Below are 72,089 nucleotides of genomic sequence, written 5' to 3'. Positions count from 1 at the left end.
TGGCCTTCCAGTCGCCACCCAGTTATCTCCTGGGTCGGAATATGTGTACCCCAACTGTGTACGTGTGTGAGAAAAGGTTTTTTTAAATATTTGCGAATCGTGTAACCGAGGCGGGACTTGGGCAATAGCTGTGTGCCTATTGGGATGTGGGAAACCGCCTAAAAAGCACATCCAGGCTGGTCGGCACATGGATCCTCCTCGTTAATTCGCCGGACCTATTCGATCCGGGTCGGCGCACCTTCCCGCCCCAGATGCGTTCCTATAAGACGCACTGTTATCCGAGCGGGTGACGAACCAAACTCGACCAAATATAATCTTAAATTAGCTTTCCAGTAATAAATGAAAGACGTACATGTAGTTCAAAAACAGCCTGTTAGAGTAGAAGATTTCTTGAAGGTAATCTCAGTTCTAATATAATAAATTTTTTCAGACCGAGAAGCGTAAGTCCACAATGCAACATATATATATACATTGCTTGTTCTCTATCAAAATCTTTCATTTGCTAACTATGCCTATCAGTAGTTAGTCCCTTCAGTAGTTAGAATCTTTTATTTAGCTGGCAGTAGTGGCGCTCGCTGTATTGCAGTAGTTGGAGTAACGAAGATTTTTGTGAGGTAAGTGTTTCATGAAAGGTATAGGTTATTGTTAGTCAGGGCCTTTCTTTTGTAGGGAATATTGAAAGTCAGATTGCGTTGCGCTAAAGATATTGTGTGTCAGTTGAGTGATGATCAGAATAAGTGAAGAGAGAACTGTCTGAGTACGTTCAGTTTTACTCAGCTCTCTTTGTATCAAATAACGTAGAAGTTTACCAGCATAGTAATTCATAATATTTCTATGGGGACGTTTGACTAGGAGGCCGGCAGATCAGCTGCATCATCTTTGCTGATGACATGCTTGGACACAAAACAATATCTTTCTAAAGTACATTATTCAGAACTGAAGAAGCAGTGCAAACGTTTGGAATGAAAGTCAACACAAATAAAACTAAGGTGATGAGAGTACATAAAAAACAGCATATGAAAGTGAAAACAGAAGGTCAAACTGAGCAGGTTGCACAGTACAGACATCTGGGGAGCATGGTAACACGTAACCACACGAGTGGAAAAGTAATAAGATCAAGAATTTCAGTGGCAAAGCAAACTTTCCTGAAAAAGATACGCTTATTATGCAGCAAAATAGGGCTGAAATTAAGGAAAGAGTTGATCCAATGCTTCGTGTGTAGCGTTTTTTCTGTGAATCTGTGAAAGCTGCTAGACATTGAAGAAACAGAAAGAAACAAAATTGAAGCATTCGAAATGTGTGTCTGGAGAAGAATGGAGAAAATAAAATGGTTGGATAAACTGAAAAAGAATGAAGTAATGAAAAGGGTAAAACAATAAAGAACTCTCCTATATCTGGTTAAGAAAAACGTTAAGCTGAGTGGGTATAACACACACTACGAGCAAAAACAATTATGATAGCAACTATCGAAGATACAGTGGAAGGACAGAAGAAAGTAGGAAAGAGAAGGATGAAAGCTCTGGATGAAGTGAACAAAGGAAAGATACCTGACTACAGAACAGTTTACCCGGAACATACTCAGATGAAGACAGAAATCGTGTCAAGAATCTGCAGACAGACAGAAGATCTTATGATGATGATGATGATGGTGATGATGATGCAGTCCGTGCAATGCCTGCTCGCCATACTCAGACACGTTATATAAAGTCAATACGGCTGTGTTATACTCCAGCTCTACGTGGTTTTCAAATAGCGAGCTTAATTAATTGGTGAAACACACAGTTAGTCTCAACATCATTCTTGAGGAATCACTGCATCATGTGTAGAATCGTTTCAGATGAGATAACAGATACTGCAGCAGAAGTCGTTCGCAAGTAAAGGTCGGGCACCGATGAAAGTTTTGTTTTGAAACTTCCATGTTCGTTTTGTCGCTTATTAATATAACTTTCGTGTAACTGTTGTCAGGCGCCCCGAAATCTTTTGTTCTCTTCGTTTCTTCTCAAAGAGCTAGTCAAATGACTGGAAAATTTGTTAGTTTACGTCATTGGGAGACGTCTTAATACCATGAGCATGGATCAGCACACTAAAGTTTGCGATAATTGCAACATCCAGCAAGGTTCCTGTGACTAAAGCGAATTTAATAGCGCAGGTAAGGTGCACTGTAAGTTCACAAGCCTGGCTGGCTCCTGGCTTGCCCCGGGAAGCTGACGCAGCGGCGAGCTGGAGTTTCGTAAGCTTGATAGAGTAGGGTGCAAACTAAACAGACGGGCTACCAGAGGCGACCGTGGGAAATCGCTGAAAGTTGTCTGGTGCTCGATACGGCTACGGATACATGGCCGTCTGCTAAGGTGTCACCTTCCAGCTGTAAATATATTGCTTGCTAATATTACATACGAAAATATTAAAATTGTGGCGATGGCTGGAAAAAGGGCACATAGACAGAAACTGTGTTTTGAAATAAAGAGCTTTAAAGTTTTGTTTTCTGTTTATAAAATAATTTTATTTAGTTCGCATTATAACTCGCACGTTATGAATTAAATATAAGCTTCCTCATTACAATAAGATTAGTATCTTGACATTTATGTGCTTAGTTCATTAGAACATGAGTTTTTTAAAAGAAAATATGTTGTATGCCCTTTTTCTGTCCAACCAAGTACTGTAATAATTTGTTAATAAAAAGCCTGTAACGAGAAAAATATTTATTTAGATAATACAATCTGTTATCGAAGTTGAAAATGAACACTCTTCTTAGAAATAATAACATTGCAAACAGTGCTCCTATTCTAATGTAATCAGTTAATATAGGCATCTTCATTATAGGCTATTACTTCCTCTGACTCTGGAGCAGTTGGGTACCTTGATCAGTGAAGTGGTGTAACTGTAAAAAATCCTTTATCTTCTTTGCATTTAGAATCACAGGACGATAATCATAAGAATGAAATAATTAGAATGTTTGTATGTCAAATACACGTAGAAATTTGAAAGGAACATAGCTTGGTCTGTAAGTTCCTTCAGAAAGTAACGTTCCATATGATTTCTACTGTAGTTGCACGTAAGTCTGAACTTCGAATGGATTTTATTCAGACAAAGGGGTCTGAAGGAAGAACTTGCTCATTTTTCCATCAGAAATTTTGATTATATCAGCATCAAGGCATACCTTGAATGGTGGACGTCAGCATAAAACGACTGCTTCGGGCTATGGCTTAGCTATAGGGATAGTGGTTTTCTTTTTTAGAGCCGACGTCCCTATGCCAAAATTTCTGTCACATTGAGAGAACGAATGTCCAGATACTCGGAAAAAATTATGTCTACTGACACTCCATATGCGTTGGAGGTACGAGCAAAAAGCAACCATAGTTTAATTCTAATTTTTCCCACCTGCAGCGTCATGAGGAAGAAATATATTTCTCAGATCTTTATACTGCGTCATTTCCTTTGTCATTAAGAAAAGATAAAACGGAGTTGTCATCTTTCGTTGCTCGTGTTATTAGAAACACTACACATAGGATGTCCTTTCTTATGAAAATGAACACAGAACACGTACATCCACAGCAATCTTTTGTAAAATTGACTAGTAATATTCAGCTTTGGTACTGCAAACTTTTGGGCATGATCGAATTGTATGAGAACACTTCTCTTACTGTCTCTCACTGCCTTTAAATTTACTCTTTTATTTCGAAGTATTTTTCAGCCTTTTTCTTGTAAAGTGAGTATTCATCTCTACAGCTGTCATTAAGAATATTTATAAATCCTGTTTTACATTGTCTACAATAGTCACATATATCACTTTTAGATTTTCGGAATGAGAATCTACATTTACGTCTAAAGAATCTATCTAAAGTATGCGCTATATTTCATAGTTTGAGCTTTCCCATTTGATCCTTAAAATATTTCCTGCCCCTTTCATAAAATGTCTTAACATTTAAATCTGGATCATCGAAATAATAATAATTAGATTTACTTCGGCAGTTGGCGACAGGAAGGGCATCCGGCCATCCCTTAAAATTAAGACGCCACATCTGGTTAACCATAACAGCAGACCCCGCAAGTCGGGATTAATGCTTGGAAAGAGAGAGAGGTTTACTTTGGCAGTAATTACTTCTTTGAAAGGTATAGACTGCAAGTGACTTGCATCAGTTCCCATATACGTTGATCGAACTAAGATCGCCTGTTAGCGTAATTGCCTCTTGTTTCGTCAAAACATTTATTTAAAACAACTCTCTCCCGCACTTCCTTAACACTGACTTTAAGTAAGGTTAAAAGAAACTTCTGAATAAACGTTGACTTCTGTACGTTGCAGACATAACCTGTAAGTCCAGATGCATGATCGAGTCTTTGTAGCATTTAGAGCTGTAGTTTTTAGTTCATTACGTATCATACAATTGGCTAGAATCGTATCTTGAATTTCTTTAGCCCCACTTAACCAAAACTTGTTAAGAAATTCTCATTGGTATTCTTCACTGAAATGTTCCTGCTTGTAACAGCCCTTCTGCCAATAGCCCTTTACACATTCAAACTTTTTATGTGGATGACCTTATTCGAAGCAGTAACATATTGTTTACTTTTATTTCTTAATGTTTTTGTATGTTGCTCAGTCTAAGACTATCCTCTTACCGGTTTTCGTCCGCCACACTGGACAGACCTGTTGTGTTGTAGTCAATTTGTATCTTCATCATGAACATCCCAGAAAGTTATATGAGTAACATGGCATACTCGAATACTGGTTACATCACTTCTTTTACGATAACAAAGCATTAAATTTTAAATTAAAAGTTACTGTACGTTACGTACCAAAGTTATGCAGCAGTAATCAGCTATGCAATGATTTTATAAAAATGCTATCCTTATCCTTAGAGCCACCTGATTCAAACAGAAATTGCAGAGATTATAGCTGAAAGTATGGAGGATTATGTAAACCAATGGGTGGAAAAAGGCTCATGTGCCTTTTCAGGCAACTCTTGAATTGAATACAATGGCCGTACGCAATAAAAAAGGATATCAAATTGTAAACCACAGGGTTAATGCAGCTCTGCATGACCATGCGAGCTCTAGTTTCTAACTGACTTATTTTTTTAAACAATGATTGCAACAACATTTTAAATTACACCACGGCAAACCGAAACACCCGCAATCACAAACAATGTGTCAATTGGGAGCTGAACTGTACAGTGAACACATACTGACAGAGATTGATTGGTATTTAGCTGGACAGAGCGTATCGACAATTTGATTAAAACAAGTCAATTAAATTGACCAGGAACAACAATAACGCGTATCACGACGTCAGCATGTGTTACCTGTTATCTGTACCGTTTTCCTAAATGTATTTATGTTTAGATACGTATGATACTCTTCAGCGAAATTAAATCTTGTACTATTTGACTGTGACACAGGCCTCCAATTGAATTAGCCATACGGAAATTCGAAAATGGTTTATGTTCTACAAAATCCAATAACACTGCATAAACGAGCGGGAAATTATGCACTGTTTTCAGGTATACACCAATTATATATATATATATATATATATATATATATATATATATATATATATATACTTTTATTATATTATTTTAATAGCTGTGTGTAATGATTCCATATCATGTTTTCATTAGTATTTTAAATAATATGTAGGTTACAATGTTATATAAGTTCAGAAAGCGGCTAACATAGAGGGACGCTTGTTTCTATATGTTCAGTTGTAATTGAAACAATGTACTTGCAATTGCTGCCGTTTTTTGCGTCAATTTGTAGCACGTTACGGACATGACTAGTCTGGAATGATTACCCGAGGTTTTAAATAGATGGCACTGCAGCGCCTTTCAGTTGTTTGCGGTTAGTTGTTTTCACATGGTTGGTGGAAACTTAGTGGTGAGTCTGAGTAGATTTCGGCTGGATTTGATGCTAGTCCCTGGGCGGCAACGTATCTGAACCGTTTCAACACTTCAAAATTCTATAGATGACAGAAAATTGGACAGCGTGTTTGGACTTAGACATTTTAAAAAGCAGCTTTCGAGCTTGTATGTTTTCGCGGCTGGAAGACGTTAACTTTGGGCGAATGATAGTTCCGTTTCAAGTTGAACTTTAATAGGCAGTGAAGTAGCATCACTTATAAAATTCAATATTAAGGTATTGGTGGAACTTGGAATTTGGTTCTGCATTCACTGTAAGTATTGTAACTGGGAAATCTGCGAAATCTTATTCGAAATTCACGCAATCTCAGTTGCATTGCGTCTTAATTATTTAATCTAGCTGTGAAAACCTATGTGCACTTAACAATTTAATGTAAGGCCATCATGGTTTTTTTGTTTAGAGAGAACAATACACAGAATTCGACTTAAATTCTCCACGGTATCGACTACAGTCTTTATTATTTTTATCCCAATGAATTTTCATTGAATTTTCATTTAACATATTCAATTAGGAATATGTGCCAAACTTCACGCATGTAATGGGTTATTGCCTGAAATCTCTAATATATACGCTGGTGCATTTATTGTGGCATAAGTACAACAGTTGCAGACCAGTGCCTATGACTGTAGACTTATAACGTATTGTCAGGATCGTTCACTAGCCAGAACCTCAATAAATCTTAGAACAAATTCGAGAATACTGAGGCAACATATCGTGAAAAGTTTCTCAGCTGTCATCTTGGAGGAAGGGTCAGTTTGCAACATGACAACGCGCAAATGGTTAGTATTACAAGATTGTGCTTGATATCTACTGATCGACAAAAACACTAATAATTTTGTTTTGTAATTTTTGTTATTTTGTATTGGGTCTACAACTCTGCTTCCACCATTTTGCTATAGGTGGCAGTAGCGGGAAGTTGTGGGGCAGGTGGTATGTCGTAAATGTCATGCAATAAGCTAACGCATTTGTTAGCGTAACGTCATCGAAATATTAGTTGATTTGTGATTGCATCATAAAGTTATTCTCTACTGAACTGTCAACTTACGAGACCAATTCTCATCATTTTCAGGATGTTTTAATTTCCTGCTTTAACACGAAGAAATCTGCGATTGAGGCTCATGAAATGCTGGGGAAGACCTATGGTGAGGCACCTATTGGAGAATGAATATGCAGAGGATGGTTTCAACGCTTCAATTTCGGTGATTTTGAGGTCGAAGATGGCCACGGCGGTGGAAGAGAGGTTTTAGAAGCTGCTGAAACCAACGAAAACAGTCACAGGAGATCGTTACCGAAAGCAATTCATATATTTGAGGCGCGCACTGCAACACAAATGGTCACAATATAGCGAAAGACATGAAAAGGTGATTTTGCAGCATGACAGTACTCGACCCGATGATGCAAAACCCGTCAGAACATACTTGGAAACGTTGAATCGTGAAGTCCTTCTTCACCCGCTGTATTCTCCGGACACTGCTAACAGCACCGTTTTCGACCAATGGCTAACGACCTGGCTTGCCAGCCCTGCCGGTCATATGAATAACTCGTGCAAAATTGGATCGATTCATGTCTCTCCTCAAAAGTCGCTCAGTTCTTCCGCCGCGGGATTCACATGCTGCCTCAAAGATGGAGGAAAGTTATGGTCAGCGATGGCCAACATTTTGAATCATAAATTTTTTGTAAGTTTTTCACAATAAAGCCTCGAAGTTGTAGTTGTTCTAGACCCAACAAACAGTTCACAATACACCCTGAAACGCAAAGCCATATTACGCTTCCTCAGGGATTACTTAGATTCGTGTGAGAACTATGGCTTAAAAGGGGAAAAATGGTGGAGAAAATAAGAATAAACATGGCAGATGGGACAGAGAGAAGGTAAGGGACTACGTACAAGATACAAAAATGTATTAAATAACAAAGAGAAGCTACAAGTAATGACGAAAAAAGGAATGTTAGCTGTAATTATTCTTGACTGTGTTGCTGTTTTACGCTGACGGGCCAAAACATTGTGGCCCCCACTTAACAGCGTGTTGGTCAGCGTGGTTTCCAGTTCCGTAAATTATAGGGCAGTACTGGTGCCCGATAGCATCCCAGATGCGTTCCATCGGCTTCGGATCAGCGAAATTTAATGGCCAGGACATCAAAGTGAGATTATTATCATGCTTCTCAAACCACTGTAGGACGATTCTACCCTCATGACATGGACAGTTACCTGCTGGAAAATGACATCGCCTTCGGACAGGTGCGTTGCAGGTGGTCTACAGTAGTGCCCACGCAATAAATTTCTTTTATTTCCATTTATATTCACAAAACTGTTATGCTCTTAGGTTACCGGTTTCGTCCAGCGATGACCATCTTGAAATCTGCAGCAAAACATGGGGAAAACAAATACAACTGGTGTATTGTCAACATCTTAAAACAATAAAATACTCCATAATGAAAAGTATCACTGACGTACATGTGGAGGTCATGCGTTTAAAATATGACGTCGAGTACCTGTTTTAAAATATGGGCTAATTTAGTAAAGCCATAGTGGCTTCGTCAAAAGATACACACAAAACAGCAGAGCATCGTCAGGCATATTTAAAATGAGGTAGACAGGGTGTAAATTTTAAGTTCACAAACCAGAATAACTCGAAAAATAAGCTTCACACGAAAAAATGTGTAGAATCCAAAGTTGATTACTTTCGAGGGGGACATATGCTGGTGCTAAAATTACTCCGTCACCCAGCCCCCTGGGGGTGGGGCGGGAGACAACTTTACACTTTCAAATGAGAACCCCCATTTTTCATTGCAGAATCAGATTCTACATAAAAATTCGATTCATTAATATTAATTTGGGTCAACATTTGTAACACTCTAATTCCTCTCTCTCACACCCCACACTACGGGGAGAGAGGGGGAGTTTTAGTTTTAGCGAATCAAAATTTACGAAGTAAATAAGTATTTTTTATTTATCCGTAACCATTTACCACGCAAAAATGAGAACATGGATTTTCTTGAATTACTGCGCCAACTACCAAGAATCAAAACAAATGTTTAAGACAAAATGTACGTAGTTTTTTAATGTAGAATCTGATTCTGCAATGAAAAATGGGGGTTCCCATTTGAAATTGTAAAGTTGCCTCCCGCCCCACCTCCAGGGGGCAGAGGTGGCGGGCTAATTTTAGCACCAACAGATGTCCCCCTCGAAAATAATCAGCTTTGGATTCTACACATTTTTTCGTGTGAAGCTTATTTTTCGAGTTATTCTGGTTTGTCAAATTAAAATTTACACCCTGTATACTTTCTTGTTGACAGCGCTATTTTTCATGGCGAAATGCTTTACAGAACCCACAAAATGTTTGTGTCATAAGCTCGTTGGACGTCGTTACTGTAATCAAATGGTTCAAATGGCTCTGAGCACTATGAGACTCAACTGATGTGGTCATCAGTCCCCTAGAACTTAGAACTACTTAAACCTAACCAACCTAAGGACATCACACACACCCATGCCCGAGGCAGGATTTGAACCTGCGACCGTAGCAGCAGCAGCGGCTCCGGACTGGAGCGCCTAGAACCGCACGGCCACCAAGGCCAGCATTACTGTAATGCTACACATATTCGTCAGTTATATAATTGTACAAAATGCAATAAAAAGAAGAACCCAATGGGTAAAGTCTATGGTGGGTTTACCAGGTGTAGAAGTTATTACTACGATAAAATGCAATAAATAAAAAACACGGCTAAAGTTAAATTTAGATTGCAAAACGGAAATGGTTAAGTGACGATATGTAATTCTGAGCAGCCTTTGTGGCGATTTTAGATAAAAATGTAATGATATACGTAAGAACAAGCTTATGGAGCTTTCGAAATAATATAAAAACTATAAAATATTTGGGGAAAGAAGCCAAATGGACGAAACGACAGAATGTAGTAATACGAGAAGAGATCAGAGGTACTTAATCGCTAGTGGGCCTCTGGCTTACGACACATAAATTTTATGCCTACTGTAATGCATTTTGTCAAGAACAGTAGCACTCTTGACAGGATGATTCCGCCGACATTGTTGCCTAGTATGTACCATATTTCAAATATGTGCGACGATGCTATGCTGATTTTGTATGTACCTTTTGCCGATGCCACTTTGGATTCGTTATCTTAGGACACGTTTTAAAACAGGTACGATTCGTCATATTTTAAGCGCCTTTTTTCACGTGTATGCCAGTAATAATTTTCATTATGGTTTATTTTATTTTTTATCGTTTTAGGATGTAGACGGTCCACTAGCTGTATTTGTTTTTTTCTCCCATATTTTGCTGCAGATCTGAAGACGATCATCGCAGACCGAACCCGGTAGTCTAAGCACCTGACAATTTTGTGGTCTTAGAGGAAAACAAAAGAAATTTATTCTACACCTTCTGTGTCCAAGCAGTTGTTGCCTGGATGTCGGCGTATCCGTATACGACTATCGGCCTGCAGTAACAAAGATCGTGATTCATCCCATCAGGCGACGCGTTTCGGTTGATTCACAGTCCAGTGTCAGTGATCCAGAGCCCTCTGCAATCGTAATCTGCGATGTCGTTGTGTAAACATGGGAACACGTAGGCCTCGGCTGCTGAGCGGCCCCTTCTTCAGCAGTGTGCGCTGAACGGTGTGCAGTGACACACTTGTGTTTGCACCTGCATTGTACTCTGCCAGCAGATCCGCCACAAATTGCCGCTTACCTTATCTACTGAGCACGCAAGCCTATGACATCCGCGTTACGTGACGAGGTGTGGACGTCACACATCTCATCAACTGCAAGTTATTTTACCGCATTTCAACTACTTTCTATAGATGCTCACGACGTTAGCATGCGAATGCCGATCAGTCTCCCCGCGATGCATGGCGCCGGACCGTGAGAATGTGACCTTTAAAGGCTTCTTCGAATTACTGCAACCAGTTAAAGGCGACTGTTTGCAGTAATTTCAAGACACCTTTATTCATCAAAGTCGCTGTGTTCCTCATCCATAACGGACAAAAGTTTTAATCTGACCTTCGTCAGAGTCGCTTATGGCTGTGAACTTCCCATTTGAGGTCGTCGCTAGTATGATTTCCCATTCGTCTTATAGCCCTCCTACGTCTCCGGCTAATTAGGGTGCTGGGGAATGGGAACTGGCAGTTGGCAAGAAGGTAGCTAGGAAGATGAGGTATTCAGACAGTTTTACTTTGCATACATGCAATAGATACGACCAACTGTCACGGTTGAGTGGAGAGGAGCCTCGTGTAGCTGCAGATGTAGGTAACTTGCAGCAGTCCTCAGCAATTAGGAGGCCTAGGTTAGTTGCAAAGTCTAGCAGAAAGAAGGTTCTGCTGCTAGGTAGTTCCCACGGTAGAGGTGTGGGCCAGCAGTTACAGGAAGTGTTGGGGAGTGAGTATCAGGTCACCAACATTGTGAAGCCTAGTCCAGGTTTGGCTCAGGTGACTGACAGCATACGGGAGTTATGTAAGAATTTTACGAAGGAGGAGCAGGTAGTGATAGTGGGTGGAGCAGGGAACAGTGTCGATAGGGACGGGGAATATGATGTCAGTGGTGACTCGGTTAAGATAGCTACTCAAACTGATGGCACTAATGTGCATTTCGTGCAACTGTTTCAGCGTCATGATCGGCCTCACCTTAATGCGGCTGTTAGGCTCGTTAATGTGGGGCTGGGGAGGGCACTGATGGCGGAGGGCATGGATCACATCTCAGTGGTGCCAGCTGGGTCTATCAGTAGATGGGGTTTCACTAGGCATGGCCTGCACCTCAATAGGTATGGGAAGGAGAGGCTGGCTAAGCTTATAAGTAACAGTGTAGTGGGTGGTGGTGGTGGTAGTGGTATCACTCATGGAAAAATTCCTATAGTAGTTGGTGTTAGAGCTGCACCTTTTTTAGACTGAAGTCAGCTGATAGGTATACCTGCTTAACTCTTTGGAGCACGGTGGTATACATAGTATACCACCTTTTGAAAATTTTCTTGGCTCTTTGCACAGTGGTTTAACTGCACGACCACCACTCTAATATGCTCACCTAGTTCTCTACTTATCAGACAGATGGCACTCACTGCCTATAAGGAATCAGTTCCCGCCAAGAATTGCATAGATTACAACTGTGAAAGCTGCGTGCTGAGTTGTGCATGGTTTTTGCGTGTGAATAGTGGTTTATAACGAATTTCTTGTTGCGCCTGTGTTTTTTCCATATCTTGGACGTCACAGCTACGGTATGAACCCATGTATACATTCATATGCACAATCTTCCGTTATTTATATACAATTTATTTTGGTGGTATATTATTTGTACCACCGTGCATGTAGCAGTATTCTATTGCATTTCGTTTCCTAGTATAAAATTCGAAATCCTCCGCTACAAAGTTTAGTTTTTAATTGTGTTGTGACTTATTTTAGCTCTTTCTCCATTTTGTTTTGCTTACGTATTCTTTACTTGGATTCAGGCTGTTGTTTGAAAATGAAAATGTCAAGAAGAGGCTTACGAGATGAAGAAATCGAACGATTATTGTGTGAAATTCCATCAGACGAGGATTCCACTGTTGACACCACAGATGACGAATCTGATTATGAAGCAAGCATTGTTGCGGAGGCTATTGTGTCGTCTGAAGGCGAAGTTTCAGAGAGCGAGGAAGAAAGTGAGTCCACTCCGCCAAAACGCGCTGCTGACACAGCGCCAACTTGGGGACAACAATTCAATGCTACCTCAGGAATGCAGTTCGACAGTGAATCAGGACCAAGTGCTTTTATTAGGGACATTGATGATCCAGAACCTATCGATATATTCGAAAAAATATTTCCAAAAGAGCTAGTTGAGCTAATCGTTTTCCAAACAAATTTATATGCGACGCAATCTGGCAAGTCTTTCACTCCAACAACTGACAATGAAATACGAACTTTCCTGGGAATCAACATTTTGATGGGTATAAAGCGTATGCCAGCATACAGAGACTACTGGTCTAGTGCCCCAGAACTTCATGATCGTTATATTGCATCTCTGATGGCAGTAAATCGGTTTGGATGGTTACTGAGGAACATTCATCTGAATGATAACACATTGCATCCAGAAAAAGGACACCCAGGTTATGACAAACTGTACAAGCTGCGACCAGTGATCAAGATACTATCTGAATCTTTTTCCAAGTGTTACCAACCCAGCAAACACCTAGCAATTGATGAGTCAATGATCAAATTCAAAGGCCGCAACAGTATGAAACAATACATGAGAGATAAACCCATAAAGCGTGGTTACAAAGTGTGGATGCTGTGTGACAAGACCTCTTACAACTTGAAATTTGATATTTACACCGGAAAAGTAGGTGACACAGTGCAAACAGGCCTTGGGGAGCATGTAGTGCTGAGTTTGTCCTCTGAACTCGTAAATAAAGGCCATTATCTTTATTTCGACAACTATTTCAATAGCTATAACTTGTTGGCTGGTTTACAGCAGAGAAACATATATGCCTGTGGGACAGTTCAACCAACAAGGAAACATTTACCCAAATTAAAAACAGACAAAGAATTAAGCAGAGGTGAATTTGACTGGAGGGTCAGCAACTGTGGCATCCTCTACTTGAAGTGGAAAGATAAGAGAGCTGTTCATCTCCTTTCAAATTTTCACAGTCCTGAAGTTACTACAGTGACTCGCCGTGAAAGAGATGGTTCACGCATAGAGCTACCTTGTCCTCAAGCAGTGATGGATTACAATGCACACATGAACAATGTCGACAAGTTCGACCAACTGAAAAAATCATATGAAATAAGCCGGAGAAGTAAAAAGTGGTGGCACCGAATATTCTTTCACCTGCTTGATGTCAGTATCGTCAACAGCTATATAATTTGGAAGGAACTAGGCGATAGAGAAAAAATGACTGCCAAAGTCTTCAGGATGAGTATCCTGCAAAGCTTAGTAACCCAGAAAACACCATTGAGGCCATCTAGACTTCATGAGAGTCAAGTCCACGTAAAGAAAAACAAGCCATATGTTTCCTCACGCCAGCGTCTCGACAATTCATCCCACCAGCCAGAGCGTACTACCGCCAGACGTTGTGCGAAATGCAGTACAAAAAAGAAGCAAGTGCGCACTTTCTGGATGTGCGCTGAATGCAAAGTGCCTTTGTGCCTTAGCAAAACAAAAAGGTGCTTTCAAGATTTTCACAAAAAGGAATAAGAAACATATTTTATTTGTAAGGTTTGTAATTTGATTTTGTATTGTAAATGACCAATTGCCAGAAATAAAATTATTTTACATTAATTATACTAATTATTACTGCTTAGAGTAGAATTTAAAGGTGAGTTACAAGCACAAACCAAGATATCTCAAAAACTTTAGGTACGGCCCTAAGTGGCATGGTGGTATATTATATATACCACCATCTAAAACCAAAATCAATACAATAAAAAATTTTAATTCATGTTTTCCTTTATTAGCAACCCCACCAGACATAGAAAATGCATGTTTTATTAAAAAATTAATTAAACATAAAATCTGTGCATCAAAGAGTTAAAGGAAGTGCCTCTAACTAAGGGCTCACCTCCAGAGGATGTTATGTTTCCAAGTAGAGAAGGAATTAGCATATTTCATTAAAAAATAAGAGGTATTAGAGATAAAGTTAGTGAACTGCCAATAGATGTTAACTCTGAAATTATTTTTATATCAGAGCACCACTTAAATAATTTGATAATTCAGAGGCTTCCTTTACCAGGCTACAGATTAGCTGGCTGTTTCTCAAGGAGTTCCTTGCGGGGTGGGGGAGTGGCTCTGTACGTAAAAAATAGTATTTCATTTAAATCCATAGACGTATCACGACACTGCACTGAACAGATATTTGAAAGTTGAGCAGCATTAGTTGAATTTAGTGAAACTAAACTTCTAATTGCTGTTGTTTATAGGTCCCCTAACTCCGACTTCAGAGCATTTTTGCTTAAGCTAGAGAGGGTTCTTGATTCACTTTGTAGGAAGTACCAGAAAGTAACTATATATGTGATGACTTTAATATTAATTTTGTACATGATTGTGCAAGAAAAAGGATATTGGTAGAGCTCCTAAATTCATATGATCTGATGCAAACTGTGTTTCTTCCAACTAGGGTGCAGGGGAACAGTAGCACAGTCATAGACAATATTTTTATTTCTTCGTTACTAGATGGGCATTCTCTTAGTAAAAGGGTGAATGGCCTATCAGAAGATGATGCACAAATTTTAACACTAAACGGTTTCTGTACTCAAACCAATGTCATATTTAATTACAAACTACGTAGGAAAGTTAATCCAACAGCAATAGAGAGTTTTTTAAAACTTCTCAAGGAAAAGAGTGGCAAGATGTTTATAGTGCCGATAATATAGATGATAAATATAATGCTATCCATAACACATTTCTCGTGCTCTTTGAGAGTTGCTTTCCATTAGAACATTCTAAACGGGGTACTAGCAGTAATGGACAGCCCGGTTGACTGACTAGTGGGATAAGGATATCATGTAGAACAAAGCGGGAATTATATCAAAATGTTAGAAGTAGTCACAGTCAAGCTACAATAGCCCATTACAAACAGTATTGTAAGGTGCTTAAAATGTTATTAGCAAGGCAAAAAGTATTTGGTATGCAAATAGAATAGCTAATTCACAGGATAAAATTAAAGTCATATGGTCAGTTGTGAAGGAACTGTCTGGTCAGCAGCACAAGGTCCATGATATAAAGTCAGTTCGCAGTAATAATATTTCTGTTACTGATAAATCAGATATATATATATATATATATATATATATATATATATATACAGTGTTTAACAATCATTTTCTGAGCATTCCTGGTAAATTAAATAAAAATTTAGTTTCTACAGGATATCATATAAATTTCTTAGCAAATGCCTTTCCGAGATTGTCGTCTGAAATACTCCTCTGTGATACAGAAAAGAGGGAGATTGAATCAATAATTAAATCACTGAAGACTAAGGACTCTCATGGTTATGATGGAGTGTCTAGCAGAATATTAAAGTACTGTGCTGCACATGTTAGCCCTGTATTTAGCCATTTTTGTAATTTTTCCTTTAGGAATGGTCAGTTTCCTGGGCGATTAAAGTGCTCAGTAGTAAAGCTGCTATATAAAAAGGGAGAAAGGGATAATGTAGATAATTTTAGACCTATTTCCATGCCATCAGTGTTTGCAAAAGTTATCGAATAGGCTGTGTATGTAAGGTTAATTGATAATTTTATATCACACGATTTGCTATCAAATGTACAGTTCGGCTTTAGAAGTCGTTTGACAACTGAAAATACTATATTCTCTTTTCTCTGTGAGGTACTGGATGGGCTAAACAAAAAGTTTCGAACGCTTGGCGTTTTTTTTGATTTAACAAAGGCATTTGACTGTGTTGATCTCGCAATATTGCTCCAGAAGTTGGGCCATTACGGAATAAAGGGAGTAGCTCACAATTGGTTCACCTCTTACTTTAGCAACAGGCAGCAAAAGGTCATTACTCACAATGTTGATAACGGCTGTGATGTGGGATCTGAGTGGGGTATTGTCAAGTGGGCGGTGCCCCAGGGATCAGTGTTGGGGCTGCTCCTGTTCCTTATTTATATAAGTGATATGCCCTCTAGTATTATGGGTAACTCTAAAATATTTCTGTTTGCTGATGACACTAGCTTGATAGTAAAGGATGTTGTGCGCAACATTGACGCGGTTTCAGGTAGTGCAGTACATGACCTCAGTTCATGGCTTGTAGAAAATAAACTAACGTTAAATCACAGTAAGACTCAGTTTTTACAGTTTCTAACACACAATTCAACAAAACCTAACGTTTGTGTCTCACAGAACGGGCATTGGATTAGTAAAATTGAACAGTTCAAATTTCTAGGTGTTCAGATAGATAGTAAGCTGTCGTGGAAACCCACGTTCAGGATCTTGTTCAAAGACTTAATACCTCCGTTTTCACTATCCGAACGGTATCAAAAGTGAGTGATACTTCGACACGTAAATTAGTCTACTTTGCTTATTTTCATTCACTTATGTCGTATGGTATTACGTTTTGGGGTAACTCTTCCCATTCTAGAAGCATATTTTTGGCTCAGAAACGGGCGGTTCGGGCAATAAGTGGTGTGAGTTCATGAACTTCTTGTCGACCTCTGTTCACGAGTGTGGGTATTTTGACATTGGCCTCTCAATATGTATATTCCTTATTGTCGTTTCTTGTTACCAATATTAGTCTATTTCCAAGAATAAGCAGCTTTCACTCGGTTAATACACGGCAGAAATCAAACCTCCATTTGGATCGGACTTCCTTAACTCTTGTGCAAAAAGGTGTGCAGTATACTGCTGCATCCACTTTCAATAAGCTGCCACTCGAATTCAAAAATCTTAGTAGTAATCCAAGCGCTTTCAAATCGAAACTGAAGAGTTTTCTCATGGGTCACTCCTTCTATTCTGTCGAGGAGTTCCTTGAAAAATTAAGCTGATTCTTATTGTATTGCTGATAGCGTTTACTTAAACTTATGGACTGACTTTTTTCAGGTTCATGAACATTTATTTTTATCTGTTATCACTTTTATGTTGTAAGTTCATGTACTGACACTTTCCATGATCTTGGAGATTTGCTCCTCAATTTGGTCCTACGGAACTTGACGTGTAAATAAAATAAATAAAAATAAATACTGTATGACCGTGTACCCGAAGTCCTTAATCTGTGAGGAAAAGGCATCTACTCCGAACAATATTGCAAAACCGAGAGAAGTAGATGAAGTTATAACTGAATCGCCACTGCTCAGTATTTTAGCAATGACGATTAGAAACAAAGTTAGGTCAACTTTATATATTTTTAATTACGTAAACTAGTTTTTTTTAACTAACACCAGTTAGTGGAAAATTTGCAAGAAATGTTTTCAAAGTATATCATTAATGAAATAACCAACGCTCACCAGTTCCTCACCGGAACAAGAATAATTAACTTAAAACTGAACTTTATACTCACAAGCAATCTTACGTAAGAATAGTTACTGGGGTCATGACGTAGGAACAGTACCTAATGCAAATAGTTCAAATGGCTCTGAGCACTATGGGACTTAACATCTGAGGTCATCAGTCCCCTAGAACGTAGAACTACTTAAACCTAACTAACCTAAGGACATCACACACATCCATGCCCGAGGCAGGATTCGAACCTGCGACCGTAGCGGTCGCGCGGTTCCAGTCTGTAGCGCCTAGAACCGCTCGGCCACTCCGGCCGGCTACCTAATGCGCACTTTTAGGTACTTCACACCACACATGTCACAGCAGTCAGATAATAATCAAATAGCAAACACATACAACATATCACATTAATTTTTAAGGATCAGTTGTGGTAAGATTGTTTACTGGCTGTGGACAGAAACTTTAAGTTACGTTTCTCACCGTTGAACTGACATTGTTTCAATTTACTCTTTGGTAAGGACTGCCCTCTACCTTTTGGTTTCTTTGATATTTCTTTGTAATAAAAGTTACAAATTATGCCACAAGCTATATTTTAGAACTGTGGTTTAACAGTGAAATTCAGGGTCCAAGTTACGTAAAGTTTTACTACCAATTTTTTATTATGAAAGTTATTCTATTTTTAGCAAATGAATTAATACTCACTTTTGCATCATTCTGTTTCTGACATTATTCATACTACAACCAAAGATTTCATTATTACGTAATTGTCCAGAAGTTGGAAAAATTATGTTCTCATAATCTAATAAATTAATGTTAACTTCATTTTCAGTTCATTTTCTGATTATCTCGGTTCATACATAGTTATAGGATGGACACTACTTGGATAGCGACTTAGGATAATTATTTACGTGACAATATGCACGAAAATAATGTTATTCAAGCAATAAAATTCCAACTACGCTGGTCAGTCCATTACACTTCTAGTTATAAAAAATCTAGATCTTACTTTGCTTCATGATGCCGTTAGTTTGTCGAGTGGCTTCATATCCCGGTAAATAGGGAACAGGTTGATCGTCTTGCCATACCACAGGCAATAACAATTGCCCACAGAACTCTTGATGTTATATGAATTACTCTTTCTGCATTTGTACTGTCCCCAATAAATGCCTACACACATAGCTTGGCGATATTAAACATCCGCTAAGACAACAATTTCTGTTTTCAATGCTCCGCACTTCGGAAACACGTTTTATCCCCGCACTTTTGGACGGCCACACCGGTGAATACACACAACCAACGACACCAATCGTCTCCTCGCGACTCCCAGCTTCTACTTTTTTGGCGCGCTCGCCCAGCGATAATGGATTTATAATTTATCACGCTCTTTGAAAATATCTTTTCCCTGATTAGGCCAGAGTGTCTACTTAAAACATGTTAACATTCCATGCGTATTCTCTTTCTTAAATAACAAATAGCATTTGTAACTTGACAACATATTTACAAGAATAATATTCAGCACAACTAATAAAGCCAACTTCGAAAAACACGTAGAAAATGTATGATCATCCGCAGAGTTCTGGTGTTACAGACCCTGCTCTGCTTATATAATTTACCCTACATAATGTGGCTCATCGTTGTGTCTTTGTGCACATTAAGGGGGCAATATACAAATGGCTGCCCCGACCCTGCGTCGGAATCAATCGTTTTGGCTTCCTTCATTCTGGTCCTCCTCTGTTGTTGGAACTCGATGTTCTAACTCTGGTTCTGAATGTAGGTAAACCACAACAAACTCTATATGAACAAGGCCAATGGGGATTTGAAATTCACTTCGCCCAATGTCGACTGCATTGTGCTGTCCACAGCGACACTTCGCCTGATGCAAGGGATCGGGTGGCTAACACAGCTGACTGATTACTGAGCCAGCATGTTCGAGCTTTGCCAGGCTTTATTAATTTATATTTGTTATTTGTTTATTAATTTATATTTGTCAATCCCAAAGAAAGCAGGTGTTGACAGATGTGAAAATTACCGAACTATCAGTTTAATAAGCCACAGCTGCAAAATACTAACGCGAATTCTTTACAGACGAATGGAAAAACTAGTAGAAGCCAACCTTGGGGAAGATCAGTTTGCATTCCGTAGAAATGTTGGAACACGTGAGGCAATTCTGACCTTAAGACTTATCTTAGAAGAAAGATTAAGGAAAGGCAAACCTACGTTTCTAGCACTTATAGACTTAGAGAAAGCTTTTGACAATGTTGACTGGAATACTCTCTTTCAAATTCTAAAGGTGGAAGGGGTAAAATACAGGGAGCGAAAGGCTATTTACAATTTGTACAGAAACCAGATGGCAGCTACAAGAGTCGAGGGACATGAAAGGGGAACAGCGGTTGGGGAGGGAGTGAGACAGGGTTGTAACCTCTCCCCGATGTTATTCAATCTGTATATTTAGCAAGCGTTAAAGGAAACAAAAGAAAAATTCGGAGTAGGTATTAAAATCCATGGAGAAGAAATAAAAACTTTGAGGTTCGCCGATGACATTGTAATTCTGTCAGAGACAGCAAAGGACTTGGAAGAGTAGCTGAATGGAATGGACAGTGTCTTGAAAGAAGGATATAAGATGAACATCAACAAAAGCAAAACGAGGATAATGGAATGTAGTCGAATTAAGTCGGGTGATGCTGAGGGAATTAGATTAGGAAATGAGACACTTAAAGTAGTAAAGGAATTTTGCTATTTGGGGAGCAAAAAGAAAAATGGCTCTGAGCACTATGGGACTCAACATCTGTGGTCATCAGTCCCCTAGAACTTAGAACTACTTAAACCTAACTAACCTAAGGACATCACACATATCCATGCCCGAGGCAGGATTCGAACCTGCGACCGTAGCAGTCGCGCGGTTCCGTATTTGGGGAGCAAAATAACTGATGATGGTCGAAGTAGAGAGGATATCAAATGTAGACTGCCAATGGCAAGAAAAGCGTTTCTGAAGAAGAGAAATTTGTTAACATCGAGTATAGATTTAAGTGTCAGGAAGTCGTTTCTGAAAATATTTGTATGGAGTGGAGCTATGTATGGAAGTGAAACATGGACGATAAATAGTTTGGACAAGAAGAGAATAGAAGCTTTCGAAATGTGGTGCTACAGAAGAATGCTGAAGATTAGATGGGTAGATCACGTAACTAATGAGGAGGTATTGAATAGAATTGGGGAGAAGAAGAGTTTGTGGCACAACTTGACAAGAAAAAGGGACCGGTTGGTAGGACATGTTCTGAGGCATCAAGGGATCACAAATTTAGCATTGGAGCGCAGTGTGGAGGGTAAAAATCGTAGAGGGAGAGCAAGAGATGAATACACTAAGCAGATTCAGAAGGACGTAGGTTGCAGTAAGAAGAAGCTTGCACAGGATAGAGTAGCATGGAGAGCTGCATCAAATCAGTCTCAGGACTGAAGACCACAACAACAACATTTGTCGTTGCTTCTCTAAATCTGTTTAGATTCTTTTCGACGAACTAACGCTCCGTCTATACTGCGTTCTACGCTGACAAAAAAATCACAACACCAAGAAATAACTAACATAGAGTAATGTGACTTCCGGAACACATTTGTCTAAATAACATATTTAAGTAATTAACACTGTAAACTCAACGCTTAATGTAAGCGCGAGATAAGCCATTGTAAATGTGAAATACTGGTACATTAATAACCGGTGTAACCAGCAGAATGTTGTACAGGTTCCGGATGTCAGTCTGTGGTATGCACCTTCATGCCTGTTGCACTTGGTCGCTCAACACAGGGACACTTTACGCTGGTTGTGGGTGAGGCTAGAATTGTCGTCCGATAATGTGCTCGGTTGGAGACAGATCTGATTAGCGAACAGGCCAACGTAATATGTCGACGCTCTGTAAAGCATGTTGGGTTACAACAGTGGTATGTGGACGGGAGTTACCCTGTTGGAAAAAAAACCCTGGAATGCTGTTAATGAGTGGCAGTACAACAGGACGTATCACCAGAATGACGTACATATTTGCAGTTAGGATGCGTGGGATAAATACGAGAGTGCTCCTGTTGTCACATGAAATCGTACCCCAGACAGTAACACCAGGACAGGAGTAGATGCAGTGTGTCTAGCATGCAGACAAGTAGGCTGCAGACCCTCAACTGGTCCCCATCTAATCAACACACGGCCATCACTGGCACCGAGACAGAACCACCTTTCATCAGAAAACACAACAAACCTCCACTCTGCCCTACAATGAGATCCCGCTTGAGGCAACTGAACTCGCAAGCGGCGGTGGCTTGGGGTCGGTGGAATACACGTACAGGGCGTCCGGCTCGAAGCTATTCTTGAAGTAACAGATTTGCCACGGCTGCCAGCAATCATGTCCAGTGGCTACGTTACTGAAAAGTCGTTCTACAGTATCACATAAGGAACGTCGAGCTTCTCGTAGCCATATAATAGGATCTCGTTCAAACTCAGAAAGATGTTCGCATCAGCGCCTTTGTAGCCTTTTAGACGTTATTGACTAACATCAGCTCACCACGTCCAGTCTGTATGGTAACTAACGCTTACGAACGTTATACCGTGTATTTAAACCATACCTGATTTGCATAGCGCCACTCTCAAGCGACCGTCACGTAATTTCAGAATACATCATCTTTCAGGTGCAGTACCACTTGTGAAACGTCCCCTTTTTAACAATTATACACGAGACTGTGCTTATCCTGACACACAATATTTTGTTAGCGCAACGCAATCTGACTTTCAAAAATCCCTACAAAAGAATGGCCCTGACTAACGTTAACCTATACCTTTCACAAATCACTTACCTCACAAAAAATCTTCGCTACTCAAGCTACTGCAATACAGCGAGCGCCACTACTGCCAGCTAAATAAAAGATTCAAACTACTGAAGGCACTAACTACTGATAGGCATAGTTAGCAAATGAAAGATTTTAATAGAGAACAAACAATGTATTTACCTTAATAATGTTGAAAACTCATAATATACATAGCAGTTCATGACATTCAATTTTAAAAATTTCAAAACTCCGCCATCTCTCTCCCCACATCCACCACTGCTGGCGGCTCACCTCCAACTGCGCAACGCTACGCGCTGTTCACATCCAGCTGCCGCTGCCCAACACTACAATGGCAGACAACAACGCAAACTAGCCACAGACTGCACACAGCACAGCCAGTGATTTTCATACAGAGGTGGCGTTACCAATAAAAAAACCTAAACAGCCTACTTACATAGCCCCCATGCTCCCCACAAAAAATTTTACAAATTGTTTTGGACAGTGGCCAATAATGATTTGATAAATTTTTTTTTATAATTACAATAACAAAGATATCAATTGCACACACTTATTGATACAATGTTGGTCAAAAGCTAAACTTTCTCACAGTCCATAAAGACAGTCCTAATCGTTCATCACAGTAAAATAGCAGTGTTTTTCTCAAAGTCTGAGCAGTAAAAGAAAATGCACACGGAAGTAGTGGATTTCCATGCAGTCTTGAAGAAGTAGTGTTGTCCTTCCAACGAAAAGACTGCTGACTCTTGACATGCAGACAGGTAATGGGCCACAACAGAGCAAACCCACAGCAGAGTCATTCGACGTTTTGAAGAATATTGGTAGGTAGGTCATCACAGAGTAGACCCACTGTAGTCCTGGTAGAGATTACAGTATTGGTGGGCCACCAGAGGTGCAGACCCAGTGCAGTCCTTGTAGAAATAATGGTATTGGTGGGCCATCAAAGATGCAGACCCACTGTAGTCCTTGTAGAGACGGCCAGCAGCCATCTGTTGCGACTGTGCAGGTGCACAATCACCATCGAAGAGTCTTGCGGAGAATATAGCAAGTCCATAAACCACCACTTGTCCACTCACAAAAAAAATTTGTTTGAAATGTCCTTAGAACCAGCAATGCTGTTATCCAGTCCCTTGCTGCATTATTAATACATGTGCAAACACTATCAGTTCCTACTTCTCACATATTGTCCATATACTATGACCAACAGAAACGTGTGCAGTGAAATGTAACTTACAAGTTACTTAATTTGATGAACTGGTGTCAATTACAATTTTATAACATGAGAATACAATTACAAAGGTACAAAATACACCATTAAAGAACATAACAATACAGATAACATTTGTAGTACAGGTTTTACAAAAGAATAGAAATATACATATACACCAGTGTTACAGGAATTATGACATAAGTAAATAAATAAAAGATCAGAATAATTATTGAAACATCAACTTCACACATGAGCATTAAAACAAAACAGAATAAATAATGTCTAAACATCTTTACAAAGAAAATAACATATTATCAGAAAAATTCTACTATGTAACTCTCATCAGATAAACATATAAAGACAGGAAGAACATAAATACACAAGGGTACACAAACACATAGTGGGATAATACAAAAGGAAAGGACAGGGTTTGTTTTACTGCCGTATTTTGCACACAAAACTTTCTTTACTTCTTGGAGATCTCCCTTCATTCATCATTATTCCCAAAACGTCCTATCTATACCTGCTTTCTGTATTCTATTCATATTTCTTTAAAAATAATTATTTTTCAGTGTACAATACTCATTTTGGCCCAAATCTTTTTAATATAACTTCTCAATGCATTCTTTCCCTATTGTCCATAGTCAGTTTCTTGTATAGTCTACCCCCTCTTAAGCTAACTTAAATCTACTGAGCTCAGATGCATAAACTAAGGGACGAGGCAATGCAGCAGCACAAAACAATTAATACAAACAGCAATGACAAAAAAAAAGGAAATTGGCGAAGCAATTGCAATATTACAACTAATATAAGGCAATGAGCAGCAAACAAGAAAAATAAATCAGTAGTAAAGCTAGATTAACAGAGTAATACAAAGTGAAATTTAATAGCACTATGCCTGTCAAACAGCAGCTTATATCTAAACATGACAAAGCTCAAGCAGAAAAAAATATTACACTAAAGACAACAGTGCAGACAAGGGAAATGTATATTCACATCTTAATGTCTATGTAATTAAAGTGGTGCACCACAACTTATTCTATAAAAGAAATTACCAAGTACTTGGAAAGAAAATTCTGTATGCAATTCCTGTGAAGGTAAATGTCTTTTTGTGCTCCCTCATTTTTTTGAAAAAAATTATTATTTACTCGATCTGTAGACAGAAAATATTTCTATTAGTACATCTATAAAATTTTATTTTAACCAATGCTGCAGTGCAGCTAGAAACTAGATATTAAACAAAATAGGCAAAGCAAGGCGTGAAACGTCATTCATTAGCCATATGGCATTTCATAAGTTAGTAGAAATTCTCTCAATTCTCGTAGAAAGACACTTGTCATAATCAGGTGTGCAGATGTATCTTTCCAAGTAATGAGCGTGTCGTATTTGCGAAGCTTTCACTAAAGGAATGTCAATGGCGAGGATAATGGCCTCTTTTTTTTCTCCACCTAATGGCTTTCTTTTGTCAGACAACTACCTCTCAGCTGGGCGCCAAAACGCATTACGTCAAGGTCACTTACGTTTCTTAACGAAATATTTACGACAGCAGTTTGCTACAGTGACAGTCTCATATAAAAATTTCACAGGTCGAGAATTTGCGTTACAAATGTGTAGAAACAAAATCTTATGAATATAACAGTGTCCAAAAAATTTTCGCCGGCATTGTGATACATTCACACATTTACACACATTTCATAACTCTTAAAGTACGATTCTTGGTTTCCAACAACCTTTTTCACAAACCAGAGTCCCTAACCACTACTAATTATTCCTTACCTTATTCATCGACACTTCTTCAATATTTCATCATAACATACGTAGCATAATCAAATAACTCATATAGAATCAGCTTATTGATCATAAACATACCGCAACAGCATAATACACATCATCATCGTAATAATAACATCATAAAACCTCAGCCAAATCTCAAAATCGTCGTAGCTTCCTCCAATAGTTTCAGAACCTAAAAAAATTCTCTGCTCATTTCAAAAGTGTCATCTACCTGAAACGTAGTTTAAAGATCATGCTCCCTTACCAAATACATCATTCAAAGCTCTCATAGTATCACAATGGTTCCGAAAAAATATGAGCATTTCACAAAGTACAGACAAAATACAATTTCATAAGTGTGAAGTTATCCAACTGTGTAATTACGTAAACATCTGTCACTGATGTAGTAAAAAAAAATGTTTATCTCTCAGTTACATGATCAGATAGCTGTGTAATTTGTGTGTTAGAGAAATAAGGTACCGATGTGTAAAGTTGTATAAGCAAATACCATATTAGCTAGGGCTCCTTGTGCTTGCCAAACACATGGTGCACAAAGTAAGCGTGTACCCCCCTGAGGATTAATGTAATTATACCATCAGGTGTTACAGATTACAGCAATGGAATGAAATGTATCACGGAAAACCTTTGTATCATTGTACTTCAAATATCTTTAAAAATAAATAATTTAAGTACAAAGTTAATCATTCAAATACGTGTCCTGTAGCGCTAAATGTGCGTCTTGCTGTAAGATAATCTCTGTGGAAGTGTCGTAGTTATCGTCCTCCGAAAGCTACGTTCTGCAGAAGCCAATGTACTTACCTCATGATAAACAAAAGTGAAATGCTTTGTGTATAGATATCTTAGTTATTACGCTTATTACCGTGATGAAGAAAGTACTGTACAGTAACGTATTGCTGTGCCACGAAAAAGGCTGTCTCATTGTTGCTATACCACAAAAGTTACTACTAAAACATGTTTTACTTTCCAGAATAATGCAGAAAAACTGTGCAGATATAAAACAGAAACACAGCAAAAGCAACATTGTAAATTGTCACTCATTAGTAGCGTCATGATAAAACCGTGTAGTTGTCACATAAACTAACCACAGTGTCATCTGGTATCTCACAGAAAGTACTTTAAATCCAGAATGTATTTTCAAGTAAACCAAAATGTTGCAATAAAATCTCATTAGCAGTATATGTTCTAAGTATGTAAGCCTTATAGTCGTTACGTAATCGAGCAACTAACAAGCAAGGATGTACGCACACAATAACACTGTGTCGTCTGTTCTCAATAACAATGCATTCGTAATTTCTGTTTAAAAATGTTCCCTAGGTTCTAGACTGGATATTTAACTTCAAACATTGTTGCATGTTGACAGTTCCTTAAGTCTAACAAAGCATACTAGTAATGTAAAGTGAAAAATTTTATGGCAAAGACTAAGTTAAAAAGCAGATCATCTCTCAATAAACGATTTTACATGTGAAATGTAGTTCAATCCTTTACCTTTTCTAGTACACAGAGTTTCAACTTCAAAGTAATTATCATGTTGTATACGTCGGTAAAGAATACTGGAATTTTTCTCAAGGTTAGCGCCTATGTTATTTTTCTCTGAGCCAGCCGGCAAACGCGGCTGCCTGCGGTGCAAGTCATTGTCTGTTTCTTTGTTGGCGCGCGTCGTTATTGGGATTTGGAGACCTAACTTCCACAAATTCACCTTGACGAGAAGGCCCTGCCCTGTTTGAAGCTCGCCAGTTCTGATGTAATTCAGGTCTGTCGTTTTGTCGGTAGTTTACATAGTTTCTTGTTTGTCGGTCATGTGGTGGAGAATATCTCCCGGAATAGTAACTGCGTGGTGGACCGTTGCGTCTGAAGTTATTCTGTCTCCCTTGATAATAATTATTTTGGTTCCCATATTGTCTGTTTCTCTGATTGTCTCTGTGATAGTCATTACCGCGGAGAGGTGATCTTTCCCTGTAATTATTACTACTCTGCCAACGGTTGTCATACGGGTGGTGTCTGTTTTGGTCACGATTTGTGTTGTGAGAATAGCCTTGTCGTGTCCAGTTATTACTTCTTTCATCGCGGAATTGCGACGGATGTGACCTGTAATTGTTGTGTTCCTGTTTCCGTGTTCCGCAATTGTCAGTGTCAATTTCTAATTCTTGTAAGAGTCCCTGAAATGCTTCAATGTCGTCTTTGCAACGTCCTGCCAAAATAATATGTCGTAAATGTTTAGGCAGTTTGATTAAGCAAATGCGAATGTGTTCTGAGGGGCTGTATGGGTTTGAAAGATACTGATTCTTATGCAACATGTCTTCAAAATATTTCATAACACTGGAAAATTCAGATTGTTCGAAACGTTTCATCATTATGATGCTATGTTTTACTCGGTCTTGTGTGGCTTGAGACCAATATGCTGAGAGGAAGGCATGGTAAAACTCTCCTTCACTGTGGCAATCGTGAATGACCGACCGCATTCTTACAGCTGGTTCATTCTCTAAGTAGCCACACATAAATTCTAATCTGTGCTCTAATGACCAGTTGGGAGGAAAACAATGAGAGAATTGATGAAGCCACGCTTGTGGATGAATGTCGTTGCCGGAATTCTTAAATGTTTTGAATTTACGTGTAGTAATAAACAGCTTATAGTCAAAATCATCGTGTCGGCTAGTCGCATGTCGGTCATTGTTACGTAGTTTCGGCGGTTCCATCTCAAAATTCGGTGTACCTTGCCAATTTCTTTCATAATTTCCGAAGTGCCCTGAGTTATCATTTTGTGGCTGTTCCTTACTTCTATGTCCCTCTTCCCGTATTGGAGCGCGAGTGGCCTCTGAAATACGTAATTCTTGTATTACCTGAGTCAGCTGATCTTGTACTTCCCGGATTTCTCTTTGGTGTTGCGTATTAATTTGATTCTGTTTTGGTTTGAATTTCCTAATTTGTTCGCACTCTTCTGTGTCATTAAAGACTACCGGTTTTGTATCATTCAGATTATCATCTACCTTCGTAGATAAGTTAGTGAACTGATCCGAAAGTTCGGCTACTTTCTCCGATAGTGAACACATTTCCTCAGTGTGTTTTTCTGAACCAAGTTTCAGAGTGTCCATTTGTGTTGAAATCGAATCTACTGTGTCCTTTAAGTTTTCCTGAGTTTTTGCAAGTTGCATAACCGAATAGGTAGATGCAACTGAGTCAATTTTAGCCCACAAGGTCTCATGATTTTCATGAACAATGGTTTGCAGTTCTTTTATGGCTGCTTCGTGATTCTGTAATGCATTTTCATGCCGCGAAAAAATAGGTTGAAAATGCCCACAAATTTGTGTTTTTACATCATTACAGACTTTTTGACATTTCGATTCAATGTTATGTAACTCAGTAGTTAAATCTTCACGTGTTTGTTCAAGTGTGGTGTCTAACTTCCGAAGATTTTGTTCCATTGTGTCTAACTTTTGAAGCATTTGCTGTGTTTGTCTCTGATTTTGTTCCATTTGCTGCATTAATTACAATAATAATGTGTTAGTGTCTGGAATCGGTTCCTCTATGCTTTTCGGCACTGCATTTGCACCGGCAACATTTACATTTTGACGAGCAGCAAATGTGTCTTGACTTATTTGAGAGAACGGTGAGGACCCAAAACCTGAATCTGCAGTATTTGCAAGATTGTGTCCTGTCATTTCGTATTCCTGAGGCGAGCTGTTGCCGACCGATCGATCGATAATGCTTCCCTGTTCACTACTTGTTTCACTGTCTACACCATTATTTGCCACCCGCTCCATTTCCCTATGCACAATTACCAAATTACTACTTTGAATGTTAGTTAATTCATTACACGGTGGCGCTAACACACTGCTTTCGTCTTCGCTGTCATTTCTCAGTTTACTTTGGAGCCTAGTGTTACGTTTTTCACACGCCATTATTGTCACAATATTTCACACGACAACACAGAAAAACACAATTTGAAGAGCAAAAATAGGGGAACACATTAACATATCACTGAAAATAACATCTAGTCAATTGTAAGCGCAGCTGCCAAATACTTGCTGCAAATCTACATGCATGCCACAACTGTTTTACTGTACAACAATGAAAAACTACAACTACAAAGGAAATTCTCTCTATAATTACGCGCTAGTAATAAACAAAAGCTACACTAATTACACAAACTACAAGAAAAAATCAGAAGATTCCAGTGAGGTATCCTCGGCTAAGGGTCGACATATGAAACGTCCCCTTTTTAACAATTATACACGAGACTGTGCTTATCCTGACACACAATATTTTGTTAGCGCAACGCAATCTGACTTTCAAAAATCCCTACAAAAGAATGGCCCTGACTAACATTAACCTATACCTTTCACAAATCACTTACCTCACAAAAAATCTTCGCTACTCAAGCTACTGCAATACAGCGAGCGCCACTACTGCCAGCTAAATAAAAGATTCAAACTACTGAAGGCACTAACTACTGATAGGCATAGTTAGCAAATGAAAGATTTTAATAGAGAACAAACAATGTATTTACCTTAATAATGTTGAAAACTCATAATATACATAGCAGTTCATGACATTCAATTTTAAAAATTTCAAAACTCCGCCATCTCTCTCCCCACATCCACCACTGCTGGCGGCTCACCTCCAACTGCGCAACGCTACGCGCTGTTCACATCCAGCTGCCGCTGCCCAACACTACAATGGCAGACAACAATGCAAACTAGCCACAGACTGCACACAGCACAGCCAGTGATTTTCATACAGAGGTGGCGTTACCAATAAAAAAACCTAAACAGCCTACTTACACTTGTACCAACTTTCGTTTATGTCGGACAACTCCGTTTTGGTGTTGCGACTTTTGTTCCGTCAGTGTATTTCGACAGGACCTTAAATCTCACTCTCATTAGTCAAACCCGCGCTGACGAATGCAATTCAAATGTGTTACTTCTGAAGTGAAAGTTTGTTGCTAAGTAACAGTCTGACACAGTCTAGACCCAAAATACGTTGTATCCGATATAGCGACAAGTGTACGAAATTCAGCTATTGCAAATTGTGGCGTTTTTCTTGAATGCAGCCGCGTTTCTATGCAGTAAAGTATGTTGTAATCACCGCAAATACAGGAATAGCCACATGCACATAATTTTAAAATACGTTTCGTTCAGCATTGTTACCCAGAGTAGAATGTCCTAATGTTCGACGCTCATAGGATTATTCGGTTATTGAAAGGTAAGCCAGTAACGTTAAGGTACGATGTCACTTCCATATATGTTCATTTCGTAATCTGAAACTCAGCCCAGCAACACAAATCCATATGAATTTCTTTCTCCAAACCTAAAATTACTTTCACAGAGCTACTGACGACGATGGCAGAAACACGCCTGGTTCAAACGACAGCTCAACAACTACTGCTTCTGTTTGAAGCGGTTCTGTTTAAAGGTAACACTACCGACGTGGATGAATCACGAGTCAAAAAACGTTTTGGCCGACATTATTTTTGACTCGAGCCCCTATTAAAACACAATCAAGTAGAATTAAATATTAAAAAGCCTTTCCTCGGGGAGCGCCAGTTTTATTGGTTTGGAATTAAGATTCATAATTTTCAGATCGTTCACCTACAGGGTTTGCAAGAACAATTATAAAAAATTACAAAAAAGTTAACTACCTTTACAAAATTATAAAAGTAATACCCTGATGAAAATGATTATCTTGTATATTGCGTGTAAATTAAAAACATCCTACAATTAATTTTTATGAGCTAATAAATGATTCATTGTAGCTGTATTAATAGATTTATTATTAATTAAAATGCGTTCATTTACTTACATTGTATTGCCTTTACCGATATACACTGAAGAACCAAAGAAACTGATACACCTGTCTAGTATCGTATAGGGCCACCGCTAGGACGCGTAAGTGCCGCAACAGGACGTGACACGCATTGGACTAATGTCTGAAGTAGTGCTGGAGGGAATCAATACCATGAATCCTGCAGGGCTGTCCATAAATCAGTAAGAGTACGAGGGGTGGAGATTTCTTCTGAACAGCACGTTGCAAGGCATCCCAGATATGCTCAAAAATGTTCATGTCTGGGGAGTTCGGTGGCCAGCTGAGGTGCCTAAACTCGGAAAAGTGTTCCTGGAGCCACATCGTAGCAGTTCTGGACGTGTGAAGTGTCGCACTGCTCTGTTGGAATTACCTAAGTCTGTCGGAATGCACAATGGACATGAATGGATGCATGTGATCAGACAGGATGCTGACGTACGTGTCACCTGTCAGAGCCGTATCTGGACGTATCAGGGTTCTCTTACCACTCCAACTGCACACACCCCACACCATTACAGAGCCTTCACCAACTTGAGCAATCCCCTGCTGACATGGAGGGTCCATAGATTAATGAGATTGTCTCCATACCAGTACACGACCATCCGCTCGATACAATTTGAAACGAGACTCGTTCGATCAGGCAACAGGTTTCCAGTCATAAACAGTCCAGTGTCGCTATTGACGGGCCCAGGCGAGGCGTAGAGCTCTGTGTCGTGCAGCTATCAAGGGTACACGATTGGATCTTCGGATGCGAAAGCCGATATCGATGATGTTTCGTTGAATGGTCCGCACGCTGACATTTATTGATGGCTCAGAATTGAAATCTGCAGCAATTTGCGGAAGGGTTGCACTTCTGTCACGTTGAACCATTCTCTTCAGTCGTCGTTGGTCCAGTTCTTTCATGGTTTCCGGTCGCAGCGATATCGGAGATTTGATGTTTTACCGGATTCCTGATACTCACAGTAGACTCGTGAAATGGTCGTACAGGAAAATCCCCACTTCATCGCTACCTCGGTGTTGCTGTATCCCATCACTTGTGCGCCGACTACAACACCACAATCAAACTCACTTAAGTCTTGATAACCTGCCATTGTAGCAGCAGTAACCGATCTGACAACGACGCCATTCACTTGTCGTGTACAGGCATTGCCGACCGCAGCGCCATAGGCTGCCTGTTTATATATCTCTGTATTTGAATACGCCTGCCTATACCAGTTCCTTTGGCGCTTCAGTGTATTTTGACCCTCTGCATCGTTACGATAGGATATTGACACGATATGTGGTATAATTAAAGCACAAAATACGACTTAAGCAGATCACTGCATACAAGCTTAATGGAGCACTCCCCTGCAAAGCCTGTTACGTGGTTATGAATACAGTGTCCTCTTGTCTTCCAATAAACTTTGATATTATGTTGGGTGTAGATAAACAGAGAACTGGATGTGAATTTGGATTCACTCGTAGATATCTAGTGCTCCCGATATCAAAGAAATCATAAAATATCACCAACGTTGAGATGTGTGCACCACTACCTCGCGCGCAGTTGAAATTTAACTTATAACCCAAATACTTACCAGTACGCACGAGTCAGTCATTTATCAATCTAGAACATGGAATCAGGCTGTTAAGCGTGGAAGATAGCCGATGAATGGAAGTACATGACGAAATGGAGACATTCTTATCCATATTTATAGTTTTTCCATTTTGTTGTTGTTGTGGTCTTCAGTCCTGAGACTGGTTTGATGCAGCTCTCCATGCTACAAATGCTAGAAACGTAGGTTTGCCTTTCCTTAATCTAGCTTCTAAGATAAGTCGTAGGGTCAGTATTGCCTCACGTGTCCCGACATTTCTACGGAATCCAAACTGATCTTCCCCGAGGTCGGCTTCTACTAGTTTTTCCATTCGTCTGTAAAGAATTCGCGTTAGTATTTTGCAGCCGTGACTTATTAAACTGATAGTTCGGTAATTTTCACACCTGTCAACACCTGCTTTCTTTGGGATTGGAATTATTATATTCTTCTTGAAGTCTGACGGTATTTCGCCTGTCTCATACATCTTGCTCACTAGATGGTAGAGTTTTGTCAGGACTGGCTCTCCCAAGGCTGTCAGTAGTTCTAATGGAATGTTGTCTACTCCCGGGGCCTTGTTACGACTCACGTCTTTCAGTACTCTGTCAAACTCTTCACGCAGTATTGTATCTCCCATTTCATCTTCATCTACATCCTCTTCCGTTTCCATAATATTGTCCTCAATTACATCGCCCTTGTATAGACCCTCTATATACTCCTTCCAGTCGGCCGTTGTGGCCGAGCGGTTCTAGGCGCTTCAGTCTGGAACCGCGCGACTGATACGGTCGCAGGTTCGAATCCTGCCTCGGGCATGGATGTGTGTGATGTCCTTAGGTTAGTTAGGTTTAAGTAGGTCTAAGTTCTAGGGGACTGATGACCTCAGATGTTAAGTCCCATAGTGCTCAGAGCCGTTTTACTCCTTCCACCTTACTGCTTTCCCTTCTTTGCTTAGAACTGGGTTTCCATCTGAGCTCTTGATATTCATACAAGTAGTTCTCTTTTCTCCAAAGGTCTCTTTAATTTTCCTGTAGGCAGTATCTATCTTAACCCTAGTGAGATAAGCCTCTACATCCTTACATTTGTCCTCTAGCCATCCCTGCTTAGCCATTTTGCACTTCCTGTCGATCTCATTTTTGAGACGTTGGTATTCCTTTTTGCCTGCTTCATTTACTGCTTTTTTATATTTTCTCCTTTCATCAATTAAATTCAATATTTCTTCTGTTACCCAAGGATTTCTACTAGCTCTCGTCTTTTTACCCACTTGATCCTCTGCTGCCTTCACTACTTCATCCCTCAGAGCTACCCATTCGTCTTCTACTGTATTCCTTTCCCCCATTCTTGTCAATTGTTCCCTTATGCTCTCCCTGAAACTCTGTACAACCTCTGGTTCTTTCAGTTTATCCAGGTCCCATCTCCTTAAATTCCCACCTTTTTGCAGTTTCTTCAGTTTTAATCTACAGTTCATAACCAATAGATTGTGGTCAGAGTCCACATCTGTCCCTGGAAATGTCTTACAATTTAAAACCTGGTTCCTAAATCTCTGTCTTACCATTATATAATCTATCTGAAACTTGTCAGTATCTCCAGGCTTCTTCCATGAATACAACCTTCTTTCATGATTCTTGAACCAAGTGCTAGCTATGATTAAGTTATGCTCTGTGCAAAATTCTACCAGGCGGCTTCCTCTTTCATTTCTTAGCCCCAATCCATATTCACCTACTACGTTTCCTTCTCTCCCTTTTCCTACTGACGAATTCCAGTCACCCATGACTATTAAATTTTCGTCTCCCTTCACTATCTGAATAATTTCTTTTATCTCATCATACATTTCTTCAATTTCTTCGTCATCTGCAGAGCTAGTTGGCATATGAACTTGTACTACTGTGGTAGTTGTTGGCTTCGTATCTATCTTGGCCACAATAATGCGTTCACTATGCTGTTTGTAGTAGCTTACCTGCACTCCTATTTTCCTATTCATTATTAAACCTACTCATTTTGTGTTTATAACCCTGTAGTCGCCTGACCAGAAGTCTTGTTCCTCCTGCCACCGAACTTCACTAATTCCCACTATATCTAACTTTATCCTATCCATTTCCCTTTTTAAATTTTCTAACCTACCTGCCCGATTAAGGGATCTGACATTCCACGCTCCGATCCGTATAACGCCAGTTTTCTTTCTCCTGATAACGACGTCCTCTTGAGTAGTTGCATGGGGGCTTAATTAAAATATAATGCAAATAATTTTAATTTTTTGCTTTAGTGGCTGTCTGTCCGATTACGAAGTCTCGTAAACGGTTGGCCCTGACTAGTATTATTACGCTATCTGACTGCATAGAACAACAACAAAGAATGAAATGGAAATTTTCATTAACACAATTAATTAATTAAGTCCCCAGCAACTATAAAACCTACGAAACCAAGGCACAAGTGTAACTGTTCTGTGTGTGGAAGTATGACTCAACGTACGCATCTGGCACGGTTCTTCTTCAACAACACAAGAAATTTTAAATATCATTATACTGAATTAATTAAAGGAAATAGAAATACCATAATTACTCAAGAGAACCAGAATTACACTCTAATCCAAGAACACAAGCCAGATGCTTTGTTGACTGAACCTGTAATGACGCATTATTCAGGACATTGAAATAATGAGAAAGAAAAGAAAGGTAGTTTGTTACCTTAATTTATATTGATGAAAAGCACTCTAGACATTACAATCTCTCCACACCGACTCGCTACTATCACATCTCAACAAGAACTTTTCAGTATCACATCTCAGCAAGCACTGCCTACTAGCTCATCTCAACAAACACTCCTCACTACGACATCTCAGCACTGACTACCACGAGTTCTCCCAAAGCACTGCCCACTACGACATCTCAATAATCACTGCCAGTGGAGGCGGCGGAACAATACTCTCTAGCGCGATCTCTGGCGCTGTGGCTCAGTGTAGCCACCTTTCATATGCCCTTCCTCCACAGGCTAGAATTTGATGGTATTTTTGCCAGCATTGGTGGTGAAAATACCACCAAATTCGTCAAAAAAAATACAGACAAAAATAAAAGATAATATTAATGCGTAAATATCATATAACTAGATAAAATTTTGGCTTTGCACTGACCTTTCAATAACCTAATGTATAATATACAGTAAGGAATACAAATTCTTTCACACATGTGACTTTACATAATAGTTTACACAAGTATTATGTGGTTAAACAGTTCAATCAATAGCGTCAGCAATGACGAATATGTGCAGGAAGAGTCTCATAACTTTTCACAACAGTAATACACAAAAAATCAGTTTATACAAATATTCACATAAACGCTTTCCATAGCCCAAGAAACAAGTAGTTGACAGTTCCAGCAGTAGCACCCAGCAATGGTCAACAGGTGCAAAAACCAACAAGTGACATTTTTTCAGTAGAAACAGTCCATCAGTGGCACCCAGTAATGTTGAATAGGTGCAGACACCAACAAGTAACACCATTTCAGTATAAGCAGTTCCATTAGTGGCACCAGCAATGTTGAGCAGGTGCACACAGCAACAGGTGACATCTTTTCAGTAGAAGCAGTCCATCAGTGGCACCCAGTAATGTTGAATAGGTGCAGACACCAACAAGTGACACCATTTCAGTATAAGCAGTTCCATTAGTGGCACCAGCAAAGTTGAGCAGGTGCAGACAGCGACAGGTGACATCTTTTCAGTAGAAACAGTCCATCAGTGGCACCCAGCAATGTTGAGCAGGTGCAGACATCAACAAGTAACACCATTTCAGTAGAAGCAGTCCATCAGTGGCACCCAGTAATGTTGAGCAGGTGCCGACACCAACAGGTGACATCTTTTCAGTAGAAGCAGTCCATCAGTGGCACCCAGCAATGTTGAGCAGGTGCAGACGTCAACAAGTAACACCATTTAAGTATAAGCAGTCCATCAGTGGCACCCAGCAATGTTGAGCAGGTGCAGACATCAACAGGTGACATCTTTTCAGTAGAAGCAGTCCATCAGTGGCACCCAGCAATGTTGAGCAGGTGCAGACCGCAGTCCATAATATTCACTTTCACTAATCACACTGTTCATCAGCAGAAATTAAACATGACTAAATGTCACACATCATGTTGAAAAGTGCAGCACCATCACTAATCAGACAGTTTGGCATGAACAATAGTTTGAATACACATACAATGCTTTTACACTAAACATACAAATCATAATAAACACACAAATGATATCAGATAATTGTCATATTAAATATTACAAATACACAAATATCAGTAAACCTATAATTTTTATGGGTGTCAGTGCAAGCCACAACAACAAGTAAAATAATATTTAGGAGATAGGTTGGTACCAATTTGGGATAGGGAAAGGAAAACACACAAAAAACACTCACTCATCTTTCATCCACATTAGTGCTACTGTGTAATTGAATAGTGTTAACTGTGTAAATGCAATTCTGTCAAAATTTTATGTTCATCATGTGTATCAAGTAGTAGTGGCAGCAATGTATAACAGTCAATAATAGTTAGTCAGCGTCATAGTCATCATGTCAAGACCAATGTTTGCCAAGCCAGATCAAATTGTACGGTTGCTGAACAACTGTCAGTGAGCCAAGATATGCAATTACTTCCTCTCTCCAAAAAAGTATATACTGCTTAGTGATTTAACAAAGTGTGTGTGTAGACAATCCTCTTTCTACTTGAGTGTTCTAGTCTGCCATCTTCATCCTCCTTGTTCCATATAGACCAACAAAAAAATATGCTCCTCACTTACTTCACCTCTTATCCACCAAAACTCCAATAATCATCAGCATCACATAATCTCAATACTTCAATATTACCTCTTCAATACGTCGATCATCAATATCATTTACCTTACCTCTTGTCCACGAAAACTCCAATAATCATCAACTTCACATAATCTCAATACCTCAATCATACCTCTTCAATACGTCGATATATATAAACCTCAGCACCAATATCATTTCACTTCCATAACAACTCTTTCCTCTAGTCAGTCTCCTCGAACAAGTATAGACAAAATCCTAGTGCAAACTTCAATTCAGCATCCCATACAATCCGAAGACACAGTGTCCACACACAACCTCTGTGTAATCCATCTGACCCAAATTTTCTACTCATTATAAATTATAAGATACATTTTGGTTCCTTGTCCATCATTAAATAAAAGAAATGCATACATGACCTCTAACAGCATTTAGTTTGAATAACTTTCAGTAAGTAAGTACGATTACGAAGTGTTAATGATCATAATATTTCACAGTGTGTACACCACTTCAAGAATTATGGCAAACAAACATGTGGAGTATTTCTTGTGTCAAGTGTCACTTCCTATTTCAATTGCTCACGAAGAATGCTGTGTAATAACTGTCAATGGTCTAACCCTAGTGTTGGTATGTCATGTCGTTCGCTTCCTTCCTATTAGCATAAATTTATACAGCTTCCATAAAACCTCCAGCTCATGTGACTTCTATGCAGTTTCTTGTACCAATGTCGTTCGTAGAATTATAGCAGTTCATTTTCTTATCTTAAAAATATAAGGCACTGTGCATAAGCAAAACATGCAATAGCGAGTAAATATACCAGTAGAGAACAGAATGTCAACAAGTGGATGCAGCACAATCCCTATAACGAGGCTCTGCCAAGCGAACAATCTACAATTAATACCATGGTGTGACCTAAACGCCATGTTCGTACACTGTACATCAGCATTGCTGTATTCTAAATTAAAGAGTAGTTATGACAACAAACAGAAATGTATAAATATGCAATCCATACGCACAGCAGCAAACATATGTCTTACACAATAAACAGGTCATTAGCATCACATCGACATAAGCAAATAAATGTTCATATGTAATCTTAATAAGTAAACATGAAGGCGCAAGCAGATAAATCACAAAGTATAACTTACATACATAACCATATCAGCACAACTAATCAGGTGACAATTATAATTTAATTAAATAAGCACAGCAGGCACATAATAAAAAAAATATGACATCAGTGAAAAAGCATAGCAGCCAAGCGATGCATAACATATACAAATAACAACCCTGTTCATTAATCAATAATTGTCAAAATCAGCAAATGTACACAAGCATGTCGCTTCACAAGTAAATTCATAGAACATGAAATTAGCACAAAGTATGAATCACGTAATCGCGAGCAGCAAATTACATCTAAAATACGTACCTAAGTGGAATTATGTTACCTGAAAAATAACTCAATTAATAGTTACCCTTTTTTAGTTTATTACTTTTTTCTTTGAAATTACATTCTTCCTTAAATTTTCTCCATAGCAAGTCGGCCTAATGTCGGACACGCACAGAATTTACCTGAAGGTCTTAAATATTTTATACAACCATATCCTGAAAAATACTGAACGTTAATAACATGATTTATAAAGTCACCATAGCTTTATACAGAATTTAGTCAGAGAAATTAGACTCTGTATTTGTTTACGTCTGTCAGTGCATTCGCACTGAGCGCTCGATCAGCTGTAGGCGCGTGACGTAGAAAGTGGTTGTTTGCGGTCAACGACTGCCTTGTGCGGCGCGCAGACTTCACTGTTGCTTTGAGTATCTGCCGCCGCCGGAACACAGCGCGGTATCCTTGCATTCTCCGCATGTTTACGTATAACTGTTGGTTTCTCAAAAGTATGTCATTCCACAAAAATTTTTACGTTCGATATATGATGTATTCCCTTAGAGCGCCGAGATTTAAGAGTTTCTGCTTCAACAGTGTTATCATGAATGATTTTGCGAATTCTATATGGACCGTTATAAAGCAGAAAAAATTTGCGACACAATCCCTTTCCTTTGTGAGACAAACGATGAGACTTAATTAATACCTTTTGACCAACTGACAAGATTTTTAAACGACCAGGACGTTTAGCTGATTTCTCTCTTCTAGCAGCTGCAGATGCAATATTTTGCAGAGCCAGGTTGACAACTTCAGAATGCCGCAGTTTCCGTGTAGGCGGAAAAGGAACAATTTCCGAAACGCGATTTGACGGTACTTTGTTTTTTAATATCAATAGAGGCGGTAAAGAAGTTGAGTCATTAGGAAGTTCATTCAGAATGTTTTGAAAAATATGAAAATACTGATCCCAAGTTCTGTGATTCTGATGACAATAAAGACGGCACAATTTATTGATTTCCTTCATCCATCTCTCTGAAGCATTAGATTGAGGGTGAAAAAGTGAAATAAAAATTGGTTTAATCTTACGACGCCGTAGAGTACGAAGCCAAATTTTAGAACGAAACTGTGATCCATTATCTGATATAACATTATCAACATGACCCACTTCTTTAAGAAAATGTTTGATGAAAGCGTTAGATACTGAACGAGCTGTTGCTTTACGTAAAGGTGTAAAACACACATATTTTGATGTCAATTCCACTGCTACGAAAATGTACGCAAAACCATTAGTAGAACGAACCACTGGACCGAACAAATCGACTGCAGCCATGTCCTTCAATTTCACTGGAATGATAGGAAACAACGGTGCTCTGTGAGAAACAGTTGACGGCTTAGCCTTTTGACATAATTTGCATTTGGCAAGAACAGATCGAATACGTTTTTCCATGTTACTGAAGTAGCAATTTTCTCGTAATTTATGAAAGCATTTTCTGGGACCAAAGTGCGCATAACTGAAATGTGTGTACCAAATCAATTTATTGACCCACTCATCAGGAATACAAACTAACCAAACAGAGTTGTCGACCGATTTTCGTTTGAAAAGAATATCATTGCGAACTAAATAATACTGTCTGATCGCTACGCTTTCCTTTCTCCTCCACTTCTCCTTAATGTCCTTCCAGATTGGATCCTTGTTTTGCTCCTTAGCGATGTCCTGGAGCGAAGACGAAATAAAATTCTCCAACGCAACACCTTGAATGTACATCAAACAATAATGGTTTTCTTTGCAGTCCTCTTCAGCACATTGTTTCAAACCCATAGGTGCACGTGATAAAGCATCAGCAACAATATTTGAAGATCCCTGTATGTAAACAATACTAAAATCAAATTCCTGTAGGTACAACGCCCATCGTGACAATCTGCCATGAGTTAATTTTGTTGACATAAGAAATTCCAAAGCTCGATGATCAGTGTAAACCTTAGTATGTCTACCGAACAAAAATGTGCGAAATTTTGTGAAAGCCCAAACAACAGCCAAAGCTTCAAGTTCCGTAATCGAATAATTCTTTTCGGATTTAGAGAGAACACGACTTCCAAATGCAATAGTTTTCTGTACTACAACGCCGTTTTCTTCTATCTCTTGAAATAAATGTGCACCTAGGCCTTTGTATGATGAGTCCGTCGCCAAACAAAAATCTTTAGATAAATCCGGATGTGAAAGAAGTGGAGCAGCAACTAAAGCATCACGAAGTTGTTCAAATTCTGACTGAGCTTCCTCATCCCAACACCAATTAGAATTTTTTCCAGATAGTTCACATAAACGAGGTGTGGCCAAATTGTCCAATCTAACAAAGCGTCTAAGAAAATCACAGACACCAAGGAAACTACGAACATCACGTTTTGTGGTAGGAACAGCATAATTACGAATAGCGTCTAGTTTCTCTGGATCAGAAAGAATACCTTCTGTAGAAATAATGTGACCGAGAAATTTCACCTGAGAACGACCAAATTCAGATTTTTCCAAGTTCACTGTCATGCCAACTCGTGCAAAAATACGTAATAATGAATCCAAAATTTTGTTATGCTCACTCCAAGAACGTTTAGCAATAAGAATATCGTCAACATATGAAGTAATATTGTCACGAAGATAAACAGGTAAAATTTCATTTAAACTACGAATGAATGCTGCAGAAGATACAGTAAGTCCAAACGGTAATTTCCGAAACTGGTAACAGTTACCAAAGGCTAAAAAGGCAGTATATTTTCTACAATCAGGGTGGAGTTCTATTTGCCAAAAACTTGCGCGCATATCAATCGTGGATAAAACTTTAATTCCATGGAAATGTTGAAGAAGTTCATCTAAATTTTGTGAGCGGTCAGTTTCAGGAATGATGATATTATTTATCTGTCTGGAATCCAGAACCAAACGAATTGACCCATCATTTTTAAGAACAACGTGTAGTGGGCTGGTATAAGGGCTGACTGCTGGCTCAATAATGCCCTGATCTAACATGTACTGAAGTTCATTCTTAACCTTGTCTCTGTAAGCCAAAGGAATATCGTACGTTTTCCCGCGAAATGGTGTGTGTTCTTTTACTTTAAATAAATATTGTAAGCCTTGTATAGTTCCTGTGTGGTGACTAAACACTGTAGCATGTGAAGTCAAAATATGGTGCAGCTCTTCTCTTGCAAACGTCATCTGGCACTTCAGCTTTTTTAACCTTTTCATTAATTAATTCTTCGCTACTAATTATATCCTCCATCGCGTCTCTGTATCTATTGTCATTGTCATGAATAAACACACTGTCGTCATAATGCTCAACGAAAACATCAGAAGTAAGAAACCTTAAACATTTTGTATCTGATTCAGATCTTGCTAAACACTCGAAAAATTTCAAACATTTCGGCATTCCGGCAACAGTCAAATTCACACTTCCTTCTTTAAAGTTCAAAATTGTCTTATAATCTGTGTACTGAGTAATGGAACAATAATAAAATTAGCAGACAATTCGTATCCTTGACAAATGAAATTTAGGTTGGTCTGTTGTTTAACTTCCACACCTTTTACAGAAATCGCTCCTCGAATTGTAGTTTTAGAAATAGGTAACACAGGACAGGCAATAGTTCTTTCACATATACGAAAAACTGATTCACTAATGACGTTCAATGGGCTCCCAGAATCTAAAACTGCAGTGAACTTATTCTTACCCACACATACTTCAATAACAGGATGTAAAAATGCGTCTACATTATTTTCCTTTTCGCCTAGCAAAATGTCTCTCATATCTTCCAGGCGTACGTAGTGTAAAGTTGTAGTGTCATTACTTTCTGAACCGTCTATATTGCTGCCAGAAGCCGAAGCTGCTAGTCATGGTCGATTGTTTGCGTCACGTCTTTGATTATTCCCGTCATTTCGCGGATCAATTTCTACTATTTCCACTTGTCTCTCTGAATTTCTGTCACGCGGAGGATGCCAATTAGGTCCTTCCTGTCTGTTAGATGCAAATTCTTGGTTGTGTCTGTTATTAAAATTTCTGTTTTCCTGTCTGTCTGCATAACTACTTCTTGTATAATTTCGACTGTCACTTCTGAAATTACTGTTAGACCTACTACCCTGGTTATTTCTGTAGTAAGAATTTCTATTACTGTATGGATAATTTCTGTCTTGATGATACCGATTACTGTTTCCGTATGATTGATCATTCCGGTACGAATTACCGTTATTATAATTGTCTGTGTAATTTCTGTTAGAACGTCTGTTATTGTCATAAGGCTGGTATCTATTGTCCTGTCTGTTACGTCTGTCATTCTCAAAATTACCCATATAACGCCCGTTCCGATCACTATCCCTTTTCTCTGAAAATCTATCGTATTTACTGTTACTGAAAAAGTTACAAGAAGTCCCGTCGTCGTTGTCATACTCAAGTTCTTGTAACAAAGTCTTAAAAGTCTCAATGTCGTCTTTACATCTTCCAGCTAAAGCAATTTGTCTTATGGATTGTGGCAGCTTAGTTAAACAAATGCGAATTAATTCAGTCGGGCTATAAGGGTTGGAAAGGAACTGATTCTTTCGAATCATGTCTTCAAAATATTCCACTGGCGTGCGGAACTCAGACTGTTTGAAATTACGCTGCATAATAAGACTGTGTTTGACTCTGTCTTGCGTGTTTTCGGACCAATATGCCGATAGAAATGCATGATAAAAATCATTCAGATTATTACAATCTCTAATGAGCGCGCGCATCCGCGTCGCCGGTTCATTTTCTAAATATCCACACATAAATTCCAGTTTGTGACTTAGTGGCCAATTTGGTGGGAGTGCGTACATAAATTGATCTAACCATGCACATGGATGTATGTCATTCTTAGAATTACGAAAGATCTTAAATTTCCGAACAGTCAAAAAGTGTTTATAGTCAAAGTTTTCGCCTCGTGGCGACAAAGACCTACCGCGTCTGTCCCAGTTTGAATGTCGATTATTGTCAAGTTCGCGCGCCTGGCGCTCTCTTGTTGCATCCCGTAAATGAAACAAATTATTTTCTTCAAACCCCTCTGCTATCTGTGATTCCAAATTTCTTTTGCTGTCTTTTCCTACAATTTCCCCTTCAATTTGTTTGACTTGCTTTCGTAATGCCTCGAATTCCCTTTTCACGCGTTCATTAAATTTTCCCTGATTTTCAACATGCTTATTTATGTTCTGGTACTCTTCGGTTTCTGCAAATGGAAATGGAGCTGTATCATCCAAATCTCTGTCCCCATTTAAGCTAAGACTTGTCAATTTATCTGAAATCTCCTCAACTCTTTCCGATAAGTCACCTAATTGTTCTTTCTGTTTATTTACGTCTTCCATAAGTGTCGCGACTCGGGTTTCAGTATTAACACATTTAGTAGTTAACTGTTCATACTGTTGTGTTAGGTTATTTAATCTGTCATTTGGTACGGAATCCTCGATTCTCTCAAATATTTCTTTCTTATCGTGTGCACGTTGTAAATTTAACTCTGAAAATTTCTGTACTATCACGCGATCTCTTTCTTCCTGTTCTCTATCCTGTTCCCTTTGTCTAATCTCTACTGCAATTAATCTATTATTGTGAGAATTCAAAATCGGTTGTACTTCTTCTCTAATTTCTTTCTTTAATTCATCTTTCATGTTTTTGAAACATGTCCCTATTCGTGAGTCTAACCGTGTTTCCATTGTTTCCATCTCTGTTTTAATTTCAGATCGTAACTGTGATCCCACTGTTTTTAATTCAGATCCCAACTGTGATCCCAGTGAGTCTAACCGTGTTTCCATTGTTCCCATATCAGTTTCTAAACGTGTTGCCAAAGTTCCCATCTCTGTTTTAATTGTTCCTATCTCTGTTTTAATTGTTCCCATTTGTGATTCCTGTGAGTCTAACCGTGTTTCCATTCGTGCTCCCAAATGTAATATAGCACTCAGCAACTGCTCCATAATAGCCGGTTCGAAATTCTTTTCGCCCCTAACATTTCCCGCGAAACCAACTTCTTTCGTCATAGCTGTAGAGCTATCTGTGTTCGATACTATTTCAGAATCTTCTATCGTTAATCTCGTATTCTGTGAATTTTCTGATTGAGAAAAATTTTGAAATGGTTCCGGACTATTTTCCCGACTTATTACATTGTTTTCCACTTCATTATTCAACATACTGTTCTCCTGTGTTGGCGAGTTCGCCATGTCAACAACTTCGTCATTCTCACTATTCATCATTTTTGCCTTTTTCATCGATCGCGTAATCATTTACAAAACATAAAAAACTCGTCACTATATGAAAATTACACACAATGACTCTTTATCTCCAACAATACCATTCACACGAAATGTTTCCCTCAAACACGATTAATCGAACAATTGAAATAATTGCACTAAATTGTCACACCCATAGACAAGACAACAAAAAATAAAATTTTGCAAAAAAAATACCATTAGAAGAATGACAATTACCAAATCTACACATGCAATATAGACTACAATTACTAACTACAAATTACTACACAATCCTACTGTCTACTATTTCTACAATCAGAAGAATTCCAAGGGACGATCCGAAGCAGCGGTCGCCATGTGCATGGGGGCTTAATTAAATATAATGCAAATAATTTTAATTTTTATTTTAGTAGCTGTCTGTCCGATTACGAAGTCTCGTAAACGGTTGGCCCTGACTAGTATTATTACGCTATCTGACTGCATAGAACAACAACAAAGAATGAAATGGAAATTTTCATTAACACAATTAATTAATTAAGTCCCCAGCAACTATAAAACCTACGAAACCAAGGCACAAGTGTAACTGTTCTGTGTGTGGAAGTATGACTCAACGTACGCATCTGGCACGGTTCTTCTTCAACAACACAAGAAATTTTAAATATCATTATACTGAATTAATTAAAGGAAATAGAAATACCATAATTACTCAAGAGAACCAGAATTACACTCTAATCCAAGAACACAAGCCAGATGCTTTGTTGACTGAACCTGTAATGACGCATTATTCAGGACATTGAAATAATGAGAAAGAAAAGAAAGGTAGTTTGTTACCTTAATTTATATTGATGAAAAGCACTCTAGACATTACAATCTCTCCACACCGACTCGCTACTATCACATCTCAACAAGAACTTTTCAGTATCACATCTCAGCAAGCACTGCCTACTAGCTCATCTCAACAAACACTCCTCACTACGACATCTCAGCACTGACTACCACGAGTTCTCCCAAAGCACTGCCCACTACGACATCTCAATAATCACTGCCAGTGGAGGCGGCGGAACAATACTCTCTAGCGCGATCTCTGGCGCTGTGGCTCAGTGTAGCCACCTTTCATATGCCCTTCCTCCACAGGCTAGAATTTGATGGTATTTTTGCCAGCATTGGTGGTGAAAATACCACCAAATTCGTCAAAAAAAATACAGACAAAAATAAAAGATAATATTAATGCGTAAATATCATATAACTAGATAAAATTTTGGCTTTGCACTGACCTTTCAATAACCTAATGTATAATATACAGTAAGGAATACAAATTCTTTCACACATGTGACTTTACATAATAGTTTACACAAGTATTATGTGGTTAAACAGTTCAATCAATAGCGTCAGCAATGACGAATATGTGCAGGAAGAGTCTCATAACTTTTCACAACAGTAATACACAAAAAATCAGTTTATACAAATATTCACATAAACGCTTTCCATAGCCCAAGAAACAAGTAGTTGACAGTTCCAGCAGTAGCACCCAGCAATGGTCAACAGGTGCAAAAACCAACAAGTGACATTTTTTCAGTAGAAACAGTCCATCAGTGGCACCCAGTAATGTTGAATAGGTGCAGACACCAACAAGTAACACCATTTCAGTATAAGCAGTTCCATTAGTGGCACCAGCAATGTTGAGCAGGTGCACACAGCAACAGGTGACATCTTTTCAGTAGAAGCAGTCCATCAGTGGCACCCAGCAATGTTGAGCAGGTGGCGACACCAACAAGTGTCATCATTTCGGTAGAAGCAGTCCATCAGTGGCACCCAGCAATGTTGAGCAGGTGCAGACATCAACAAGTAACATCTTTTCAGTAGAAGCAGTCCATCGGTGGCACCCAGCAATGTTGAACAGGTGCAGATATCAACAAGTGACATCATTTCAGTAGAAGCAGTCCATCAGTGGCACCCAGTAATGTTGAGCAGGTGCCGACACCAACAGGTGACATCTTTTCAGTAGAAGCAGTCCATCAGTGGCACCCAGCAATGTTGAGCAGGTGCAGACGTCAACAAGTAACACCATTTAAGTATAAGCAGTCCATCAGTGGCACCCAGCAATGTTGAGCAGGTGCAGACATCAACAGGTGACATCTTTTCAGTAGAAGCAGTCCATCAGTGGCACCCAGCAATGTTGAGCAGGTGCAGACCGCAGTCCATAATATTCACTTTCACTAATCACACTGTTCATCAGCAGAAATTAAACATGACTAAATGTCACACATCATGTTGAAAAGTGCAGCACCATCACTAATCAGACAGTTTGGCATGAACAATAGTTTGAATACACATACAATGCTTTTACACTAAACATACAAATCATAATAAACACACAAATGATATCAGATAATTGTCATATTAAATATTACAAATACACAAATATCAGTAAACCTATAATTTTTATGGGTGTCAGTGCAAGCCACAACAACAAGTAAAATAATATTTAGGAGATAGGTTGGTACCAATTTGGGATAGGGAAAGGAAAACACACAAAAAACACTCACTCATCTTTCATCCACATTAGTGCTACTGTGTAATTGAATAGTGTTAACTGTGTAAATGCAATTCTGTCAAAATTTTATGTTCATCATGTGTATCAAGTAGTAGTGGCAGCAATGTATAACAGTCAATAATAGTTAGTCAGCGTCATAGTCATCATGTCAAGACCAATGTTTGCCAAGCCAGATCAAATTGTACGGTTGCTGAACAACTGTCAGTGAGCCAAGATATGCAATTACTTCCTCTCTCCAAAAAAGTATATACTGCTTAGTGATTTAACAAAGTGTGTGTGTAGACAATCCTCTTTCTACTTGAGTGTTCTAGTCTGCCATCTTCATCCTCCTTGTTCCATATAGACCAACAAAAAAATATGCTCCTCACTTACTTCACCTCTTATCCACCAAAACTCCAATAATCATCAGCATCACATAATCTCAATACTTCAATATTACCTCTTCAATACGTCGATCATCAATATCATTTACCTTACCTCTTGTCCACGAAAACTCCAATAATCATCAACTTCACATAATCTCAATACCTCAATCATACCTCTTCAATACGTCGATATATATAAACCTCAGCACCAATATCATTTCACTTCCATAACAACTCTTTCCTCTAGTCAGTCTCCTCGAACAAGTATAGACAAAATCCTAGTGCAAACTTCAATTCAGCATCCCATACAATCCGAAGACACAGTGTCCACACACAACCTCTGTGTAATCCATCTGACCCAAATTTTCTACTCATTATAAATTATAAGATACATTTTGGTTCCTTGTCCATCATTAAATAAAAGAAATGCATACATGACCTCTAACAGCATTTAGTTTGAATAACTTTCAGTAAGTAAGTACGATTACGAAGTGTTAATGATCATAATATTTCACAGTGTGTACACCACTTCAAGAATTATGGCAAACAAACATGTGGAGTATTTCTTGTGTCAAGTGTCACTTCCTATTTCAATTGCTCACGAAGAATGCTGTGTAATAACTGTCAATGGTCTAACCCTAGTGTTGGTATGTCATGTCGTTCGCTTCCTTCCTATTAGCATAAATTTATACAGCTTCCATAAAACCTCCAGCTCATGTGACTTCTATGCAGTTTCTTGTACCAATGTCGTTCGTAGAATTATAGCAGTTCATTTTCTTATCTTAAAAATATAAGGCACTGTGCATAAGCAAAACATGCAATAGCGAGTAAATATACCAGTAGAGAACAGAATGTCAACAAGTGGATGCAGCACAATCCCTATAACGAGGCTCTGCCAAGCGAACAATCTACAATTAATACCATGGTGTGACCTAAACGCCATGTTCGTACACTGTACATCAGCATTGCTGTATTCTAAATTAAAGAGTAGTTATGACAACAAACAGAAATGTATAAATATGCAATCCATACGCACAGCAGCAAACATATGTCTTACACAATAAACAGGTCATTAGCATCACATCGACATAAGCAAATTGTAACCTCCCCACAACATTTTCTAAAATAATAACTATATTTATTAGTAATGGAGCCACAGCTAAGTGTGACCTTCCCACAAGAATATTAATGGCAAAGACAATTAAATGAAAGCTCGCTATCTGACTCAAGTACAAGTTCCCATTAAATAACGAACGCTAATCCCATGATGATCAAACTGTAATGATAACCTAAACTCAGTTCAACCGAAAAGTCGGTGTTTGCCCTGTGCGAAACGAGAATAAATTTCTTACCTTAGTGAAACAGCATGTCAAAATTCTGCTCTTATTGTTCTCTGGCGCTTGCATGAAAAGCATTGGAAGTACCTTTTAAAAATCTTTGTTAAAAGGAAATGGAAGGAAATTTGAATGATTGTCTCTAAAATTGCTTTTAAATCAAAATTATTATTGGGGGCGATTTTTGAAAGTTAAATTACAATGACTGTTCGTTACATTATCTGATGAGCGCAAAGCTGCATGATTATTTATTTAAATAAATTATACCTCGTCCTGAATCTCGACCATTGCGATGCCGACGCCCGCCGACTGCTCTCCGCTACTGCTAGCAACCGACTCCAAGCACTACTGAGGACTGACTACTGCAGACTGACTACTGCAGACTGACTGACTGACTGCTCGCTACCGCGAGTCGAGCGCAACAGCTCTGGTCAGAGATTCTACAATGTCTCAGCATCGCTGCCGCACAACATACGTGTTTCATAACCCTCCACTGGGGGGGCAAAAATTTGGCAGCGATGGTGAGTCATTTGGACTTGCCATCGTAACAAATTTTTCTTTTAATTAATTAACATTTACAAAATATTTAGATGTATCACATGAATTAAATGTTGTGCGCATGCACCGATTACAAAACATTACAGACAAGACAAAATATAAGTACAAAACAAATCAGGAAAAATGTATATACAAATTATTTGACAGATAACAAAGTGTACACACACTGAAAAATTCTTTAGCAGTTTCATAACAGGCAAAAAAAAAAAATCATGTTGACAAGTGTCATGAGTGCACATGCACTGCAGTGGAGAACATATCAGTAAAAGACGAAATGTATATACAAGAGTAACAAATGACATAAATCATAAAAGGTATACAGAATGAACACAAATCATATCGAAAATTGAGAAGGGTGCACAGGCACTGTAGTTCAGTTGAAAATATATTCACATAAGTGCACATGCACTGAAAACTTTTGAACATTTTTATAACAAATAAACGCAAGAGTAGAAAAAATCATCAAATCACAAAAGTATATACAATATAGATGACAAGAGTGCACACATACTGCACTTGAAAACAAATCGAAAATGTCTTTAGTATTTTGACAACAAATGGCAAAAATCATGTCGACAAGTGACACAAGTGTACTCGCACTAGAGTTCAACAAATCGAGAAAAAATGTATAGGCCATGAACATAAATGGTGTTAGTAAAAAATGATTTTCACTATTAGGATAGGAAAGGAAGGATAGCATCATGGTTGTAGCACTTTAGTTTGCACATAGCTGCACTGAAAGTCCATTTCTTTCCACAGAATCACAACTAAGTGATACAATCTGCAGTTCCGTTCCCAGAAGTATTTATCAGCGTATCAAGACAGTGAAACGTCGTAGTAGTATTCCATACTATCATTTGGCAGTATACCAGGTACACCAAACAGTGGGACCAGAATAACGTCTTCATCGCTTACGGTGGTGGACAGCATGTCGTGTCAACACCACGCTCTTAAGAGGCGGCACACAGTGCTCCATAACAAAGTCTTGATTAGTGATTACATAAGTAGTTTCTTCGCCTACAGTGGTGGACAGCATGTCGTGTCAACACCACGCTTTTAAGAGGCGGCACACCAACGTAGAATTAGTGCAAAAACCAAATATAGTGCTCCATGATAATGAGGATGGACAAGACAAATGGATGTTACAATAATTTCAGGTAGTTAGGTCAGAAGGAGAAGGACATTAACCAACACACAAGTCTTGATTAGTGATTACATAAGTAGTTTGCGGTATCCATACTCTAGTCATTGAACATTTCTGTACCATGAATGTAGTATTACAGAAAAATGTTCATTAAAAGTCTTAATTATAGGCACTCAGTGGCCAGCAAGTATTGAATAGTATAAAACATTAGTCATCATTCAGTATTCTTCATATCATTAAGAAATCATTATTAGAAATCAGTTAATTACAGTCATAGCCTTAATAATCATGGGCATAATAAGTAATTACATTAATTATGGGCACTCAGTGGCCAGCAAGTATTGAATAGTATAAAACATTATTCATCATTCAGTATTCTTCATATCATTAAGAAATCATTATTAAAAATCAGTTAATTACAGTCATAGCCTTAATAATCATGGGCATAATAAGTAATTACATTAATTATGGGCACTCAGTGGCCAGCAAGTATTGAATAGTATAAAACATTATTCATCATTCAGTATTCTTCATATCATTAAGAAATCATTATTAAAAATCAGTTAATTACAGTCATAGCATTAATAAGCATGGGCATTATAAGTTACATTAATTATGGGCACTCAGTGGCCAGCAAGTATTGAATAGTACAAAACATTAGTAGCATTAATAAGCATGGGCATAATAAGTACTCTCATTACAATAGATAGTGGCAATTATGTTTTGGTATCATTAAGAAGTCATTATTCAAGTGACATACTATTCAGAGCTGATCAGTGTTATTCAGAATTATCATAAACTAGTGACATTATCTGGGACTGTTAATACATTTTGTTTTTTCTGCTAGCAATGCATTGCTTTGGGTAATTATAAGGGAAAGCAAGAAGAAATAAGAGAAAAAATTGCTTCTAGGTTGTTCCTATAAATGAAAAGATTGTGTAACGTCATTCGTCATGAGTCAGCTGTAGCAAGGTTATCACATTTATAAATGATAGACACAAGTGGGTAAGAAAAATGCAAGTACTAGAACAGGTATAATAAGTAACAAGTTTAGTAACTATCATAAAAAGCTTCTCCTGAAAGAAAAATACAAAATGGATTATTGAGCTGAAAGAAGAAACGCAGACTATGCTGAAAAGTAGTGAACTTCGAATTAACAGGTAGTGAAATGTGTATAAAAAATGTGTTCCATAGCTGTCCTTTCCAAAACCTTCAGTCATCCTACTACGCAATATAACACCTGCTGTCAAAGTAAACTGCAACAAATACTTAAATAACTACATAGCATAAATACATAACTTCAACATTATCCTCATCTGTAAAGAAAAACTTCATTATTCATATCATCATAACTCCATCATTATCATCACCTGTAAACAAAAACTTCATTATTCATAGTACCATATTCTTCATCATTGTTCATTATCAGCATTCATTATCATCTGCAAAAATCATTTCATTATTCATCACACAACTATTCCTAATCCCTAGCATATTTCATCACTTAAAACTAAAATGTGTAGTTCTGTCTGACAGCTTGCATCAATCGCCTTGTATTCTGAAAGAAAAAATTAGTTAAGACTGCTATTCTGCGATGTGTATAATATATTCTGGTTAATGCTTGTTAATTCTGATCCATTTACTCGTCCTCATTAGCTTATTGCATCTTCTTTCGTTTATTCCGTAGGTGAAATTCCCACTTCTGTTTAATTCATTTCCTTTACGCATCATTTATTTCTGAAATTGATGAACAAAGATTAATGTCTTGCATTTAAATCATATACCCATTAAATAGTGACTGGTTAATGGTGACTCAATTAAGCATACAACATAACATGACAGAAAACGTAATATCTCAAAACACAGACAGTGTTTAAAGGCAAAAAGTGTACAGAGAATATCGTAATGCAGCAGCAAAAAAGGAAAATGTAAAACAGTCATGATGTTGAGATATCACAAGGCAAAATGTCAAAGTCAAATGGTGTGTGTTATACCTTAACTAGTTCACAGTGCATACAAACAAAACATGAAAACAATCGTACATACATAAGAAAGACAAAATGTGACATTCGTTGTGTTCAGCTTATATGTAGTGTAGTTAATAGATGCGATAATTAAAGACTTCAATGGAGAGAGAATTTGATAAAATTAATGCGTCATTATAGAGAATTGCATAATTATTCATAAAATGCGTAAGTTCATCTGAAAAAATGCACGGTCTAGTGTGTAACGACAAGAAGAGCGACCTGCTAACCTTACCTTGCCGGGCACTTGCCAAGAAAAAATACGATAATCATCAGTAATTAGTAATGTCAATATAATTGCATAAGTGGTCATAAAATGTGTAAGTTCATCTGAAAAAATGTGCACGGTCTGATGTGTAACGACAAGAAAAGCGACCTGCTAACCTTACCTTGCCGGGCACTTGCCAAGAAAAAATACGATAATCATCAGTAATTAGTCATGTGAATATAATTACATAAGTGGTCATAAAATGTGTAAACGGCCTCATAGCATGTTACATCGTAAAGTGGTTTCATTCGATAAAGGGTTTAATGTTTGACACATGATGGTTGCCTTTCGATTTTCTGGTTCTCAGAGTTTCGACGTGTACAACATTGGGGTGACGAATGCTGCGAATCCGATATGGACCTGCGTATAGAAGTTCAAATTTACTGCACTTACCTTTTAATTTGCTGGATAAATAGTGTGTACGTACTAATATCTTCTGTCCAACGTGAAAATCTCGGTGTCTACAAACCTGTTTTTGCTGTCTTCTCCGGCGCTCTGCGGCACGTTTGATGTTGTTCAGCGCAATGTCAATTATTTCGTGGTGTCGTAATCGACGAGATGTAGGAAATGTTACTAATTCTTTGATTTTGTTTGGTGGTTCAACGTTTTTCAGTATAACAGACGGAGGTAGCATAGTGGATTCATTTGGAATGGAATTAATTACATCTTGGAATGAGTGTACGTGTGTGTCCCAATTAACATGTCTTTTGTGGCAGTATATTCTACACAGTTTACCAATTTCTTTCATTAGTCGTTCACAAGGGTTCGAAGAAGCGTGGTACTTAGATATATAAATCGGAGAAATGTTTCTAGCTCGTAACATGCGTGTCCATATGACAGAACGAAATTGCGATCCATTGTCAGAAATTACTTTCATCACATGCCCTACATGAAATAAGAAATGCTTTACAAATGCTTTCGAAACAGTTTTGGCAGTAGCTTTGCGTAACGGAGTGAAGGTAACAAATTTTGAAGTGAGTTCAACAGCGACAAAGATGTAGCAAAAACCTCTATTAGTTCTCGGAATTGGACCAAAAATGTCTACTGCGGCCATATGTCTTAATTTAACAGGTACAATGGGATATAATGGAGGAATGTGTGAAGTGGTGTCAGACTTAGCTTTCTGGCAAATTTTACATGACGCTAAAACTCGTCGTATACGTTTTTCCATGCTGGCAAAATAACAGTTCTGTCCCAGTATCAGAAAACATTTTCTTGCTCCATAATGTGCGTAGCTTAAATGAGTGTACCAGATTAATTTGTTAACCAGTTCGTCAGGAATGCATAATAACCAATTGTTACTGTCTGGATGAGAGCGGCGAAACAGAATGTCATTGCGTACAGTGTAGTGGTTTCTAATCGTAACATTATTCTTATCTTGCCAAAGGTGTTTAATTTCTTTCCACACATTGTCTTTGCTTTGCTCTCGTGCTATGTCCTGTAATGACGATGAAATAAAATTTCAAATGCAACTTGTTGAATGTACATGACGCTGAAATTTGCTTTGCAGAAGTTGGTTGCTACGTCTTGCTGATTGTTGCTGAGAGAACGAGAAAGTGCGTCTGCTATAACATTTTGTGTGCCGGGAATGTGAACAATCGTAAAATTAAATTCTTGTAAATACAGTTTCCATCTGCTTAATCTGTCGTGAGTAAATTTAGCTGAAAGTAAAAATTGTATAGCTCTGTGATCTGTGTAAACGGTGGTGTGTCTGCCATAAAGAAAGTGCCGAAATCTCGTAAAAGCCCAAACAACACATAATGTTTCCAATTCTGTGACGGAATAATTTCGTTCAGCAGGTGACAAAATGCGGCTTGCAAATGCGATGTTTTTAATTACTATTGAGCCATCTTCTTCAATTTCCTGAAAAATATGTATGCCTAAAGCTGTGTTGGAACTGTCGGTGGCAATGGAAAAATTTCTGGTAAGATCTGGGTGCGATAAAAGTGGAGCATTCAACAAAGCATGTTTCAAATAACATTCTCGTGAACAAAATTCTGCGTGTCAATAAGTATTGCTTACGTTACTGGAATAGACTACCTGTACTGTGTCTGGTCAAATTCTGTCGTACGTGCTGTTATTTACGGGACGATGCTGTGGTATTTTGACTATTTAAACTGCTCTGTTATTTCTTACTGACATGTTACGCTATAGATGACACCTATTGTCTGTTTCATTCATGATTATATGTTGTTGCTGACAGTCTTGCTGCTGAAAAGATCGACTGTAATGAAATGTACGCTGAAAATTGTGCTCGTTAATTTTACGTCTGTCATAATAGTCACTTCTATACGGCGCATTGCGATACGAGTCGAAATAGTGTGTTTTCTGTACGTAGTTATTTCTCTGCTGTGCGTTACTATTTATTGTAGCTGGGACTATACGTGCACGCGGCGAAACATTAAAGCTTGGTTGACCTTGTAGACTGCATTGTTGGTTACGTATGCTAAGCGGTTGACTTTCATGCTGTTGCGGTGAAAAACATCCATTGTTACTAAAATGTGGTTGTTGTTGCTGCTAATTTTATACATACTGATGATTACGATTTATCTGTTATCAAAATTACGCTGGTGGTTCTGAAGTGCCTAAAGAGAATTGTCATTTTCGGTAAAAAAGTTTTATCGGGTTCTCATTACTCATTTTTCTTAATTCTAGGAAGAGCAATAGTTAAAGAGCTGTTTTGATAGATATAAAGGATAGTAGGAGAGAAGGCAGCAGTGCAGAAAACTAAAGATGAAACAGCACTACTACAGCTCGGGGCCCTATGCTCGCTACGGCACATATTCATTAAAGCGTAATGAATCCCCTGAGGTCAATTACGCACTGCAAATAAATTTTAGCTTTTGCGTTCCAGACAATGTCGGTAAAATTCCAAAAACAAATTGTTGCACTCTTGCTAACTCCAATTTCTGCATTATAGGCAATACTGATGAAAGTACAATAGCAAATTGTCGTAACAGGTTCAAAGCTCGTTTCTGCATTACAGGTAATAGTGGTGAAATTACAAAAATAAATTGTTTTATACAGTGTAAATCGTGTACCTGTACTCTGTCATTATTAAATTCTTTAGATTTTCTTACGGATAAAAACTGCTCGTAATCAACGTTCTCGTCACTGAATTTGAGAACACGTTCAAGTTTGTGTGAGAATCTGTTTGGCTGTCTCAATTCGGATTTCAAGTTGCGTAGCTTTTCAGATTTCAAGTCGCGTAGTTTTTCAGATTTTAAGTCGCGTACTCTCGGCAGATTACTCAAACTATACGCGTTACGCGAGTCTGGCAAATGTTCGTAAAGTGGCGTCTGCTGTGATGTGTTATTAACTGAAATGTTTTTCATCTCTGTTACTTCTTGCTGTAAACTTGACAGTTTTCTACGCAAGGTGTTATTAGACGAATCGATTTCATTAATTGTCTGCTGTAAATTTTGAAATTCAGGTGTTTGATTAAATGAAACCGGTGAAGTATCGTCTGATTTACTGTCATTATTACTTTCAATAGCATCAATACGACTGGCCAATTCATCACATTTTTCAGTCAGTATTTTTACCTGATCATCGGTTTTAGTGTCAGTGGCATTAATCTGGTTTTGCAATTTACGTGTAGTTTCGTTCAGTTTTCTAACGTCAGCTTTGACGACATCGGAATTCTGTGTTAGTTCTAATTGTTCGAGTCTGTCGGTCACTGTTTGAAAATCTGTTGTGTAGGTGTCTGTTTTCGATTTAAGATCCGAAATTTCATCACGTAATTCTGTGTTCGACTGTTTGATGGTATTAATTTCGTCGGACACTGTAGCAATATTGTTGTCCACGTATGTTTTCGCTTTCGCAAACATCTTACGTTTGTCTTCCTGTCTCTGAGCAGTGATTGTTTCCATTACTTGACGTTTTACTTTATTTTGATCATCAATAAATCTGCGGAAACGCGTATCACTGTTTTCTATGTGAAGACTAAGACGTTCGTTAATTTGAGTGTTCTGTTGTTCGAATTTCGCGTCAATCTTTTCATCCATTGAGCGCGAAAGTTCTGCTGTCATTGCTTTAAACTCGTCGCGTAATTGTGTAGCTTTTTCAGAGCATTGTTTAGCGACTGTACTGATTTCCGCTCTAAGTGTTTCTGTTGCAGCTGTTTGCAATTCCCTTAATTCCTGAGCAACAGACTTAATTTCTTCGCTACTTTTTCGTGAACAAGCCTCAATTTCCTCGCGTAACTGTTCCTTAGTGTCATGGCACTGCGCGGCAACGGCTCTAACTTGTTCACTAAGCTGTCTGGAATTGTTGTCTAATTTTTCATTTAACTGTCTGGAATTGTTATCTAATTTTTCATTAAGATTGTCTTGTTTTTCGTTCTGTTGTTTGACCTGTTCACTAAGTTGTTTGTTATCTTCTTTAAGGTTGTCTTGTTTTTCAAGAACTTGTAGCAATATTGCCATTAATTGATTCGAAGTAACATTACCTACTCCAATCTCTGTACTGTTTGATGGTTGATCTGGAATTGTCTCGCTTTCTGCAACCATCTTGTTATTCTGATATTCACAAAGAGGTTTATCAGTCGGATGTATACTGTCAGACATTATTTCGGAATTAAATAAATCCGGCGTACTTTGTGTATCCTGCTCATTTTCATTAGAGAAATTTGTCTGTACGCTACTTGAATTTTCCAAACCGGTTGTGTTAAGCTGGGCAGCGCTCATTACAATAGAGCGCCCCGCGTCATCGATTGTCGTCAAATCAACAGAAGACGCAATCGAGTTCGTTTGTTCATCATTAAGGTCTACATCATTATTAATGGTTGGAAGGCACTGATTGTCAGTGAACGCAGGATTGTCATCATTACACTGCGTGTCACAATTACTATCGGTCATGTTGTTTAAGTCGGTAATTCCGTTCATAATGCCTCGCGATACACTATTCACTGTCTTTCGCGGCATTTTCACAATAGACACAAATATTCACAAAAGAAATAAGCACAATGCAAAAGCAACACACAAATACAACAGAGCAACGAATTGCCGTTGACCTGTAGAAAGAAAGTCACAAGATTAGTAAAAGCGTTGTGCCAAATCCTAATTATATCTAAACAATAAGAGCAGATATCTGACTGTTTTTCAAAAGATTCTCAACGAAATACGATCCTGGACTGGGTGTCGCCAAGTGTAACCTCCCCACAACATTTTCTAAAATAATAACTATATTTATTAGTAATGGAGCCACAGCTAAGTGTGACCTTCCCACAAGAATATTAATGGCAAAGACAATTAAATGAAAGCTCGCTATCTGACTCAAGTACAAGTTCCCATTAAATAACGAACGCTAATCCCATGATGATCAAACTGTAATGATAACCTAAACTCAGTTCAACCGAAAAGTCGGTGTTTGCCCTGTGCGAAACGAGAATAAATTTCTTACCTTAGTGAAACAGCATGTCAAAATTCTGCTCTTATTGTTCTCTGGCGCTTGCATGAAAAGCATTGGAAGTACCTTTTAAAAATCTTTGTTAAAAGGAAATGGAAGGAAATTTGAATGATTGTCTCTAAAATTGCTTTTAAATCAAAATTATTATTGGGGGCGATTTTTGAAAGTTAAATTACAATGACTGTTCGTTACATTATCTGATGAGCGCAAAGCTGCATGATTATTTATTTAAATAAATTATACCTCGTCCTGAATCTCGACCATTGCGATGCCGACGCCCGCCGACTGCTCTCCGCTACTGCTAGCAACCGACTCCAAGCACTACTGAGGACTGACTACTGCAGACTGACTACTGCAGACTGACTGACTGACTGCTCGCTACCGCGAGTCGAGCGCAACAGCTCTGGTCAGAGATTCTACAATGTCTCAGCATCGCTGCCGCACAACATACGTGTTTCAAAATAAATGTTCATATGTAATCTTAATAAGTAAACATGAAGGCGCAAGCAGATAAATCACAAAGTATAACTTACATACATAACCATATCAGCACAACTAATCAGGTGACAATTATAATTTAATTAAATAAGCACAGCAGGCACATAATAAAAAAAATATGACATCAGTGAAAAAGCATAGCAGCCAAGCGATGCATAACATATACAAATAACAACCCTGTTCATTAATCAATAATTGTCAAAATCAGCAAATGTACACAAGCATGTCGCTTCACAAGTAAATTCATAGAACATGAAATTAGCACAAAGTATGAATCACGTAATCGCGAGCAGCAAATTACATCTAAAATACGTACCTAAGTGGAATTATGTTACCTGAAAAATAACTCAATTAATAGTTACCCTTTTTTAGTTTATTACTTTTTTCTTTGAAATTACATTCTTCCTGAAATTTTCTCCATAGCAAGTCGGCCTAATGTCGGACACGCACAGAATTTACCTGAAGGTCTTAAATATTTTATACAACCATATCCTGAAAAATACTGAACGTTAATAACATGATTTATAAAGTCACCATAGCTTTATACAGAATTTAGTCAGAGAAATTAGACTCTGTATTTGTTTACGTCTGTCAGTGCATTCGCACTGAGCGCTCGATCAGCTGTAGGCGCGTGACGTAGAAAGTGGTTGTTTGCGGTCAACGACTGCCTTGTGCGGCGCGCAGACTTCACTGTTGCTTTGAGTATCTGCCGCCGCCGGAACACAGCGCGGTATCCTTGCATTCTCCGCATGTTTACGTATAACTGTTGGTTTCTCAAAAGTATGTCATTCCACAAAAATTTTTACGTTCGATATATGATGTATTCCCTTAGAGCGCCGAGATTTAAGAGTTTCTGCTTCAACAGTGTTATCATGAATGATTTTGCGAATTCTATATGGACCGTTATAAAGCAGAAAAAATTTGCGACACAATCCCTTTCCTTTGTGAGACAAACGATGAGACTTAATTAATACCTTTTGACCAACTGACAAGATTTTTAAACGACCAGGACGTTTAGCTGATTTCTCTCTTCTAGCAGCTGCAGATGCAATATTTTGCAGAGCCAGGTTGACAACTTCAGAATGCCGCAGTTTCCGTGTAGGCGGAAAAGGAACAATTTCCGAAACGCGATTTGATGGTACTTTGTTTTTTAATATCAATAGAGGCGGTAAAGAAGTTGAGTCATTAGGAAGTTCATTCAGAATGTTTTGAAAAATATGAAAATACTGATCCCAAGTTCTGTGATTCTGATGACAATAAAGACGGCACAATTTATTGATTTCCTTCATCCATCTCTCTGAAGCATTAGATTGAGGGTGAAAAAGTGAAATAAAAATTGGTTTAATCTTACGACGCCGTAGAGTACGAAGCCAAATTTTAGAACGAAACTGTGATCCATTATCTGATATAACATTATCAACATGACCCACTTCTTTAAGAAAATGTTTGATGAAAGCGTTAGATACTGAACGAGCTGTTGCTTTACGTAAAGGTGTAAAACACACATATTTTGATGTCAATTCCACTGCTACGAAAATGTACGCAAAACCATTAGTAGAACGAACCACTGGACCGAACAAATCGACTGCAGCCATGTCCTTCAATTTCACTGGAATGATAGGAAACAACGGTGCTCTGTGAGAAACAGTTGACGGCTTAGCCTTTTGACATAATTTGCATTTGGCAAGAACAGATCGAATACGTTTTTCCATGTTACTGAAGTAGCAATTTTCTCGTAATTTATGAAAGCATTTTCTGGGACCAAAGTGCGCATAACTGAAATGTGTGTACCAAATCAATTTATTGACCCACTCATCAGGAATACAAACTAACCAAACAGAGTTGTCGACCGATTTTCGTTTGAAAAGAATATCATTGCGAACTAAATAATACTGTCTGATCGCTACGCTTTCCTTTCTCCTCCACTTCTCCTTAATGTCCTTCCAGATTGGATCCTTGTTTTGCTCCTTAGCGATGTCCTGGAGCGAAGACGAAATAAAATTCTCCAACGCAACACCTTGAATGTACATCAAACAATAATGGTTTTCTTTGCAGTCCTCTTCAGCACATTGTTTCAAACCCATAGGTGCACGTGATAAAGCATCAGCAACAATATTTGAAGATCCCTGTATGTAAACAATACTAAAATCAAATTCCTGTAGGTACAACGCCCATCGTGACAATCTGCCATGAGTTAATTTTGTTGACATAAGAAATTCCAAAGCTCGATGATCAGTGTAAACCTTAGTATGTCTACCGAACAAAAATGTGCGAAATTTTGTGAAAGCCCAAACAACAGCCAAAGCTTCAAGTTCCGTAATCGAATAATTCTTTTCGGATTTAGAGAGAACACGACTTCCAAATGCAATAGTTTTCTGTACTACAACGCCGTTTTCTTCTATCTCTTGAAATAAATGTGCACCTAGGCCTTTGTATGATGAGTCCGTCGCCAAACAAAAATCTTTAGATAAATCCGGATGTGAAAGAAGTGGAGCAGCAACTAAAGCATCACGAAGTTGTTCAAATTCTGACTGAGCTTCCTCATCCCAACACCAATTAGAATTTTTTCCAGATAGTTCACATAAACGAGGTGTGGCCAAATTGTCCAATCTAACAAAGCGTCTAAGAAAATCACAGACACCAAGGAAACTACGAACATCACGTTTTGTGGTAGGAACAGCATAATTACGAATAGCGTCTAGTTTCTCTGGATCAGAAAGAATACCTTCTGTAGAAATAATGTGACCGAGAAATTTCACCTGAGAACGACCAAATTCAGATTTTTCCAAGTTCACTGTCATGCCAACTCGTGCAAAAATACGTAATAATGAATCCAAAATTTTGTTATGCTCACTCCAAGAACGTTTAGCAATAAGAATATCGTCAACATATGAAGTAATATTGTCACGAAGATAAACAGGTAAAATTTCATTTAAACTACGAATGAATGCTGCAGAAGATACAGTAAGTCCAAACGGTAATTTCCGAAACTGGTAACAGTTACCAAAGGCTAAAAAGGCAGTATATTTTCTACAATCAGGGTGGAGTTCTATTTGCCAAAAACTTGCGCGCATATCAATCGTGGATAAAACTTTAATTCCATGGAAATGTTGAAGAAGTTCATCTAAATTTTGTGAGCGGTCAGTTTCAGGAATGATGATATTATTTATCTGTCTGGAATCCAGAACCAAACGAATTGACCCATCATTTTTAAGAACAACGTGTAGTGGGCTGGTATAAGGGCTGACTGCTGGCTCAATAATGCCCTGATCTAACATGTACTGAAGTTCATTCTTAACCTTGTCTCTGTAAGCCAAAGGAATATCGTACGTTTTCCCGCGAAATGGTGTGTGTTCTTTTACTTTAAATAAATATTGTAAGCCTTGTATAGTTCCTGTGTGGTGACTAAACACTGTAGCATGTGAAGTCAAAATATGGTGCAGCTCTTCTCTTGCAAACGTCATCTGGCACTTCAGCTTTTTTAACCTTTTCATTAATTAATTCTTCGCTACTAATTATATCCTCCATCGCGTCTCTGTATCTATTGTCATTGTCATGAATAAACACACTGTCGTCATAATGCTCAACGAAAACATCAGAAGTAAGAAACCTTAAACATTTTGTATCTGATTCAGATCTTGCTAAACACTCGAAAAATTTCAAACATTTCGGCATTCCGGCAACAGTCAAATTCACACTTCCTTCTTTAAAGTTCAAAATTGTCTTATAATCTGTGTACTGAGTAATGGAACAATAATAAAATTAGCAGACAATTCGTATCCTTGACAAATGAAATTTAGGTTGGTCTGTTGTTTAACTTCCACACCTTTTACAGAAATCGCTCCTCGAATTGTAGTTTTAGAAATAGGTAACACAGGACAGGCAATAGTTCTTTCACATATACGAAAAACTGATTCACTAATGACGTTCAATGGGCTCCCAGAATCTAAAACTGCAGTGAACTTATTCTTACCCACACATACTTCAATAACAGGATGTAAAAATGCGTCTACATTATTTTCCTTTTCGCCTAGCAAAATGTCTCTCATATCTTCCAGGCGTACGTAGTGTAAAGTTGTAGTGTCATTACTTTCTGAACCGTCTATATTGCTGCCAGAAGCCGAAGCTGCTAGTCATGGTCGATTGTTTGCGTCACGTCTTTGATTATTCCCGTCATTTCGCGGATCAATTTCTACTATTTCCACTTGTCTCTCTGAATTTCTGTCACGCGGAGGATGCCAATTAGGTCCTTCCTGTCTGTTAGATGCAAATTCTTGGTTGTGTCTGTTATTAAAATTTCTGTTTTCCTGTCTGTCTGCATAACTACTTCTTGTATAATTTCGACTGTCACTTCTGAAATTACTGTTAGACCTACTACCCTGGTTATTTCTGTAGTAAGAATTTCTATTACTGTATGGATAATTTCTGTCTTGATGATACCGATTACTGTTTCCGTATGATTGATCATTCCGGTACGAATTACCGTTATTATAATTGTCTGTGTAATTTCTGTTAGAACGTCTGTTATTGTCATAAGGCTGGTATCTATTGTCCTGTCTGTTACGTCTGTCATTCTCAAAATTACCCATATAACGCCCGTTCCGATCACTATCCCTTTTCTCTGAAAATCTATCGTATTTACTGTTACTGAAAAAGTTACAAGAAGTCCCGTCGTCGTTGTCATACTCAAGTTCTTGTAACAAAGTCTTAAAAGTCTCAATGTCGTCTTTACATCTTCCAGCTAAAGCAATTTGTCTTATGGATTGTGGCAGCTTAGTTAAACAAATGCGAATTAATTCAGTCGGGCTATAAGGGTTGGAAAGGAACTGATTCTTTCGAATCATGTCTTCAAAATATTCCACTGGCGTGCGGAACTCAGACTGTTTGAAATTACGCTGCATAATAAGACTGTGTTTGACTCTGTCTTGCGTGTTTTCGGACCAATATGCCGATAGAAATGCATGATAAAAATCATTCAGATTATTACAATCTCTAATGAGCGCGCGCATCCGCGTCGCCGGTTCATTTTCTAAATATCCACACATAAATTCCAGTTTGTGACTTAGTGGCCAATTTGGTGGGAGTGCGTACATAAATTGATCTAACCATGCACATGGATGTATGTCATTCTTAGAATTACGAAAGATCTTAAATTTCCGAACAGTCAAAAAGTGTTTATAGTCAAAGTTTTCGCCTCGTGGCGACAAAGACCTACCGCGTCTGTCCCAGTTTGAATGTCGATTATTGTCAAGTTCGCGCGCCTGGCGCTCTCTTGTTGCATCCCGTAAATGAAACAAATTATTTTCTTCAAACCCCTCTGCTATCTGTGATTCCAAATTTCTTTTGCTGTCTTTTCCTACAATTTCCCCTTCAATTTGTTTGACTTGCTTTCGTAATGCCTCGAATTCCCTTTTCACGCGTTCATTAAATTTTCCCTGATTTTCAACATGCTTATTTATGTTCTGGTACTCTTCGGTTTCTGCAAATGGAAATGGAGCTGTATCATCCAAATCTCTGTCCCCATTTAAGCTAAGACTTGTCAATTTATCTGAAATCTCCTCAACTCTTTCCGATAAGTCACCTAATTGTTCTTTCTGTTTATTTACGTCTTCCATAAGTGTCGCGACTCGGGTTTCAGTATTAACACATTTAGTAGTTAACTGTTCATACTGTTGTGTTAGGTTATTTAATCTGTCATTTGGTACGGAATCCTCGATTCTCTCAAATATTTCTTTCTTATCGTGTGCACGTTGTAAATTTAACTCTGAAAATTTCTGTACTATCACGCGATCTCTTTCTTCCTGTTCTCTATCCTGTTCCCTTTGTCTAATCTCTACTGCAATTAATCTATTATTGTGAGAATTCAAAATCGGTTGTACTTCTTCTCTAATTTCTTTCTTTAATTCATCTTTCATGTTTTTGAAACATGTCCCTATTCGTGAGTCTAACCGTGTTTCCATTGTTTCCATCTCTGTTTTAATTTCAGATCGTAACTGTGATCCCACTGTTTTTAATTCAGATCCCAACTGTGATCCCAGTGAGTCTAACCGTGTTTCCATTGTTCCCATATCAGTTTCTAAACGTGTTGCCAAAGTTCCCATCTCTGTTTTAATTGTTCCTATCTCTGTTTTAATTGTTCCCATTTGTGATTCCTGTGAGTCTAACCGTGTTTCCATTCGTGCTCCCAAATGTAATATAGCACTCAGCAACTGCTCCATAATAGCCGGTTCGAAATTCTTTTCGCCCCTAACATTTCCCGCGAAACCAACTTCTTTCGTCATAGCTGTAGAGCTATCTGTGTTCGATACTATTTCAGAATCTTCTATCGTTAATCTCGTATTCTGTGAATTTTCTGATTGAGAAAAATTTTGAAATGGTTCCGGACTATTTTCCCGACTTATTACATTGTTTTCCACTTCATTATTCAACATACTGTTCTCCTGTGTTGGCGAGTTCGCCATGTCAACAACTTCGTCATTCTCACTATTCATCATTTTTGCCTTTTTCATCGATCGCGTAATCATTTACAAAACATAAAAAACTCGTCACTATATGAAAATTACACACAATGACTCTTTATCTCCAACAATACCATTCACACGAAATGTTTCCCTCAAACACGATTAATCGAACAATTGAAATAATTGCACTAAATTGTCACACCCATAGACAAGACAACAAAAAATAAAATTTTGCAAAAAAAATACCATTAGAAGAATGACAATTACCAAATCTACACATGCAATATAGACTACAATTACTAACTACAAATTACTACACAATCCTACTGTCTACTATTTCTACAATCAGAAGAATTCCAAGGGACGATCCGAAGCAGCGGTCGCCATGTGCATGGGGGCTTAATTAAATATAATGCAAATAATTTTAATTTTTATTTTAGTAGCTGTCTGTCCGATTACGAAGTCTCGTAAACGGTTGGCCCTGACTAGTATTATTACGCTATCTGACTGCATAGAACAACAACAAAGAATGAAATGGAAATTTTCATTAACACAATTAATTAATTAAGTCCCCAGCAACTATAAAACCTACGAAACCAAGGCACAAGTGTAACTGTTCTGTGTGTGGAAGTATGACTCAACGTACGCATCTGGCACGGTTCTTCTTCAACAACACAAGAAATTTTAAATATCATTATACTGAATTAATTAAAGGAAATAGAAATACCATAATTACTCAAGAGAACCAGAATTACACTCTAATCCAAGAACACAAGCCAGATGCTTTGTTGACTGAACCTGTAATGACGCATTATTCAGGACATTGAAATAATGAGAAAGAAAAGAAAGGTAGTTTGTTACCTTAATTTATATTGATGAAAAGCACTCTAGACATTACAATCTCTCCACACCGACTCGCTACTATCACATCTCAACAAGAACTTTTCAGTATCACATCTCAGCAAGCACTGCCTACTAGCTCATCTCAACAAACACTCCTCACTACGACATCTCAGCACTGACTACCACGAGTTCTCCCAAAGCACTGCCCACTACGACATCTCAATAATCACTGCCAGTGGAGGCGGCGGAACAATACTCTCTAGCGCGATCTCTGGCGCTGTGGCTCAGTGTAGCCACCTTTCATAGTCCCCGCCCGGAGATCCGAATGGGGGACTATTTTATCTCCGGAATATTTTACCCAAGAGGACGCCATCATCACTTAACCATACAGTAAAGCTGCATGCCATCGGGAAAAATTACGGCTGTAGTTTCCCCTTGCTTTCAGCCGTTCGCAGTACCAGCACAGCAAGGCCATTTTGGTTACTGTTACAAGGCCAGATCAGTCAATCATCCAGACTGTTGCCCCTGCAACTACTGAAAAGGCTGCTGTCCCTCTTCAGGAACCACATGTTTGTCTGGCCTCTCAACAGATACCCCTCCATTGTGGTTGCACCTACGGTACGGCTATCTGTATCACTGAGGCACGCAAGCCTCCGCACCAACGGCATGGTCCATGGTTCATGGGGGGGGGGGGGGGGTGTTCCATATATATAGTAGAAAATTACGACAGATAGGTTCTAATGGAATGAGGAATATATTAGAACCTAACAGGTATACACAGGATGTTTCAGAAGTGGTGGTCAATAATTCACACATGGAAAGTACAGGCTAAAAGTAGCTAAAAATTTCCAATAAACATGGGCCCACAAATCGACAATTGCCGAGGTGTCGCATTAACTCAAGTTGGGAACTAACTGTAACCGTCCCTGGATACCGCGATATTTACGTTGGTATCTCAAGGTTTGGGATCGACTATCTGTTTGTTTACGCATGCACAACTACTTCCTTTCCCCTCCGTCCACTGTGCCGTCCCGAGCTTACAATCAGTTACGAACGTAAACGCACCATGGATAAAGATTACACTACTGAAAAGAACGCTGACATGCACTGCATGAATGGCAAAGCCAATGGCAGTGCCCTTAACGCTGCACGATTGTATGAAGAAGCTTTTCTTTTCCGCAGACAGCCCGACAGGCGTACATTTAGCCGGTTACATCAGCGCCTTAAAGAAACCGGGAGTTCCGCACAACATGTATGAGAAAGTTGACCCAGATCCATAACATCAGATGTTGAGGAAAAGGTGTTACGCATGGTACACAAACGTTCGAGTACTTCAACAAGGAAGATTGCTGCCCAAGAGCGTGTCCTGAGTCACAGCAGTGTGTGACGAATTTTACATCGGCAACTACTCTATACATATCTCCAGCGAGTGCAAGCCCTCAACAATGCAGACTTCCCTCCTAGAGAGAATTTCTGCCAATGGGTGCAACAACAGCGCACCCTGAATCCCCTGTTTGTAAGCAGTATTCTGTTCACGGATGAGGCTGGATTTACCCTTGACGGTATTTTTATCTATCATAACTGTCACATTTTGGCCACCTCAGTCCTAATGCAACACACGTATCACAACATCAGCAGGGTTATTCGTGGAAATCTGGGCAGGACTTCCCAGAGACCGCATAATTGGACCACTCTTCCTACCACAGAGACTAACTGGACAGCAGTATCTGCGGTTTCTGCGGGCTGTTCTTCCAGACGTACATGATGATGTGCCACTGAATCAACGCCTGAACATGTAGTTCGTGCATGACGGCGCTCCAGCACGTTTTCATTTACGAGTGCACAGGCTTCTAACTCGGACGTATGATCAACATTGGATAGGTAGAGGAGGGCCTGTGCCATGGCCTCCAAGGCCTCCGGATTTAAATCCCATGTATTTCTGTGTGGGGTCATGTCAAAAGCCTGGTCTACGCTAATGAGGTCAACTCTCTTGACGAATTACGATTACGGAGTGAAGCAGTCCTCCAGCATTAACAGAATTCCCCAGGACTACCTGAGAGGATGTGCAACCCATTTCAGAGACCAGTTCAGTGTTGTGTTCAGACCCATGGACAACATTTCTAACACCTACTTTAAGGTTTAGAGATGCCATGTGTTACCCACAACAGAAAATGTGTTGTATCTCAACAACAATTGATATGTGGACCCATGCTTTTTAACTACTTTAGGTCTGTACTTTCCATGCTTGAATTATTGACTATCACTCCTGAAGCACCATATATATCTTATTTCCTTTTGCTTACGCCTTTATACCGTGGTACGCAGGGTCAGCATAGTTAGGTACGGGTTTTGCAAGGTTAATGTTAAGTGGTGTCCGGATGCCCTTCCTGCCACCACCTCATACCCCCGGGATGGAATAAGTGTACCCCAGCTGTCTGTGTCTAGTTTAATCCATGGATTAATGCGAACGTTGCATGGGGGCTTTATTAAAAATGTAATGCAAATAATTTTAATTTTTTTGGTTTAGTAGCTGTCTGTCCGATTACGAAGTCTCGTAACGGTTGGCCCTGACTGTTATTGTTACGCAATCTGACTGCTTAGAACAATAACAAAGAATGAAATGGAAATTTTCATTAACACAGTTAATTAATTAAGCCCCCAGCAACTATAAAACCAACGCAACAACAAGCACAAGAGTAACTGTTCTGTGTGTGGGAGTGTGACTCAACGTACGCATCTGGCACGGTTCTTCTTCAACAACACAACAATTTTTAAATAACATTATACTGAATTAATTAAAGAAAATACAAATACCATAATTACTCAAGAGAACCACAATTACACTCTAATCCAAGAACCCAAGCCAGATGCTTTGTTGACTGAACCTGTAATGACACATTATTTAAAACATGGAAATAATGAAAAATAAATCAAGTTTCGTTACCTTCATATATTGACCAAAATCACTCTCATAATTACAATATATCTCCACACCGCCTCGCTATTACCACATCTGAACAAGAACCTTTCAGTATCACATCTCAGCAAGCACTCCCTACTAGCACATCTGAACACGAACTGACCACCACGAGTCCTCGACAAGCACTGCCCACTACGACATCCCAATAATCACTTCCCGTGGAGGCGGCGGAACAATGCTCTCTAGCGATCTCTGTCGCTGTGGCTCAGTGTAGCCACCTTTCATATGCCCTTCCTCCACGGCTAGAATTTGATGGTATTTTTGCCAGCATTGGTGGTGAAAATACCACCAAATTCGTCAAAAAAATATAGACAAAAATAAAAGATAATATTAATACGTAAATATCATATAACTAGATAAAATTTTGGCTTTGCACTGACCTTTCAATAACCTATTATATAGAATACAGTAAGCAATACAAATTCTTTCATACATGTGACTTTACATAATAGTTTACACAAGTATTATGTGGTTCAACAATTCAATCAATAGCGTCAGCAATGACGAATATGTGCAGGTAAGAGTCTCATAGCTTTCCACAAACAGTAATACACAAAAAATCAGTTTATACAAATATTCACATAAACGCTTTCCATAGCCCAAGAATAAGCAGTTGACAGTTCCAGCAGTAGCACCCAGCAATGGTCAACAGGTGCAAATACCACAAGTAACATTTTTTCAATAGAAACAGTCCATCAGTGGCACCCAGTACTGTTGAATAGGTGCAGACACCAACAAGTAACACCATTTCAGTAGAAGCAGTCCATTAGTGGCACCAGCAATGTTGATCAGGTGCACACAGCGACAGGTGACTTCATTTCAGTAGAAGCAGTCCATTAGTGGCACCAGCAATGTTGATCAGGTGCACACAGCGACAGGTGACTTCATTTCAGTAGAAGCAGTCCATCAGTGGCACCCAGCAATGTTGAGCAGGTGCACACAGCAACAGGTGACTTCATTTCAGTAGAAGCAATCCATCAGTGGCACCCAGCAATGTTGAGCAGGTGCAGACATCAACAGGTGACATCTTTTCAGTAGAAGCAGTCCATCAGTGGCACCCAGCAATGTTGAGCAGGTGCAGACACCAACAAGTAACACCATTTCAGTAGAAGCAGTCCATTAGTGGCACCCAGCAATGTTGATCAGGTGCACACAGCAACAGGTGACTTCATTTCAGTAGAAGCAGTCCATCAGTGGCACCCAGCAATGTTGAGCAGGTGCACACAGCAACAGGTGACTTCATTTCAGTAGAAGCAATCCATCAGTGGCACCCAGCAATGTTGAGCAGGTGCAGACATCAACAGGTGACATCTTTTCAGTAGAAGCAGTCCATCAGTGGCACCCAGCAATGTTGAGCAGGTACACACAGCAACAAGTCACATTTCTCAGCAGAAGCAGTTCAATAAAATACACTGTCACTGATCACACTGTTCATCAGAGTTTATAAGCAGAAATTAAACATGTCCTAGTGGCACCAATATTGTAGAAAAGGTACAAGTAACAGTCCATAATTTTTTTTTACAATCACTGATCACACAGTTCATCAGCAGAAATTAAACATGTCCTTGTGGCACCAATCATGTAGAAAAAGTGCAAGTAACAGTCCATACTATTCACCATAACTACTGAGACAGTTCAGTCATGAACAATAGTTTGAATGCACATACAATTTCTTTAACAAAATATAATCAATGCTCTTACACTAAACATACAAATCATAATAAACACACAAATGATATCAGATAATTGTCCTATTAACTATTACAATACACAAATCCAGTAAACCTATAACATTTATGGGTGTCAGTGCAAGCCACAACAAACAAGTGAAATAATATTTAGGAGATAGGTTGGGATCACTTCTCTGGGATTATAAAAGGAAAACACACAAAACACACTCACTCATCCTTCATCCACATTAGTGCTACTGTGTAATTGAATAGTGTTAACCGTGTAAATGCAATTCTGTCAAAATTTTATGTTCATCATGTGTATCAAGTAGTAGTGGCAGCAATGTATAACAGTCAATAATAGTTAGTCAACGTCATAGTCATCATGTCAAGACCAATGTTTGCCAAGCCAGATCAAATTGTACTGTTGCTGAACAACTGTCAGTGAGCCAAGATATGCAAATACTTCCTCTCTTCAAAAAAAAATGTATACTGCTTAGTGATTTAACAAGTGTGTGTATAGACAATCTTCCTTCCACTTTAGTGTTCTAGTCTGCCATCTTCATCCTCCTTGTTCCATATAA

This window comes from Schistocerca nitens, chromosome 1 (genome assembly GCF_023898315.1).
Source record: "Schistocerca nitens isolate TAMUIC-IGC-003100 chromosome 1, iqSchNite1.1, whole genome shotgun sequence".
Classification (NCBI taxonomy): Eukaryota; Metazoa; Arthropoda; class Insecta; order Orthoptera; family Acrididae; genus Schistocerca; species Schistocerca nitens.
Note: the sequence above shows the minus strand (reverse complement) of the source record.